A 72089-nucleotide genomic window follows, 5' to 3' on the forward strand; every position below is an offset into this window, starting at 1 on the left:
CATGAATAACGACCATTTAGCTTTTATAATAATCACTTCTTTGCTTTTTAAATATAGTTTTGTCAACACACCATCAGTTATTCTTGCCTAGTTTTAATAAAATTGTATGTCTTTTAAGTATGTCTTATTCGATAAGTTCTCCCTCTATCCCTTTCATTTCCTTACACTTTTTCAGTTGAAGAAACTGGGCCATTTGGCTGGAGAGTCTCCCACAGACTGAATTTTGCTGATTGCATATTCTTGGTACAATCCAAAATTTTCTTCTGTTCTCTGAATTTCTGCAAATTGTCAGTTGCATCCAGAAACTGGATCAGACTCAGGTTCAAGACTATAAGAGGCATGTGATTTCTGATTATCTCATTATTTTGTGATCTTAGCAGCCAATGATGTTTAATGCTTATAGCCATTCATTAGAAATTGCCAAATGGCAATATTCAAATTCTATTACTTTAATTTATTTGTTAGGTTACCTTTATAATAATCTACTCTGTTGTTACCAAGTAGTGCAGTTCATATAGGAAAGGCAAGGTAAATGTTGTTGTCTTTCTCTTTATTCACCAGTTTTCAAGATAATGAATTGCTTCCTTATTCTCCAAAGGTTAAACACACACATGCACACACAAAATCATTATGAGCTTTTCAATGTAAACATTTTTATGGGCTTCAGTCCATTGTAATTATTATCATATTTGAGCTCAAATTGTCCCATTTTTTACCACTAGGAGCCCTTTAAAGCCAGCCCCTGAATCCTTTTGATGTGACTCTAGCAGTATTTGATAGTTTTCTCTCTCTGGTAATATAGGATGTTCTAGGCTTCTCTTGTTTATTTCTTGCCCAAGTCCTCGATTTGACCATTTCTCCCAAAAGCCCTGGTTTCTTTTAATGAGAAACTGTAATGAGAATTATACATTGTATCACAATCTAAGCACAAAGGATGCACCCTGTTTCTGGGTTGATCATTGTTTTTAGGCTGTTCGGTGGACAGAACTAGGAAATATATGTGAAATATTTGTTGCATCCATATTGATAATTCCAATTCCACCTCAAGGTTTTATGTAACCTCTTTCCTATTGTATCTCCTTTCTTCCAGATGAGAATTCTGGTTCTCAAGAATGCAGAGGATGATAGAATATATTCCCCAATTACTCAGTTTATCTCATACTACACACACAACAGTCTCAGAATAATAATATTAATATTACCACCAATATAACTACTTGAAAACATTTTAAAAATTCATATACTCTTCCTATTCTTAAAACAGTTATACTCTACTTTGTCAGGCCATTACATACTACACACACTCTCTCCCTCTTATCCAGTGCTGGGGACACCTCATATCAGCTCAGCAGAGCCAGTTGTTAAATTTTCAGGAACTTTGTAAGCTGGATGTTAAACATATCCATTATTAAAAATTAAACTATATAAACTTACAATTAAATCATACTGAGAGAAAAGGTAGAAAATAAACAAAACTCATCATCTCCTAATTATTTTACTACATGTCATTACTACCTATGCTTTTAAGGTCATTTACATGGATTACATCTGCATGGTGGAAACACCATATTACTCTATCATGGTGAGAGGCTGCACAACTCTTCTCAACCCCGCCTTCAGTGACATCACATTTGGTAGCCTGAAGTCGACCATGGTGGGAGTATGTACGTCACAGAAATTGACAAATCCTATAAACTAGGGCTTTATTGATTTTTACAATTGTCTAGACTTAAGAAACTGAAGGAGGAAATGGTAATAATGCAAATTAAACTTAAAAGTGTATTGCGTCTATAGCCATTACGTTTTTGAATAGCACCCCAAAAATGAGAAAATACTTGAAAACTATTATCCAGTTCATTGAAGAGGTCACTTGCATCATTGACAAATGAGTGAACTCATGATACACATCTTCATTGTTTCACATTTGTCTTACTCCTTAATATAAAATTTTACAGAGTTCCCTCTTGAGTTGTTTCCATGTGATGCTCAAAAATATGGTGGCTTGTTTTCTGAGATTTTCTTGGTTTTGTTACCACACACCACCTCGGTCTGAACCTTCTCTTTCCTTCATCTCTATCGTTTCCATGCTGCTCATCTTTGATTATATTCCCAGAAGTTTCTCCTCAGTGGGATCCCTGACCCAAAAGGGCTCCTGTCAGGTCTGTTTGGAGAGTTCATGGGGCGGGGCTTCTCCAGCTCTTTCAGTCCGTCTTCCTTCAGGGCTCTTGGTATTGGAGAGAGCAGAACCTCAGCAAGTGTCAGCTGCTCTCCTCAAAGTGGCCCGTGTTGCTTTCCAGTGAATACCTGTTGGCTACTTTAAGGGTCTCCTCTTCCCTGTTGCTTCCTTCTTCCTCCTACACAGATGCTGTTTGTGTTTTGTGGCTGATGGTGGTTTGGTCTGACCTACCTATAGTTTGGGGTCTGTAAGGAAACTTCTCCATTTAGTTTTGTCGTAAATGGAGTCCATGAGTTTTTAGTTTTGCTATCTGGTTCCTCTGACTGCTTTTATGTGGAGAATAAAAGACATCGAAAAACCATGCTGCTGTCATCATCATCTCTCCAGAATTTTCCATCTAAAATTAATTTTTGTATTAATGTAGAAGTTCAACTTCCATATTTTCCCATATGGGTAACTATTTTTCCACAGCCACTATTGAAAAGTCCACTCTTTCTTCATGGCTCTGCAATCCTCCCTCAGTCATGTATTAAGCATCCACAGATGTCCAAGTGGGATGAGTGTGCTCCTGCACTCTGCGTTTTGTTCCACTGATCTCATCGTCTATTCCTGTGCTGATACCTCACTGTTTAATGACAAAATCTTTATTAAAATTCTAGTATCTGGTGAGAAGATATCTCAGCTTATTCTTCTTTGGAAGTGTTTTGGGTGCTATTGTCCTTTGTTCTTCCATATCCATTTCCAAATCAAGTTTGTCAGGTTCCTTGAAAAACCCCGTTATTTTCTACATTTCATTTAAGTATTTAAAAATTTAAATGCCTCTTTCATACATTATAAGGGTAAATGTTGCTTCAAGATACTTTTGTTTTAGGTGCGTGTGTGTGGTATGTGTGTGCATACACATGTATGTATTAGGACATGTGTCCCTGTCAAAAGGAAAGCCACTGCCCTGGGTCATCCAGAAGGTTACCTTGGCACTGGTTCCCGCTCAGGCTTCCTCTTTTCCATTAGGTGTTGATGGCCTTCTTATCCCTTGCCAGACAGTCTGGGAGTTTTTAAATTGAGACAGGAAATCATAGGAAATAAAGAAATGTTAGTAATGTCTTTACTCTTAGGAAAACAGTTTGAAGACAAACAGTCTGAACTCTTGGGCCGCCCAAATCTTGGAATTCTAACAGGGACACCTCAAAGCGCCCTCTGCTGGCAGCCAGTATTAATCACCGCTAGAGTCAATAATTACAAATAATTACTAATGCAGACTTTACTTGTACATAACTACATTTTAAGCTCGTGATCACATATAGGGAGTTATATTTATATTTACTATGATGTTCTCCAACTGACAAAATGGAATTCAAGCACATAAGCTAAAACAGCTCTAACTTATACAGAATCTACAGTTAAAAGACATTCTTTTTGAATGACACAGATAGATCCTTAAAAATAATGTCCTTAAAGACAATACACACAAACACACACACACATACACACACACACACAGAGCACAATTAGTGCCTCTCTCTGAGGGGTAAGGTTACAGGTATCTCACTATCTAAGTTAGATATATTCTATAATGGAAGTGCAAAAAAGAGACATTTTTTTCTTTACAAGTTTTCAAGTATTACAAACAAATCTAAATGCTACTTGAAAATGAAATGAACTAGTCATCTAAAATTATTGAGAATAACTGTTAGTTAAAAATGACTATTTTTGAAATTCTCTATTATGAACAGCTATCAGGAATAAATGTATACGTCAGAAATCTGTGCTTCTAACTTTACATTTTTCCCTGGTCAAAAATAAACAACCCATGACTAACCTCTTTCATTCTTCATGTAAAATTTCTGAGTGCCTAAGAGAGATGGCCATAAAAAATGATAAAAATAAATTCTATGTAATTATGAAAATTAAAGTTGTATTTACTGTGGTTGATAAAGTCATTTATTAGTATACTACAATCTTAAAAATAGAGTTGAAAAAAAATAGAGTTGAATAGTTTAAAATAGTTAATAAAATTAAGTGGAGAGATAAAATTATATCTTAAAATTCAGATCATCCATATTAATAATTTCTAAACTGATAATTACTCCTGTGTCAGCATGGTATTGGAAGATATTTAAAATATCATTTATCTTGCTCAAAAAACTTAACTATTTTGTGTATTTACCCACTAATACATACAGTACCTGTTTATTTTAACTTTAATCTAGAAAGATTATAGAAAGTCTATGCTTCCCAATTTTCAAAGCTCTAATAATCGTATGCCTATATACTGAGGTCACTAAAACATCACCCTAACTTTGGGTATAACTCAATGTTTCAATGACAATGTTTATACCCTAAGAGAAGGAACTATGAAGCAATCTAGTTCTAGATCTTTATATAAAAGATCAGTGAAGTAATTCATTTTCCAGTGTGAATATTTATTAATTTGCTATTTATAAATATTCTTTATTGAATTATCAGCTAGGCCATTCCTGATTAATAACAGTCTAGAGATTCTATTGATTATAAGTAGATTATTGGGTAAAACACAACCATACAAAACTATTTTAAGAATGCTGAGGATAAAATTGGAGAAGTGGGGAGCAAAGCTTACAACAGAGTTATTGATTTAATAGACAAACTATTTACTGCCACATCCCTTCAGAGCACTTCGATCTGTACAAAAAGTTCTGTTTCCTTTTTTTAATTCCACACTCTGTTTCTGTAGTAACTCTAAAGCATATAATCCGTTGCAACGTTCCTAAGCCTTTTACATGGTGAATTCTTTTCAGTCAATAAACAGTAATAACAACATAATGCTTGTTTCGAACTTTATCTTCTTCCTGAATATCCCTTAATTAGTACGCAACAGAATTAAATGTGACTGCAGTCTCACTATACGATTTTGAATAATTAAAAGAAAAAATACAAATTCCAAACTAAGCACCTAAGTCTCGTAAGAATTTACTGCCACCTTCAGGTTTTAATCAAAATGCAATCGTAGTACAGCTTTTACATTTCCAGGAGACAGTCCCTGGTTAATGTAGTTAAAATATTAACATTATTTTCTGGTTTGGGAAGCAAAGTGCTATCTAAGTTAGACTGCAGTACAAATGTCTTTCATGAAATACCCTTTCACCTTGTCTTTCATGATTCTTCTACAATGTAATTGAAAATGAAAGCCTACAGTATTTTATCAGTCACTATAATTACATACAGGGAGCTCCCAGAACACTGTCCAGAATACACCTAGGTATCTTCAGACTAAATCTAAGTTAAAAAGCTCTTCAAGCAAAACAGTTTTAAAGGTTCCATGTGTCAGTGCCCTCCAGCCAAAGACGACCAGGAACACACCTATAGTTAAACAAGTTGGGTTTCTTGCTCACTGCAACGAGGGAGCGCACACACCATGGGGGCTGTGGGTGTCTGAGAAAGAAGGTGTGAGAAAGGACTTAGAAGATTTGGACTTATAGTGGGAGATGTGGGGTTGTGTTCATGGAAGTGGGGCTTGGCTCTGGATGGGATACTGTCAGGAAGTGGGGGCACTTCTGTGATTGGGCACTTTAATAAATCTTATTTATAAGGCAGGAGGAATGAAACAAGGCCAAAGCCACCATGGATAAAACAGCAGCAGCTGTTCATATTAGCCAGGATAGGGGAAGCTTTCAGATTTTTGTGGTTGGCAGGCTGACCTTGGTTTTGTCTATACTTACACAAGATTATGAGGGGGAGCAGGGTCTTGGTTTTTTCGTCTCACTTCATCGCGGGCACAGAGTGGCCTTGTTTGATGTTGATGTTCTATGCGATTGTTTATGCTCAACAGAACACAAAGGCCAGTGCCAGACAGTTCCCAGTTGTCAGGGACTGCTTTTCTTTCTCAGGGGAACGTTTGCAATTCTACCAATACCTTTAGTGTTATTCCTTGAATTTGTGGTGAAACCATAAAAGTTTATTATGTTTTTTTAAGATGGAAATCAATAGAATTTGAAGCCCTGGTGTTCATGATACATGTTGTAAGCTAAAAAAAAAAAAAATTAGAAGGAGGGTATTTATTAGAAGACTCATGTAACATGAGGAAGATTGGGTGCAGGTGGACTGTGGGTTAGCTGGAAGCAGGAAGTTAAATGCCAAGAACAGTCTCTCATCTCTTCAGCTCTCCATGTCATCTTTCTCCACAGGGCAGGAAACTTAATTGCCTATTGCTTAATTGTCTTCCCACTTACATTTAAAAAGGGAGACTGACTCTCTTTCCACAGATATAATTTGAAAGATCCCAGGGGAGGGTTCCAGCTGGGGCAGCCTGAGTTACAGACCCACCTAATCTAAACAACTGTGACCAAGAACGGCAGAGCATGAGAGAGATGGATGCTCCCATTGGAACCACATGGTTGGGGAAGAAACAGTTTCTGGAAAAAGTAGAACTGGAGTGCTGGGCAAAAGAACTGAAGTTCAGCCAGGAGTGAAAAAATCAGTTCTGGGTTTTAGAAATAAAATACCTGCTATAGGCAGTACTCTTTACAATAGTCAAGACATGGAAGCAACCTAAATGTCCATCGACAGATGACTGTATAAAGAAGATATGGTACATATATACAATGGAATATTACTCAGCCATAAAAAAGAACAAAATAATGCCATTTGCAGCAACATGGATGGACCCAGAGAGTATCATACTAAGTGAAGTAAGTCAGACAGAGAAAGACAAATATCATATATCACTTATATGTGAAATCTTAAAAAAAAAAGATACAAATGAACTCATTTACAAAACAGAAATAGACTCATAGACATAGAAAACAAACTTATGGTTACCAAAGGGGAAAATGGGGAGAGGGGGATAAATTAGGAGTTTGGGATTAACAGATACACACTACTATGTATAAAATAAACAACAAGGACCTACTGTATAGCACAGAGAACAATACTCAGTATCTTGTAATAACCTGTAATAGAAAAGAATCTGAAAAAGAATATATATATATTTTTTAATTTTTAAAGGTGATTAATAAAAAGTCTTGACATTAAAGAAAAAGACAAGCACAGAAGAGTACGTATAATATTCCTTTAATGTAAATAATGGGTCCTGCTTTGCCCTATTTTATTTACCTAGCAGAAAAACAACCAATATAAGTCATGGAATCTTCTAAAGCTCAAAATGGAGAGAGAAAAAGAGGAAGTCCAGAGAACTAGGAGAGGACACAGGAGGCATCTTGCAGGCAGTGGACAGACCAGCATCCTCTCCTTCTTTGGTCTTCCTTCACCTCGGCAGCCTCGCAGAGAGTGGACTTGGGCCATGACCATGACTGGTGCTAAGAACTCCCTTGAGCAGTCACACCGGGAGGAGGGAGAGGAGAGCTCTACAGGAGGGGAAGGGGAACGAGCAGACACAACCCTTGGGCTCCCCTGACTATGAGAAGCCTGAAATCTCCCAAAAGACCCTTGGGCATGAGGGACGGTACAGCTCAAGGGTGTATAGGAAAGGCCCAAACCAATTTGGCCCTGACATAGTGGGTACTGTCATTATTTATACATATATAAGTATATTGATAAAATACGTATAGGTTAACACCATGGAGGGTAAGCTTCAAATCAAAAACTGCTATAGTGGTGGGGGAGTTGGGGAGGGAAGAACTGGGAGATTGGGACTGATATATACACACTACTATGTACAAAATAGAGAACTAATGAGAACCTGCTGTACAGCACAGGGAACTCCACTTCGCTGTACAGTAGAAACTAACACAACATTGCAAAACAACTATACCCCAATAAAAAAAAATTGCTGTAGCCAATGAATAATTTAAACAGTACCTGAAGTTTTTTTTAAATTGTCTTTCCTTAATAAGTGCAATTACCCATAAATGTACTTAAACATAATACACTGAAATCATAAATTTATCTTCAAAGAAGTGAAAACACTTCACTATTTTTGCCATTACCAATAACATTTTCATATTTGCTCAATAATAAGCGAAATATATTTCTTTCAACATCCCACTAATAGCAGGTATCATTTAGCCTCTGCCTGAGGATCTGGTTTCCTAAGCCGTTTAACATAAATTATAATCTTTACTAGCACATGCTACCATGTGGCCTGCTTCTGGACTAGAATTATGGCTCTTCTCTCTTCAAGAGAATGCAACAGTCTCCTGGCAAGTTCACCCACTTCAGACTTCTATTAGATACAGAAAAATGGAAAAGGAAAGGAAAAATGAACTCTAAAGATTGTTACTACATAACTTTTCCCCTTGACCTTCTTTAATAAATTGTGTCTTTGAAAGAGAATATATTAACTTCAAGTTTAGGAACAAAGAAATTTTAGACTTATAGTTGCTTTCTAGTTATAGATAGATGATAGATAGAAAGAAGATAGATGATAAATAACGTATATAACATATATACATTTTTCAGGAAGATCAGCAACTTGAGATAATCAACTATGTTTAAGACCATTCAAAATCTAAGTTCTGCCACAATCTTTTGCCTTGCATACCTTGAGGAAAAAAACCCCAGAAATTCCTAATATATGGTAAATTTATAAAGTAAGCATATCAGAATTCTGACATTTATGTTCATTTTGTTTCCAACATGAAAAATATTAAATAATGACTTTCTGTTTATATACTAAACATAGTTCCTGGCACATGGCAGGCATTCGAATTACCAGTATTATTATCACTGGCTGTCCATGAGCCAGGGGCCACACTGGTCCAATAAACTGGGCAGAGTAGCAAAGTACATAATATAGAAAGAACTTAGAGGGGGGCTGTGGACCAGGCCTGCACAGCGAGATCCTGGTCAGCAGAGCACCAGGAAAAAATAAAATCAAAAATAAGATACTAAAAATAGAGTTGCCATGATCCAGCAATCCCATTCCTGGGCATATATCCAGACAAAACTATAATTCAAAAAGATACATGCACCCCTATGTTCATAGCAGCACTATTCACAATAGCCAAGGCATGGAAACAACCTAAATGTACATCAACAGATGAATGGATAAAGAAGATATGGCATACGTATACAATGGAATATTAAGCATAAAAAAGAATGAAATAATGCCATTTGCAGCAACGTGGATGGACCTAGAGATTAACATACTAAGCGAAGTAAGTCAGAGAGAGAAATACAGATACCATATGATATCACTTATACGTGAAATCTAAAATATGACACAAATGAACATATCTACAAACCAGAAACAGACCCACAGACACAGAAAACAGACTTGGGGTTGCCAAGGGGGAAGTGGGGCTGGGGAAGCATGCGTTCAAAGTTTGGGACTAGCAGATGCAAACTATTATATATAGAATGGATAAACAACAAGGTCCTACTGTATAGTACAGGGAACTATATACAATATCCTGAGATAACCCATAATGGAAAAGAATATGAATATATATATGTATAACAATCATTTTGCTGTATATCAGAAATTAACATGACACTGTAAATCAACTATACTTCAATAAAATTTTTTTAAAAATAAGATGATAACAATGTGTCTGGCACAATACCAGGAAGGGGCTATCTCACAAGAGGACAGGTGACCCCTTCAAGTTTCGACAAAACCATCTTTTGATTCCAAGTTTGCTTTCACACAGATTTTCCTAGAAGGAAAAAATATGCCAAGTAGTTGACTTGAGGAGTCTGGTCTCCTTCTCAGTGAAAATTATTAAACTGACACTCGGCTGTCACTTCAATCCACTGTGAATGGGTCGGTCTAACTCCCCCAGAGCTGTCAACTCAGGCATGTTATTAGTTTGGTAGAGCTGCCATAACAAAATACCACAGACTGCGTGGCTTAAACAACAGAAATGTATTTTCTCACAGTTCTGGAGGTTAAAAGTCCAAGATTGAGGTGTTGGCAGGTTCGGTTTCTCCTGAAGCCTCTCTCCTTGGCTTGCAAGTGGTGGACTTCTCACTGTCTTCACATGGTCCTTCCTCTGTGTTCACGTATCTGCTGTCCAAATTTCTCTGTGTCCAAATTTCCTTTTATAAGGACATCAGTCAGACTGGACGAGGGCCCAACCTAACACCCATTTTAACTTAATCACCTCTTTAAATGCCCCATCTCCAAATACAGTCACATTCTGAGGTAATGGGTGTGATGGCTTCAAAATATGCATTGGAGGGGCGGGGGAGATACAATTCAGCCCACAACAGGGCATATGAATAAAGTTTAAGTTTCTGGGCCTATGAAGTAAGGGGCAAGACTCTGAGCCACAGTGACCAATGAGGGAAACCGCCTCAATTAATCCCACCTGACATATCAGGCACACTTCCAGTAGTTCATCTATGAAGACAATAGAAGGAACATACATTTTCCCTAACCTCATTCTGAGCTTTTGTGTTCTTTGAAAAATACTTTACATTTCCTTACATTTAGCAATTAAAATCACTTGGCAAGAGACTACATAAATCCTAACTAGTGTATTCATTCATCCTACAACCATTTTCCTTATCAATTCATTTTAGTTCAGTTTTAGTGTACTGGACTTACTGGATCCAAAAACAAAATCAGAAATAACCAACGTCCCTGTTCTTCTTTTTAAATAATTATCAAGTATTTAAGATTGTACATGGTTCTGTCAGTGGTGTTTGAGTTCTGAGTAACAACACACATATCAAAACAACTTTTACGTGAAGAAGTTTGCAATGAAAAGTACTCAGTGTCCACTGAGAAGAAGGGACAGAATGAGGAATGTACATTAGTGTTTGCTAATAATTATTAGTGATGAATTGGATTACTGATGATTAGATTCTTTTAATGGGAAATGTCGAGAAGGGATAGACCAAACATGAAATCCTGGAAGCTGTGACAGTTAAGGTCCATATATTGATACTAAGACAGAGTCTGATCGTAAACAAAGTACCAGCAGCTGCTAGATCACATTTTGCAGATTCTAACAGTTTCCCTAAACTAGACCGTTTTTGACCAGAAGTCAAATGGCAAACTGCCAACAACGAAATATATTTTATAGTATTTCAATCATAGACAAGCATACACTTACCTGAATCAGTATCAATATTATGGAAAAGTTACATATGATATAAACATTGAAGTTCTGAAAGTAAATGTACTAAATCATAGTCAGTTTTTAAAATAAAGACTTTCTACTTAAAATTTCAGAACTTACACGGTACAGTTTTATTAAAGTAGAACATATATGCATATATTTAAATTAAATATAACTTAGCTGCCTTAAATATCTAAATATACGCCAATAGAGGTTGAATTGTGGTTTAGGGATGCAGAAACATTTGTTCAACACTCCGACACTCCATATCTATTAATGTAAATTGCCTTAAATCCTTCTTAGAAGTAGACAGGTTATAAATAATAAAAGTGCACAAGTCATTCAAGACACTACGAATGACACGCAAACACATCTTTTTATTATATACTAAATTTAAAAATCCAAATATTATTAAAAATGCTTATGAAACATTGTATACATAAGTACTGTCAAATACTATCAGATTATGACATTATGTACATTTGCTAAGGTTAATTAGAAACAGAACAACGTACATAACTGCTGATAATTAATTTCAGAAGTCAAATATTTTAACATTTGGCAACTGTGAAGTAGTGATCTGCACAGGAAGATGTTTGCAGAGGTAAAATAGCGAGAAAACAAATGGAAAAATGCAGATATTCCTGCCCTAAGTGTTAATAAGTAGATCTCTTCCTCATCCTCTTAAGTCTCAATATAACAGAAATTAAAGTGCACAAGACCACCAGGAATACCTGATTTGGTTGTACCCTAATATATACTACAGCCAATTGTGCTGCCATATTGAGGGTTTCAATTCCCTGTACTGTTCCTGAGGTTTTAGAAGTTAATTTTGAATGTGACTAGGGGAAGAGAGGCCAATACTTTCTAAATTGCACCAAGTGGCCTTAAAGTGTAGAAACACCAAAGATAAAAATATTAATTTGGGAATAGATTCAAGGAGATCATCCCTGTCTATTTTGCCCTAGGAATAAAATTAGGATACGAATCTAGTTTTACCTCTGGAAAATGCTTACTAAAAATCTGTTTCAAAAGATCAGACATGTACAGCAAGCACCACAATACTGTCAGTTACTGTCCACCACTTACATACTGCATCATAAATACCAGGCATATATACCTGCCCTCGAAAGGTTCACAAGAAATAAAGGTAGAAGCATGTTATTACTTGACACTAATATTTCTAATCAACATGAAGTATAATTTGTAAAAATAGGTCACCTCCATACAATCAAGGAAAAGGAGAAGGAAAGCTCCTAGTCTACAAAAGTGCTCCTTTTAGCTTTCAAACCCAATAGCTTAATTTCGGGTAAAACAAGATTGCAAAGTAAGGCCATCAGTTCTAAATAAGCTGATGATGCCATCTATACATACTCACGTATATATGTTTAAATTTCAATTCTGATTTGACACAAATGTACTATTACAAACCATTTATAGGAAACATTTTATAGGGCTTATTTACAAATATATGATCAGTGACAAAGACACTGAAAATCAAGAAAACTGCAGATAAATGTAGCCATTGCTAACATAGTTCACTAAAGGTAAGACAGATTTACATAAAAACCAAAGAAAAAAGTTTAGTAAGAAACCCCTACCATATATACCTATTGGTCACTGGGCCAAAAAGGCAAATAAATGTAATGATCATGATTAAACTTTTATCACTGTCTCTTTCAATAACATATCAACATGAGGTCTATTTAGAGTACTACCTACAAATACACAGTCTCTCATGATTCGATGAGAATATTAAGTTACTGAATATATTTTTTTATTCCCATGGCACATCATACTTGGTAACACTAATAAGGTAGATTTAGATAACACTTAAATCATTATTACGAATGTTTAATTGAATATTTTCCTTTCTGTAGCTGTGAAATGTAAAGCTTAGATTTGCTTCCATCAGGCCTCTTAAACCAAACTTCATCATGGTTAATTGTTGTAATTACAGCACTAAAAAGAAAAAAAATACGAATGAATGAATTACAATATGCCTTCTCCACTCATTTTAGAGCACAAACTATAAAACCAAAATAACTGGACTATAAGAGTAGATTCAGGTATGTAATTGTCATTTATCGGAATGCTATCAGCAGGGCATGCTGTCAAAAATATCACATTCAGCAACACTTAATAGATAATCTCCTTTCTTTTCTTAATAGAGTTGGTAAAACTTACTACTAGAACTATTAAAAGCACATTGTCCCTAACTCCATTCCCACCCCACCTCCAAAAGAAGAAAAAGTGGAGCTAACACCACTCCTTATGTAGTATTACACCTCCAACTCATATCAGCCTTGGCAGTAGGAAATCTTTCAAATGCCAAACTTAATTCCCAGTGTCAAGCATCTGTGGTACTTGTACAGATTTTTTTTAACACTACTAATCTTTACATAGACATCTTTCTAAAAATATATGTGTTTAATCCTCTTTTATGCTATTTCATCTCCTTTTTAACCACATTTATGCTAAGTAGTAGTAGTTAAATGTCTCAAAAGCAATAAGATAAAGCAAAGAATCCATGGGTATCATGTATAACCTAGTAATTAATTAGCTCAATGAGCTTCTATGAGAAAAGTTACTATACACACTGATCCTGAAATGAGTATTCTATACTAAACGCAAACACTTTATTTACTACTGATGCCTAGAAAAAGATAGTTTCTTACTGTAGAAGGTTACTACTCTGAGGATTAAATCCTAAACTACTAAAGGAATTAAAGCAGCAATGGGCAATAATATTTTCCAAAGGCCACACCAGATAAAACTTATAAGGCTCTATAAATAATTATATAAACTTTATTTAAGCCTAGACAGATTGAGTTTTTTAAAAGGCAATTTTCAGTTTTCAAGTTATACTTTAATTCCCACTACTCTAAGTTTTTGTTAATTTTCAATTCCTTTCCCATTCTAATTGAAGCAAATTTTTAATCTAAAATACTGTAATAGACCCCAAAAAGTTAAGGATTAATAGAGCCACACTGTGGCAGCATACTGTCAAATTCATAACAGTTTGGATTAAAGGTCATAATATTAGGATCATAGCAAGTCATCTATTATAAGAATTAATAAATGGGATTTCTTACCTGGCTAAATAATTCCAACATTTCCATTTGTGTTAATGCTTGTGTCCATGAACTTAATATGTAACTCTGGTGTATAAAATTAATACTGGTGTGTAAACATGCTAATCAAATCATATGTCAAGAGAAAAAAAGAATCCATAGGGAATTAATAATGTATTATGAATGCACTATGGAAGCAGCAAATATTTACTGACAACAATGTGGTAAACTCTAATACTGAGTAGCACTGAAATGATAAAGGCTTTTTACCTTGTAGGACATTCATCTTTTTTGTCAATACATATTGTCTGTCCACGTATATACCATTCACCATCATAATACAATCTTCCCTCTTCGGATCTAGCACTGTGCAGGTGTTTTTCCAGTTTCACAGGTGCTAAAGGGATCAGTTCAAAAACTGTTATATTAATGAGACATTGTCAGAAGAAAAGTGCAGAACATTAAGTATTAACACCAACCCATGCATATATGTGAAAAAACACTAACAATATTTCTTAGATAACAAACCTAAATCTAATGAAAACAAGAGAATTTCATTTCTTACATTTTTATATAATTCATTCAGTTTTTAATATAGCTATTTAATAAAGCTAAACAATATATAATAAATCAATTAACTAGACAAGTGTAAGAAGGAGAAGCAGATATATTATCAATTACTAGTGCCAACTTCAAGTGAGATTTAAAATCTGAATTGTCATATTTCTACTGAAAATTATATTTTTCATATTTTCTCCCCTGCAGCTGACACTTCCAAAAAAGCAAAGTTTAATAAATATTCCAAGAGTTCCCCAGGACTTTGATTCTAAAAAGGAAATGTTCTCAAGTAGAACTTCCATCTTGAAATCCTAGAAATGGTTTGAGATTCACCAGATAAACTCATGCAGAGAAAAAAATGTTCTCTATAGAAACACACTGTCAAAAGCATACCATGAAATACACACCTCTGCATCATTCAGATGTCACCACCTCAGAAAGGTCTTCCCCAACCACTCTACCCACTCCTCAGTTAATCTTCATCACAGCTTTATATTTCCTTCATAGCAATTATTACAATTTGTCAGTATCTGTTAGTTATCTATTTACATATACATTATTATTCTGCTTCCCCCCAAGGAAGTTCTAGGAGGTCCATCTGTTGCACCATTGTATTCCCAGAACCTCAAACAGTGCCTCCTATATAGAAGGTGTTCAATAAGTATTCACTCATTCATTCGTTCAACAAATGTTTTCTGAGCACTGCGACTAAAAGAGAGATGTTTCTGACCTTTGTGGAGCTTACGATTCTCTCAGGAGACAGGTAAACATGTAAACGATCAATAAAAAATTACAAATTGTGTTAAGTGCCATGAAGAAAACAAATAGTACACATGCTAAAGATAACATAACAGGGGTCGGGGAGGAGACCCACTCAACAGTGTAGTGAGACTCTTAAAGGAATCCATGACTCAAAAATGTTCAGAATATAGGTAGTTGCCCTTCCACCTAATTCCCAAGGGAAGCAGTTTAGTACAATATTGCTAACAATTTCCTGACATCATATAACGTTTAAAAGAATCCTTGGGTTAAATATAAAATAGAAATTGATCTCTTATAGATTATCTGTTGGGATACGACTCTTCGTATTTAAAACATGTTTTATTTAAAATTCTTGCTTCATTGTTCTTAGGATTAGGAAACCTCATATACAGTGAAAGTAGGCAGAAACAGAGAAAGTTACCCTAGACAATAATGCCCATCACTATCTTGGCAGTGATTTCAGACTTTCCAAAAAATTGTGAATAGTATAATTTGATATAAATTTTACTAAGGCATATCAGAATGTGTAAATCTTAGTGGTGTGTAAATTTTCTTGATGAATCCCACTGCCAGCACTCTAATCTCTCGCCTAGAAAACACAGGCACAGAAGAAATTTTGCCCACAATTCCAGAGGATTCACAGGCTCCCTGAAGGCCATCCACGGACTCCTAAAACCTCCCCTACACAATTACTGAACCCATAAAAAACACTAAGTACATACTTTTAAAATTACTGATCCATTATCAGCAATTGAAATGTAGTTGAAACACTAAAAGAAGAAATACATTCCATTCAGAAATCTTGAAACTTTTACATGAGACAAAGACTCCAGAAGAATTCCTCATAATTCTGGGGATAGTGTTCACTGATGAAGTGAAACCAGTGATAGGGGACTGACTTAAAAAGTCTCCACAGGGCTTCCCTGGTGGCGCAGTGGTTGAGAGTCCGCCTGCTGATGCAGGGGACACGGGTTCGTGCCCCGGTCCGGGAAGATCCCACATGCCGCAGAGCGGCTGGGCCCGTGAGCCATGGCCACTGAGCCTGCGCGTCCGGAGCCTGTGCTCCACAATGGGAGAGGCTGCAACAATGAGAGGCCCGCGTACCGCAAAAAAAAAAAAAAAAAAAAGTCTCCATAGCGAAGATTTCTGAACTCAGACTAAATGACTTACGTTCTGTTTTCACTCTGTGTGGACCCAGTGTAGCCATTGCCTTAATTTAAAAAAAAAAAAAGAAGAAGAAAGATGTCTGAGTTCATAGGCAAAGTATATTTTAGTTTCTATTTAATATATACAACACTACTGATAAGCCCAATAACAAAAACAGTGAAATATGATCTTTAGCTGCTTCAATAAATTGGTAATATCTAAGACCATAGGAATATATAAAAAGAATAACAATTTCTCCTAGAGGTGTTATCAATATCCGAAATAATCTCAAATTCTCAACTAAGAAGCTTCTGAAAATAGAAAAATTTAATAAGAAAACAAGTCTCCACTTTCAAACAAGCACAGAAAATCCTATAATGCTTGAATGTTTAAAGACAGGATGCAAGACATATGATAAGGGTTCAAATATTCACTTTCGTTTATTCAACAAATATTTATTGAGTGTATTCCATGAGCCATTATCAGGCTAAGAACTAGGCACAGAATGGTAATTTATTATTATTTTGGGGTAACCTAAATAAATGCTTTTCTGCACTTCTGCATGAATTATTAATTACATTATCACAGGAAAATACAGTCAAACAGCTGACATGCATCTCTTAAGATACTCTTGCAGGGACTTCCCTGGTGGCTCAGTGGTTAAGAATCCTCCTGCCAATGCAGGGGACACAGATTTGAGCCCTGGTCTGGGAAGATCCCACATGCCGCGGAGCAACTAAGCCCGTGCACCACAACTACTGAGCCTGCATGCCACAACTACTGAAGCCCGTGCGCCTAGAGCCCATGGTCCGCAACAAGAGAAGCCAATGCAGTGAGAAGCTTGTGCACCGCAACAAAGAATAGCCCCCTGCTCGCCATAACTAGGGAAAGCCCACGCGCAGCAACGAGCACCTAACGCAGCCAAAAATAAACAAACAAATAAATAAATAAATTTATTTTAAAAACTCTTGCAATTCACTATTATCTGTATTAGTATTAACTGTCTTAGAGAGACTGTTGCAAAGTAAAGCATATTTACAATAATATTTTGATGTATTAGTGAAAAATCATAGACTCTTAAAAAGTAGACTATAAAAAATATACTTGCATTCCATTGCTCTTTAATCATACCTTCCTTATTGTTGTCCAGTCTTCAAGAATATCAAGATCTTGTAGCATATAAACTATATACGGACGTTGAAAAGTCAAGGTCAATTTAGCTGTAAGAATTTCACATTTTGAATTATACTTCCAAACTTCTGTTTTTCAGAGAATGGAACAATGACCTCTGGACAAAAACCTTCAGCATGCTGAATTCTGACTTCAAATTATTCTTCAAAAAACTTAGTACCAGGATAAATATGTTCCAGTACTTCAGATGTTATAACCATATTCCCTTAGTCCTATGGTATCAAGGATAGCAAGATATACCACCAACCTAATCACTGGTTTGAGGTGGGGGGAAAAAGGCAGGAGCGAGAGGAGGGTACCAAAGGGAATGCCAAGACTGAATGCACATACTAATTTAATTTAAAGACACTCCACTTTCAGAGACATTAAAAATGTTAAAAAGTACACATGAGGGCTTCCCTGGTGGCACAGTGGTTGAGAGTCCGTCTGCCGATGCAGGGGACGCGGGTTCGTGCCCCGGTCCGGGAAGATCCCACATGCCGCGGAGCGGCTGGGCCCGTGAGCCATGGCCGCTGAGCCAGCACGTCCAGAGCCTGTGCTCTGCAACGGAAGAGGCTGCAACAGTGAGAGGCCCGCGTACCGCAAAAAAAAAAAAAAAAAAGTACACATGAGAATTAAGCAATCATGCTACATACTAAACAGCTGCTTCATATCAAAGCCCTTGTGATCTACAAAGCCATATTAATTTCAAAGTTGGGATCGTTACTAAATTTCTACTTCCGTACTCCTCTTAATCTAAACTATACCCTTGTGCCTTCAATCGGTTTTATAAATCATCTTTCGCTTATTACAGGATCTTGCAAATAAAGACAATGTATACTAACAAAAGTTACAAAGATATGCACAATGCAAAAATGTACATTAAAACAAAACAAAACAAAAAAACCCAGAAAATTTGAAAAAGGATATCTGAAACCACAACTGGCTTCTTTTTGTCAGGACTGAAAGGGTCCTTCCTCTTTTTTCTTGACTGAAGCTCATCGTTCCACAGCTCTGGCAAGTAAATAAAAATTAAGTATTAGCTGATTTCTAGAGATCAAAGGAGGAAAGAAAGACTATATAATTTCATATTAGCAAAATTTCATTGGTGTCTATGTTTATATACTGCATGTGTATACTATACATATATATATGACTATATATAATTTCATGAGCAGTTATATATTTTGAATTTTCCTCTGCTTTTATTAGAGCAAAATTCAACTTGGCACTTAGTGACTAATAACTGATAAACATATGTCAGGCACTGTGGTAAATATACATCACATGAATGGTCTCGACTAATCCTCAAAGCTACCTCTGAGGCAGATAGTCTCACTACTTCAATTATAGGAGGAGACTGATTTAGAAAAGCTAAAGTGACTGTCACTTGTAGTCACCCAACTACAAGTAATGCGTCATTAGAGCTCAGCTTGTCCACTCTGTCTACTCCATATCAGAGAAATAGAATTTATAACAAGTAAAATAATACATATGCAAGAACAATAGGATAACCCAGTAAATCTTCCATCCAGTGTAGAAAGCCTTTCCACAGTACCTCTGAAAAAGCCATTTCACTTTGGACTGATCTAATTAGTAGTAAGTATTTCCTTTTCCTGAGACAGAAATCTGCCTCCCTGGAAAGTCCATCCATTTGTCCTAGTTTGTGTGGGACCAAACAGAAAAGGGTTTTATTCCTTCTTCCACATGACAATCTTTCAAGGCTTAGAGGAAAGAACATATACTACAGCTGTCTTCCAATACTATTCTTATGTTTTAATAATATTCTTACTATTCTTGTAGTATACTATCTTATGCCTATAGTTCCTGTCTCGCTTCTGTTTTGTTCCCTTTCATGTGCTCCATTCTCTACGTCTTTCTGAAGTGTGAGTCCAAATCAAAGCAACGATCACAATCATATCAGATCCTTTAGCAGTCTTGCCCCTTCCTCTCTCATTAGGACACTTCATTTACATAATATATGTAAAGGAGACTACATACAGCGAGACACCTCAGTAAACCAAAGGTTTAGTGTCACTTAAACATGACAGTCACAGCATTCCCCTCACCTGAGGTAATATCAATGCTATGCCTGTCCTCTTCAAGCCTTCTTATCTTCTCCTCTAGTTCACTCTGCACTGTATCATATAACAAAAGCTTTTCACTCTGAAAAAAAAAAAGAAAGCAGATCACACATAAGTAGAAAGAACAAATCAGTCTATCTTAACTAAAAGTACCAAATAACTCACTCTTAAAGTATTTTAACATATGGCGCTTTTGTTTAATTTCAACTTAAAAATTTTAATGATAAAATGTCAAATATATGAATAAACTAACACTAGAAAATACAGAATCTAAATATAGGGACAACTATATACAATTAAATTGTTTAAGAACATCTAAATGTATATGTGATAAATAAAGAGGCAAATATTTACTTTACAAAAAAACTCATAGTAAGCTCCCATGGCCCCTTTTAAATATGAGCAGGTCCCACCTGTACCACAATGGAGACCTTGTCCTATAAAGTATATCATTATAAAATGGATCACTTTTTCTCATCAGAACAATTCCCTGTTAATATCGCAGAATCATATTAAAATAGACTAATATATCACCAGGAGAAAAATTCAAATCTAAACTTTACAATTATTTTAAACAATTCAATTATAGTCAAAATCCTAAAATTACAGATTAATTATATCCAAATCTTTCAACAAACCTACAGAAAGATTGAGTCACTTGCTAAGAGACAAGACTGTTCCCTAGTAAATCAGACTAGAATCCAGGTCTACTACTTCTAGCCCACTGTATCCCTTATTTTAAAAGCCATAGAATACACATCAGTATAATATATAGATTTATTATATAAAAAGCTATGATAGATTTCCACCCATCCACCACACCCTTATCTCTAGTAAGGATATTAGCCTATTGGGCCAGATATATAGCTAGATGTGACTGTCTCATAGAGGCCACTGGAATGCAGTTAGTTATGATTTCTTGTGGATGGCATTAGCCATGCCCATTTTCAGCATTCCCAGTGTCACTTATGAAGTCCTCTCTTTTGGGTTTGAAATTTAGAGTCTACACATGCTTGAAGGTTCTCCTGAGTGGTAGAGAAAAGATGGCTTTTGTCAGGTTGAAGCAATCCAGGAGCTAGAGAGAAAGCAAAGCTGAAGAAGACTAAAACTAGATCTCATATGAAAAATTACCTCATTACATGCTACTCTCTATGCTTACTTCCTTTTACTTACCCCTCTGCCTTTGGCGAAGTCTAACAGATATTCTAGCCTTATCTACATTGTATTACAAGAATTGGGAAATGTTATGTAGCAGAGAAAAAGGGAGAGCAGGCTGTGGCCACAGTCAAGATCGTGTGACAGCTATAAATAGAGCCAGATTCTCCAACCAAAGATGACTCCGAATGCTAAGCAGGAGTGATAAGGCTTTTGCTTTTAAGAATATTTCAATTTTAAAAAAACTTTTAAGTAAAAATAAAAATTAACATTAAAAAAAAGAATACGGAAGTTTAACTGCTGCATTCTCTTTGCTTTCCATTGATAAATTTGCCCTAGGCCAAGCAGAAATTCTAAAATAAATCTACCAATCATTCTTTACAATTTAAAAAAAAAAAAAGCCACAATGGGACTAAAATGTTTGAAGCTATCTCTAAAAATATAATAGGTATATTTTAAAGTATACAAATAGAAGTATCTTGATTCTATCCTCACTGTTATTTCTTTGATCTTCTCTCCCTTATCCCCAACCCCTCAACAACTTTCCCTGAGAAGGAAAGTCATAATGAAGCAGCTAAAAGACACCTAGAAAAGAAAGAGGCATCCAAACTCCCTTGCTTTGGTGCCTGGAGAGGCCTCTATAGTCAATAGGTAACTTAGCTTTTTTAAAGTATTACTAATTATAATTACATGTTTGGCTTCAAAATCCCACAACCCTCCAATCTCCACACCTATACTTAGTGAACCGGCTCACTGAGCCCTTTTGCAGGCTGACACCTATGCTCCTTCTCATCAGGGCAACGCCAGGGAGCCCCAGGAAAGTGGCTCCAAGGTTCCATGTTTGTACTCGTCTCCCGCTGGCCTGGGTTCAGAACCAGCTCCCTTTCGGCAGTTCCCTGACTTAGGCACCTCACAGTTCCCAACCTGGAATGGAGTCCTCGGAGATTTTCAAAGACTAGCATTACCAGAGAGCAAACCATATTAAAAAGCTACAATCATTTTTTTTTAAAGTGGGATACACTGGAATGAAAAGATAAGCAGAACAGAATTTAAAAGCCAAGAAATAGACCCATTGGTTATGGGAAATTTTATGAAAAGGGTGACTTTTCAAATCATTTGGAAACCTGATGACAATAAATGACAACAGAAAAATAAGTTTAACTATATAGAGAAAAACTCAGGTTCTTTGCCTCATGTTATACAAAAAAATTAATGGACTAAAGAGTTAAATTTACGAAATGAAATCCAAAAGAACTAAGGGGGACGCGGGTTCAATCCCTGGTCAGGGAACTAAGATCCCACATGCCATGGGGCAACTAAGCCCACGGGCCACAACGACTGAGCTCCCGTGCCTTGACGAGAGAGCCCGCGTGCCACAAACTACAGAGCCCACGCACTCTGGAACCCACGCACCACAACTAGAGAGAGAAGACCCAGCCGCCACAACAAGAGAGAAGCCCGTACGCTGCAACGAAGAGCCCGCGCAGCACAACAAAAAGATCCTGCATGCCTCAATGAAGATCCCATGTGCCGCAACTAAGATCTGATGCAGCCAAAAAATAAAGAAAAATATCAGCTTCAAAGAACTAAAGGAAGGATGGGGACTCTTTATTTGATGTTGGGGTGAGAGAAGTCTTTCAAAGCACAAAAATTAGAAGGACAAGTTATTTTTTTAAAACTATGCACACAGAAATTAAAAACACATTAAAAAGCAAATAAAAGTAAGAGGAAGGCAATAAAAAAATATTTACAACATGACAAAGGCCTAATAACCATAAGATGGAGTTAAACAAGCATGGATAAGTCAGTAAGAAAAATCTAAATACTATCTATACTCACTGCCAAAATCAGCCAAAAAGAGAGACAGAAAACACAAGTGTAAATTAAAATGTGCATTATGTGATATTATTTTTCACTTGACAAAGTTGTTTCATTCTTTTCAAGTATAATAAACAATGCCAACCGATACTGAGAATATAAACCAACTCAACAATTTGGAAAGTAATTTAGAAACAAGTATTGAGGACTTCACTGATTGTATCCTTTGATCTAGTAATTACACTGAAGATTCCATCCTAAGGAAATAACAACCTCGACCAATGCTGTATGGAAAAGGATGCTCACAACAGCAATACTTGTAATGCCAAAAACTAGGAACAAAGTAAAATCCAGTAATAGAGTATTGGCTACATAAATTATTGTACATCCATACTACTACTCTGCAGACACCAAAAATTCAGAATTCAAAAAGTAGGGAGAAACTGCTAGAGTAAGATTACAAATGAACCCAGATCATAAACTCTCTCTTCCCTAAGACATAATGAAATAAACAAAAATATGTACAAAATAAATCAACAAACCACACTTGTAGTTCTCAGACAAAGGAAGGGGCACAATGTCATGCCATAATCTCTGAACGTGGTGACTAAACTGAGACAGAACCCCAAGACCTGCATTATGTACACTACACACATGCGTGCACTTCATAAAGAAAGAATGAGAGAAGGGGGAATATTCTGCAAAGTCTGAGTTATGCTTCCAAATCTAGAAAGAAATGAAGGAGGGTCTGGATGGGGGAAAATACATGAAAAGCCCTAGAGACAGAAAGCCCTCTTCATCATGGTAGGCTCACCAGTGAGAAGAAAACTTCCACAGCTCAGCAGCTGACAAGCTCTGCACATAGGCAGACTGTACTGACTCACTCTTAACTATGAATGATGGCCAAAGGTGACTAGTTATTTGTGAAAAGCATCGAAATGAAAGACACAGAGACAAACAAACAAAAAAGAAGTATAAAGAAACAGACACAAGTCAAGACACAGAAAAAAAATTCAAAACAACTACATTTAATACCCATAGAGGAAAGCGATTACACCCATAAGGAAAGAACAGGAGTTAGAAAAAATATTAAAAAATGAGTAATCAGAGGGCATAAGTGCTCTTGGAAATTAAACACATAATAGAAATAAAATATTTAGTAAAAGGAGTGGATGAGAAAGTTGAATATGCTCTAAAAAAGAATAAAATAAGAATAAAGGGAGGGAGGGGTAGGGACTTCCCTGGTGGCATAGTGGTTAGGAATCCACCTGCCAATGCAGGGGACACGGGTTCAAGCCCTGGTCTGGGAAGATCCCACATGCTGTGGAGCAACTAAGCCCATGTGCCACAACTACTGAGCTCACGTGCCACAACTACTGAAGCCCACGCACCTAGAGCCCGTGCTCCACAACAAGATAAGCCACTGCAATGAGCAGCCTGCGCGCTGCAACGAAGAGTAGCCCTCACTTGCCGCAACTAGAGAAAGCCCGCACACAGCAATGAAGATCCAACGCAGCCAAAAATAAATAAATTTTTTAAAAAATGAAGGGAGAGGGGTGGAGGGAGGTACAATAAAAATATATAAGATCTATATAATATATAATAATTATATGAAATATAAGAAAATTCAAAGATCAATCTTGAAGGTCCAGCAGCCAACCAATAAGAGTTTCAAAAAGAGAAAACAGAAAATAATGGAGAAGAACAATATAAGGAACTTCCCAGAACTAAAGATATGAGTTTCCTGATTTAAAGGTTCCTTTGAGTATTCATAATGAATGAAAAGAGACACACAACAAGGCACATCATCTTGCTGTTCCACAGCACCAAGGATAAAGAAAAATAGGTATTCAGGAAGAAAACAGGTCACGTACAAAGGATCAGGAATCAAAATAAGAGGCTTCTCATAAGCAATACTGGGAGCTAGAAGACAATGGAAAAATCCCTTCAAAATTCTGAGGAAACATGATTACTTACCATCTAGAATTCCATACTCTGAATTGGGAGTTAAGATGTTTTTGGACACGAAAGATGTAGGGTTTTAAAACATGTCCAATAAATGTTTGACATGCCTCCCTTCAAAAGGTAGAGTCTAATTCCTCTTCCCTTGAATGTGGGTAGGACTTAGTGACTCATCTCTAATGAACAGAATGTGGCAGAAATCTAAGTTATTAAAAACCCTGTCACTTCTGTCTTGCTCTCGTGACCCATTCACTCTGGGAGAAGACAGTCACCAGGTCATGGGGGCCCTCAGTCAGCCTGTGGAGAGGCCCATGGGACTAAGGCTTCCAACCAACAACCAGCAACAGCTTGCCAGCCTTGGAAGTCAGTCACTTGGGAAGCAGATCCTACAGCCCCCCCTCAAGCCTTCAGACAACTGCTTCCCTGGCTGACCTCTTCACTGCAACTTCATGTGATTCCCTGAGTCGGAACCACCCAACTAAGTGGCTCCCAAATTCCTGACAATGGAGACTGCGAAATAATAAATGTTGATTATTGTTTTAAGCGACTAAATTTTGGAGTAATTTATTACAAAGCAATAGATAACCAATACAAGAGGTCTCAAACAACTAACTTCTGTACACTTTTTCCCAAGAAGCTACTCTATGAAACTGAAAAAAGAAAACAAGATCTAGCAGGAAAGATGTAAAGGGAATTTCCAGGGTGATGGTGAAGAGATACACCTTAAGACAGAGATGCAGCTGGCCTAGAAAGCATCTGAAGGATGTAGCAGGAAGGAACAGGTGAACAAGGGGTCCAGGGGTGGAGAAGTTGCGCCCAGGAGGGAGGACTCCAGAAGGAAATGGGTCTCATGGATTACCTGATGCATTTGATCACGTGGAAAATGGCATTGGGGGTTTTCATAAATCTGCTGGAGTCTCTGGGAAGAATTGGTAAATGAGAGAAAACTAACAAACAATAAATGAAGCAATTAATCCCAAAGTTAAAAAAATAGTTGTACAAAAAGGGAAGTTTAAGCAAAGTATAACTCTTGGATCAGTAAATAATATTTATAGTTACAATAAGAACAAAAATTGTGACACAACAATATTGGAAGAATGAGATGAGGGGAACTATTATGGAATCCTCAGCTTTCATAACAGGAAACCAAAAGGTAATATCTAAAACTGATATTATTTAGAAATATGAAGGTGAACTCCAGAAGCAGTAGATAAAAGATTTTGATAGACAATTGCTGCTGGGATGTAAAATGTGGAGATGGGAGAGGGACTGCTGTTTTTCATTACAAGCCTGTGCCTTCAGAAATATGTACACACATTATCCCGTAAAAACTGACTTTTAAAAGGGTATTCAGGGAGGGGGAACTGGATGAAGACAATCAAAAGGTACAAACTTCCAGTTATAAGATAAACAAGTAATAGGGATGTGATGTACAACATGATTAATATAATGAACACTGCTGTATGTTATATATGAAAGCTGTTAAGAGAGCAAATCCTAAGAGTTCTCATCTCGAGGAAAAATACTTTTTTCTCTTTCTTTAATTTTGTATCTATATGAGATGATGAATGTCCATTAAACTTATTATGATGATCATTTCACGATGTATGTAAATTAAATCATTATGCTGTACACTTTAAACTTACACAGTGCTATGTCAATTATATCTCAATAAAACTAGAAGAAAAATTAATTTTTCAAAATAAAACACAAAATGACCCCCCCCAAAAAAGTATTTAGAGCCATAAGGAAACGCTCATGAAATGCTGCTTATAAAAAAGTTAGGATACAAAATACTATACATAGAGTCATATCAGCTATGTGAAAAACAATTATACAAACACACATACTTATTAACAGTAATTACTTATGCTTGGTAGATTATGGTTGCTTCTACTGTCTTCTTCAGACTTACTTCTCAAGTTTTCTCAATAGACAGTTATTAATGTTATAATCAGAAAACAAAAAATAATTAAATGAATAGACAACCAAAAAATCAGAGCTCTGAAGAGCTCTCACCAATCTTCTCAAGAACTGAAATCCTAACCCTGAACCCTAAGGGCCTGGCTGAGACCTTGCTACCACCTGCTGTCGCATCTGGAAACGCATTTGCAGCTCTGTGGGGAGGCTTAAATGAGATAACCTAAATAAAGCATCTCCACCCATCTTAGTGCCTGGCACACTGTAGTATTCTATAAATATGATTTTCTCCCTTAATTTGACACAAACCATCTGCTGCCTAATTGTCTCTGTGGTTTTTGGCACACTCTCTATGTGCATACCTGTGTGAACCTGTCTAGTCTCTGGTCCCGGCCCCTCCTTCCTATCTGCTGCTAATCAAACTTTTATTCTGACAACTGTCAGTGTGTCTTCCTTCTTCCCACTTCCCTTGCCTCTCAGGTTATTTCTATATGAGTCAAATGTAGAACTAAGGAACAAGCAGATACAAAGCCCTGAACAAGTTCAGATTTAATGGTAAACTGCATGAATGACTAGAAAGATCAAAGGATTTCAATCCTGGTCTGCTGCTTATTAATTGTGTGACCCCCAAGCAAACTATTTAACCTCTCTGAGCCTTAGTTAACCCATTCATAAAAATCAAGATAATTCCTATGCTATAAAGTTGTTGTAAGGACTAAAATGAGAGAAAGAATGTAAAACACATAACACTCTAAATGTAAGTTCCCATTCACCCTTTATTTCCTATCTAAAATGCCCTTGAACTACTAGTGAGTATTTTCAGATTAATTATATAATTAAACAGAGTAATTATAATATTAATTATGTATTAAACATACAAAACAGCAAGCCATAACTAAACCACAAGAAATTTAGGTCAATATTTAGCATCTCTATGGAGGAGGGAGGACTGTCAAAGCTGAAAAATAATGAGAGAAAGAATATCAATATAATTGTCTAAGTAAAAAACATTACTTGAAGATATCTTATTGACTTTTATTTATGGCAATATAGTAGACTAGATATCCACAAAAAACAAAACAAAGTAAAACTTCCACCACACCTAGACAGACATTCTAGATAAAATACCACAAAACTCTTTTTATAAGGTATAGCTAATCCCTTAAGAAAATAAGAGATTACCCCCAAAGACCAAATATAAACAAGGAGGTAAAAACCAGTATGCTAACCTGATATTAAAGCTGGGGTTTTCCAAAATATAGCAGAGGGAGGAACACTCCTAAACTCATTCTACAAGGCCACCATCACCCTGATACCAAAACCAGACAAAGATGTCACAAAGAAAGAAATCTACAAGCCAACAGCACTGTTGAACATAGATGCAAAAATCCTCAACAAAATACTAGCAAACAGAATCCAACAGCAAATTAAAAGGATCATACACCATGATCAAGTGGGGTTTATCCCAGGAATGCAAGGATTCTTCAATATATGCAAATCAATCAATCAATGTGATACACCAAATTAACAAATTGAAGGAGAAAAACCATATGACCATCTCAATCGATGCAGAGAAAGCTTTTGACAAAATTCAACACCAATATATGATAAAAACCCTGCAGAAAGTAGGCATAGAGTGAACTTTCCTCAACATAATAAAGGCCATATACGACAAACCCAGAGCCAACATCATTCTCAATGGTGAAAAACTGAAACCATTTCCACTAAGATCAGGAACAAGACAAGGTTGCCCACTCTAACCACTATTATTCAACATAGTTTTGGAAATCCTAGCCACAGCAACCAGAGAAGAAAAAGAAATAAAAGGAATCCAAATTGGAAAAGAAGAAGTAAAGCTGTCACTGTTTGCAGATGACATGATACTCTACATAGAGAATCCTAAAGATGCTACCAGAAAACTATTAGAGCTAATCAATGAATTTGGTAAAGTAGCAGGATACAAAATTAGTGCACAGGAACCTCTGGCATTCCTATACACTAATGATGAAAAATCAGAAAGAGAAATTAAGAAAACACTCCCATTTACCATTACAACAAAAAGAATAAAATATCTAGGAATAAACCTACCTAAGGAGACAAAAGACCTGTATGCAGAAAATTATAAGACACTGATGAAAGAAATTAAAGATGATACAAACAGATGGAGAGATATACCATGTTCTTCAATTGGAAGAATCAACATTGTGAAAAGGACTCTACTACCCAAAGTAATCTACAGATTCAATGCAATCCCTATCAAACTACCACTGGCATTTTTCACAGAACTAGAACAAAAAATTTCACAATTTGTATAGAAACACAAAAGACCCCGAACAGCCAAAGCAATCTTGAGAACGAAAAACGGAGCTGGAGGAATCAGGCTCCCTGACTTCAGACTATACTACAAAGCTACAGTAATCAAGACAGTATGGGGCTTCCCTGGTGGCACAGTGGTTGAGAGTCCGCCTGCCGATGCAGGGGACACGGGTTCGTGCCCCGGTCCAGGAAGATCCCACAAGCCGTAGAGAGGCTAGGTCCATGAGCCATGGACGCTGAGCCTGCGCGTCCAGAGCCTGTGCTCCGCAACGTGAGAGGCCACAACAGTGAGAGGCCCGCGTAACGCAAAAACAAAAACAAAAACAAAAACAAACAAAACAAAAAAAGACAGTATGGTACTGGCATAAAAACAGAAATATAGATCAATGGAACAGGATTAAAAGCCCAGAGATAAACCCACACACATATGGTCACCTTATCTTTGATAAAGGAGGCAAGAATATACAGTGGAGAAAAGACAGCCTCTTCAATAAGTGGTGCTGGGAAAACTGGACAGCTACATGTAAAAGTATGAAATTAGAACACTCCCTAACACCATACACAAAAATAAACTCAAAATGGATTAAAGACCTAAATGTAAGGCCAGACACTATCAAACTCTTAGAGGAAAACATAGGCAGAACACTCTATGACATAAATCACAGCAAGATCCTTTTTGACCCACCTCCTAGAGAAATGGAAATAAAAACAAAAATAAACAAATGGGACCTAATGAAACTTCAAAGCTTTTGCACAGCAAAGGAAACCATAAACAAGACCAAAAGACAACCCTCAGAATGGGAGAAAATATTTGCAAATGAAACAACTGACAAAGGATTAATCTCCAAAATATATAAGCAGCTCATGCAGCTCAATATCAAGAAAACAAACAATCCAATCCAAAAATGGGCAGAAGACCTAAATAGACATTTCGCCAAAGAAGATGTACAGATTGCCAACAAAAACATGAAAGAATGCTCAACATCATTAATCATTAGAGAAATGCAAATCAAAACTATAATGAGATATCACCTCAAACCGGTCAGAATGGCCATCATCAAAAAAATCTACAAACAATAAATGCTGGAGAGGGTGCAGAGAAAAGGGAACCCTCTTGCACTGTTGGTGGGAATGTAAATTGATACAGCCACTATGGAGAACAGTATGGAGGTTCCTTAAAAAACTAAAACTAGAACTACCATACAACCCAGCAATCCCACTACTGGGCATATACCCTGAGAAAACCATAATTCAAAAAGAGTCATATACCAAAATGTTCATTGCAGCCCTGTTTACAACAGCCAGGACATGGAAGCAACCTAAGTGTCCATCAACAGATGAATGGATAAAGATGTGGCACATATATACAATGGAATATTACTCAGCCATAAAAAGAAATGAAATTGAGTTATTTGTAGTGGGGTGGATGGACCTACAGTCTGTCATACAGAGTAAAGTAAGTCAGAAAGAGAAAAACAAACACCGTATGCTAACACATATATATGGAATCTAAGAAAAAAAAAAAAGGTCATGAAGAACCTAGGGGCAAGACGGGAATAAAGACACAGACCTACCAGAGAATGGACTTGAGGATATGGGGAGGGAGAAGGGTAAGCTGTGACAAAGTGAGAGAGTGGCATGGACATAATACACTACCAAATGTAAAATAGATAGCTAGTAGGAAGCAGCCGCATAGCACAGGGAGATCAGCTTGGTGCTCTGTGACCACCTAGAGGGGTGGGATAGGGAGTGTGGGAGAGAGGGAGACGCAAGAGGGAAGAGATATGGGAACATATGTATATATATAACTGATTCACTTTGTTATAAAGCAGAAACTAACACACCATTGTAAAGCAATTATACTCCAATGAAGATGTTTAAAAAATAAATAAATAAATAAAAATAAAGCTGGGGTTTCCTTGAGGGTATTTGCTGGTTATTGAATGGAGAGGCATCACTTTTAATGGCTATTTGGTTAAAAGAGAAAGATCTTGGGGGGAACTGGGATCCCTGCATGGTCCTCAAGGGTCACTACCTTTAGTGAAAAGGGCGACTGAAAAAATCCACCTGAGGGAAATCTATCTGTCTCAGCCTAGGCAATAAGTGGGGAAAAAAGTTTTCCCTGAAAATATGTCATCTTGGGCCTGATTTCTACATCTTTGGGATTCAAATATAGACCCTGCATCTTCCAGAAAATCCAAAGCCAGAAAGCAGTCATGTGGTGCTGGCATACCAGGATGCCTGGCTGAAACAACTCAGCGGAAATAAAAGCAGACACTATCTGAAGAGCTACAGCCTGTGTCCAAGGCTCACAGAATTGCTACCAATAAAACCTTCAGCATCAGGAAATAAGGAAATAAGGTGTGAGGTTTGGCAGAAATAAAAAACAGCAGAATTAGGCTCTGAAGGATGTCAGATAATGACTTATTGAATAAAAGTATGAATGAATTATTGCAATATGGAAAACCAAATAAGGTCTTACAGATGACTAATCACAGTTCCAGAAGACAGAAGGAAAGAAAATGGAAGACAGACAATACCAGAAAAGTTAACAACTGAGAAATTTCCAGAATTAACAGAGAACAAATTCTGAGATTCAGAAAGCACAACAAATCCAAGTCAGGAGAGAAAAATAATCTCTATGGAGACACACAGTAGAGAAACTGAAGAACAACAAAGAGAAGAGTTTTTGCAGCCAGTGAAGGGAAGGAAAAAAGTTATCTACAAATGACTGTAACCTTCTAGCACAGGCTATGGAAAGTAAGATCCTAAAAACATTAACAGGAAATAACTGTCATCCTGGAATGTTATAACCCCCTAAACTGTCCTTTCACAATTTTTACAAATAAAGCTATTTTTGAACAAATAAAAACTGAGCTTACCACTAACAGACTCTCAGTGAAGAAATGCCTAGGATGTTCTTCAAGAAGCAGAAAATAGACCTGCAAGGAAGGGTTGCAATTCGAAAACAGTGAACAAGAAACTAGTAAACTGTGGATAAACCTAAAAAGAACTAAATTTACGAGATCAAAATAACGTCTCATCTAAAGTATGAAAAACAAGATGGAACTAAAATAGTAAACAACTATACCTTGTAATTTGAGAGGGAGTAACTGGAGTTAGAGTTCTAAGGTCCTTTATAGGAGTTCTAAGGAGGAGGACAGAGTTATTAATTAATATTTCGATTCTACTAATGTAGGTATGCATGTTAAAAATTTAAGGTAATCATTAAAATATAGAAATGGAAGGTATGGAGGTAATCATTAAAATAGAAATAGAGGGTATAACTTTATGATGTATTTTTAAAACTCAATAAATCACACATACCTCCCAAAAAAGGTCAGGAAAGAATAAAAAAAGGATAAAGCAGAACAAACTGAAAACACAAAACAGGTTGGAATTAAGTATCAAAATAATCACCATCAATATAATTGGACTAAATTTATCAGTTAAAAGACAGAGATTGTTAAAATAGATTTTATTTTAATTCAAGGCTTATGCTATTTACGAGTAACACACCCAAAATACAAGGTCAGAAAAAAGTGAGAGGGAAAAAAAAAGGATGAAAAGACCTTTTATCAGGAAAATTCCAAGCCAAATAAAACTAGGGTAGCTGTTTTAACTATCAGACAAAATAGACTTTAAGGCAAAAATCACTGTTACAGAGATAGAAGGGTATAAAAAAAAGGATAAAATGTTACATTTATTAAAAAATAAAAATTCTAAAATATGTGAGTCTGCTAATACAGACTCTCTCTCTCTCTCTCTCTCTATATATATATATAAAGCAAAAACTGATAGAATGAAAGATACGGAAAATTAAAAATCCCATTTACAAGAGTATCAAAAATAATAGAATAATTAGGAATAAACTAAAGTGAAAGACTTGTATACTGACAACGTAAAATGTTGATGAAAGAAATTAAAGAAAACACAAATAAGTGGAAAGCCCACATTCATGGATTGAAAGACTTAATATTGTTATTAAGACTTAATATTGTTAAAATGTCCATACTACCCAAAGCAATTTACAAATTCAATGTAACCTCTATCAAAATTCCAATGACTTTTTTTTTACAGAAATAGAAAAACCAATCCTAAAATTCATATGGAAACACAAAGGACCCCAAACAGCCAAAACAATCTTGAGAAAGAACAAAGCTGGAGGCCTCACATTTCCTAATTTTAAAATATATCACAAAGCTATTGCAATTTTAAAAATATGGTACTGGCATAAACATTTAGACGAATGGAACAGAATAAAGAACCCTGAAATAAACCCATGCATATATGGTCAACTGAACTTCAATAACGCTACCAAGACTACATAATGGGGAAAGGATAGACCTTCAACAAATGGTGTTGGGAAAACTGGAAAGCCACATGCAAAAGAATAAAACTTGACCCTTATCTTACACCATACACAAAAATCAACTCAAAATGGATTACAGATTTAAATGTAGGACCTGAAACTGTAAAACCAATAGAAGAAAATAAGGAGGATAAGCTTTATGACATTGGTCTTGGCAATGATTTATTGGATATGACACCAAAAGCACAAACAAGACAACAAAAACAAAAAGATAAGTGGGACTATATCAAAACAAAAAAGCTTCTGCACAGCAAAAGAACAACTAGAGTGAAAAAGCAACCTAACAGAATGGGAGAAAATATTTGCAAATCATGTATCTAATAGGGGGTTAATATCCAAAATATGTAAGGAACTTGATTTAAAAAATGGGCAAAGAATTTGAATAGCCATTTCTGCAAAAAAAACATAAAAGTGGCTGATAGGTACGTGAAAAGATGCTCAACATTACTAATCATAAGAAAATGCAAATCAAAATGACAATGAGGTATCACTTAATACCTGTTAGGATGCCTATATTCAAAAACCAAAAGATAATAAGTGTTGGTGAGGATATAGAAAAATTGGAACCTTTGTGCACAGTTCGTGGAAATGTAAAATGGTGTGGTCACTGTGAAAAACAGTATGGAGGTTCCCCAAAAACACTAAAAATAGAACTACCATATGGTCCAGCAATCCTACTTCTGAGTATATACCTAAAAGAACTGAAATCAGGGTCTTAAAAAGATATTTGCACTCCTGTGTTCACTGCAGCATTATTCACAATAACCAAAATGTGAAAAACAACCTAAATGTACACTGAGGATGAATGGATAAAGAAAATGTGATATATACATACAATGAAGTATTATTCATTCTTTAAAAAAAAGAAGGAAACCCTGCCATATGTTACAACATGGAAGAACCTTGAGGACATTATGCTAAGTGAAATAAGCCAGTCACTTAAGGACAAAGATCGCATGATACCAATTATATGAGATATATAAACTAGTCAAACACATAGAAGCAGAGAGTAGAATGGTGGTTGCCAGGGGCTAAGGGGAAGGGGAAACAGGGAGTTGCTGTTCAATGGGTATAAAGTTTCAGTTATCTGTGATGGTTAAGTTCTAGAGATCTGTTGTACAACAATGTGCCTAGAGCTAACAATACTATATTACACATTAAAATTTGTTAAGAAGGTAGATCTCATGTTAAGTGTTCTTACCCTAATTTTAAAAAGAGAGAAAAGGGCTTCCTTGGTGGCGCAGTGGTTGAGGGTCCGCCTGCCTATGCAGGGGACGTGGGTTCGTGCCCCGGTCCGGGAGGATCCCACGTGCCGTGGAGTGGCTGGGCCCGTGAGCCATGGCCGCTGGGCCTGCGCGTCCGGAGCCTGTGTTCCGCAATGGGAGAGGCCACAACAGTGAGAGGCCCGCGTACCGCAAAAAAAAAAAAAAAAAAAAAAAGAGAGAGAGAGAAAGAAAGAGAGAGAGCGGGTTGGGGGGAGGGAGGGAGGAAGGGAGGAAGGGAAGAAGGAAGGAAAGAAGGAAGGGAGGAAGGAAGACAGAGGAAAAAAGGAAAAAAATAAAACAAAACAAAGAAAAAGATGAAAGAAATTCCATGAGAGATGTTTCAACTGGGTGCTCTGGAATCATGAGCATTACAGCGTCTCTGGGACTGTACAATCCTTTTTGACCAAAGGAACTTGAGACAGTGGACATGCATTGTGAGGCACCTCATCATTAGCACCTTTGGCCTCCAGATCTCAAATTATGAATGACTTTACTATATTGAAAAGAACAGTATGTGAATTTTCTTAGGAAATGAAAGAAAACTAATATCAAAAAGAAAATAAAAGAAATAAATACAAGGAGGTATTAACAAATCCACCATCACAGAGAGAAATTCTGCTCACCTCCCTCAGTAATTGAAAGATGAAGCAGACAAAAAAAAAAAAGAGTGAAGAAACAATGCATATACTTATATAAATAAATAAATGAATAAATTGAAAGTGTTACGAGGAATGAGATATTTGCAGTTTCAAAGTACTTCTCCACTAAATACTTACTAATCACAATGAGAAAAAGTTAAGTATACTTAGAAAAACCTAGAAGACATCACTTAAACCAAGTGATCAGAGTGTACATAACCTATCATGGTACATATCAAAATTGTGCACTGCCTGTTAGAATTCAATGAGAAGAACACAGCATCATTGCTGTGATACTCCTACCAAAGATACAAAACCTGGTTCTAATCATGAAGAAACAGCAGACCAACTCAAAATTGAGGAACATTCTATAATATAACTGGCCTGAAATTTTCAAAAATGTAAAGGTCATTAAAAAACCAAGGGAAGACTGAGGTATTGTTCCACACTGAAGGAGACTAAAAAGACAAGACAATTAAATGCAATGACAAAGATAACGTGATTCTGAACTGCATCTCTTTGCTATAAAGACTGCTATAGGGAAAACTGCTAAAACTTAAATGGAGTCAGAAGATTAGATGGTAGTAACAATATCAATGTATATTTCCTGATTTTGATGATTTTAGTGTGGTTATGTAAGAGAACATCCCTCATTTGTTTGAAATATTCATTACAGTATTCAGGGGTTATGGAGCATCATGTTGCCAACTCATTCTCATGTTCACCAAACAAGTTCTTTTGTACCTTCTTGCAACCCTACTATGAGATTGTTTTCAAAAATGCATCATAAAGACAAGATGTACTAAGCACTCATGGAACTGAAGATTGCAATGTTAAATATATGCTTCTATAGAAGAGAAAAATATGGAATATTCCTAACTTATTTTATGCATCTTGGAATCAAACAAAGATAATATAAGAATTAAAAATTAAATCTCACTTATTAACATAGAAATGAAGCTTCTAAACAAAATATCAGCAAACTGAATCTTGTAATGCACAAGAAAAATAATCATTCCAGGAATCCAAGGACAGTTTAACATTAGAAAATACATTAATAATTTAAGTGCAAAAAAAATGACTAATTCAACAGATGCAGACAAAAGTATTTAATAAACTCTAACAATATTTATGGGAAAATTCTTAGAAAAAAAGAAATAAATTTCCTTAACTTGATAAAAAGAGTATTTATTAAAACCAAACATCAAGTATCATACTAACTGGAAAACCATTAGAAGCATTCCCTTAAAATCAAGAACACAGTAATGACCAGCTTTCACTGCTTCTATTCCAACATGTACTAGAGGTGCTATCAGTGCCATTAAGACAAGTGAAACAAATAAGAAGAGATCAGAGGACTTCCCTGGTGGCACAGTGGTTAAGAATCCACCTGCCATTGCAGGGGACATGGGTTTGATCCCTGGTCTGGGAAGATCCCAGACCCAGATCAACTAAACCCGTGTGCCATAACTACTAACCCTGTGCTCTAGAACCCGAGAGCCATAACTACTGCAGCCTGTGCGCCCTAGAGTCCACACGTCGCAACTACTGAGCCCACCGTGCTGCAACTACTGAAGCCTTCATGCCTATAGCCCGTGCTCCATAAGAGAGGCCACCACAATGAGAAGCCCGCACACTGCAACAAAGAGTAGCCCCCGCTTGCCACAACTAGAGAAAGACCGCACGCAACAACGTAGACCCAACACAGCCAAAAATAAATAAAATTTAAAAAAAAAAAGAGATCAGAAAGGAAGAAAAAAGTTGCTATTATTCACAAATGACATTATTATCTACATGGACAATCTAAGAATCTGTAATTAAATTATTAGAATTAAGAGAGGTAGATAAGATTGGATATAATATCAATATATAAATTACTTTTCTATGCAGCAGCAGAAAATAAAAAGCAATTCTTTAAAAGTTGTTACTAAAAAAACAAAAAAAATTAACAATAACAACTGTAAGAAGGAAAAGAGCAAGATAAAATTATTAGGGTATTGAGTTACTAAGACTTACTAGACTGAAAGCTGTAAAAAATGATGCTGTGACACTGGTGCAGAAAGAGCCAAACAGACCAATGGAACAAACGAAAAAAAGCTAAAAACAAGCCAACACATATGTGGATATTTGATATAAAAAAGGCTTCCCTGGTGGCGCAGTGGTTGAGAGTCCGCCTGCCGATGCAGGGGACACGGGTTCGTGCCCCGGTCTGGGAGGATCCCACATGCCGCGGAGCGGATGGGCCCGTGAGCCATGGCCGCTGAGCCTGCCGGAGCCTGTGCTCCGCAACGGGAGAGGCCACAACAGTGAGAGGCCCGCGTCCCGCAAAAAAAAAAAAAAAAGAGATGGGATTGCTGATTAGTGGGAAAACAATGAAGAATATAATAAATAGTGTCGAGAATTACCTATCCATATGCAAAAAAGTAAAATTAGAGCCATACTTTAACCACACATAAAAATTAATTAAAGGCAGTTTAGCAATCTGTTAAAAAGCAAAATTTCAACTTTTAAAAGAAAATACATCATTTTACCTCAAAGTGGGGAAGACACAAAAAGCATCTATCATAAAGGAAAGATGATAAATTCAACTACATTAAAATGTAAAATTTTGTTCATAAGGTCATCAGAAAAAGTGAAAAGATATTCCATTGCCTGGGTAAAAATATTTGCAAAGCAAATAACCAGCAATGCATTTGTATCCAGAGTATATAAAGAACTTCTACAGTCAACGAGGAAAAGACTAAAAGCCCAAAGTAAAGGCAAAAGATATGAACAGGCACTTCTTAGGAAAGAAAATCCAAGCAGCCAGTACACACCAAAAGACGTTTCACCTCAATTATAACCAAGAAAATGAAATAACAAGCTCCATCATTTTTATACCTATATATTCTTAGTATTTTAATGATTTATGAAGATATGGTACATTAAAGTAAGATAAGAATCATCATAGAACGCGTCCTCTTATTTTCACTAGTATATTTATGATCTTGTCTAGGTTTTATGAAAAGTTATCTGCAAAATCAGCACTATGTTTTCAAACGCTATTCAAAATAAACACAACATACAGAATTTATTTTTCCCCGTAGAGAATTTTGCCCTAAGATGTGGAAACAGATCTAGAGATTGAGAAATTAATATAGCCCAACAATCTAACTGTACTACTGGATATACATTTTTTGAGCCTTGAATATTATACTAATTATACTATTTTCAGTGATGCCAGATGACATAATCATTAAAGTTTTTTTAAGGTAACAGTTGCAAAACTTCTAAAATTATATCACTTAGTTCTTTTCTATGGTCCCTTGTTTGTGTCCTATTTCCAATACAGCTTCCAGTGCAACTGTATTTAAAAAAAAAACAAAACGTACAAGTGCTGAGCTAAAGTACTATTTAATTTTGTTTCATTTAGTTTATTTACTATTTTAACTGCTGTACTCATAAGACTTGAAGAGTTGAAATCAGCTTAAAAGTTAAGCAAAATAACAGTACCTCACAATGCTGGCGAGAAGCTTGAATTTCACATTCATATTTGTTCTTTACAGATTCTAAGCAGAGCTCTCTATAGATTCCTGCAACCAAACACAATTACTCTGATTATGTTAGCAATAAGGAGTTTCAATATCACTTCCCTACAGGAATTCTGTCCTAACTATTTTATAAGATGAATCAAGAAGAAACTGGCAAGTGAGTCTAACTTTACCTTTAAAAACTAAAAATAAAAGGCTCAATTAAAATATATATCAAAGAAGACTAGAAAACTAATAAGAGTTTAAGTGCTAGAAAAAAACTACACTGCAATTTTTAGTTCTTACCCATTTTTCTAAAGAATACTCCTAAATGTTTAATAGAGAATGATTAAAATGAAAATAAAACTCTTCACCTATGAAAAACAATCTCTTGGGATTCATAAGGGAAACAGAGTCAATAAGCTCTGGTTTCTTAATCATATATACTCAAAGGAACAACTGGATACCATAACCATCAAAACCACTAGTTTTTAACTATTATTTATCTTCAGAGTCCAAAGCTTCCAAGAGGATTAAATGTAGAAACTAATATAACAAAATTTATAAACTGATACGAGGTTTGAGTGCTCCTAACAGGGCTTTACCTAGAGAATGGATGCTCAAGTGAGTTTAACTTAGAGGTACCAAGACAACAGCATAAAATAGGCACCATGGTCATGCAAACATGCCATCACAAAAATGGCAAATAAAGAGGTCGAGATGTATATGTTTAACTGTATGCCATAGTTGCCCCTAGAAATGTAATTCTGTTTCTTGTATAGAAAAGGCAAGGGACAGATATCTGGAACTATGCCATCAGCAACACATTCACACACACTACTTTTTGTACAATCAAAAAGTAAAGGAGGCTGCCTAACAGAAAAGTGAATAATTGATTGAAGTAATATTTCCTAAACATCCACTAAGTCTCACTTAGTGCTTTTAGAATGTCCAGGAAAATTAAGGACATGTTTACTTTTAAGGGTGTGCTAAGCCAATATGCAAAGACAGCAGATTAAGCATCACATCATCTACATACTTAATACTAAGCACTCAAGAATAAAATTTGGTTTAAGGTGGATTTAGTACAAAGATAACCTATTATCAACAATGCCTTAGGTATTATACAACAGGTACATGAGGATCAATTAGTGTCCCTCAAAAAGAAAACAATCGGCATCTCCATTAATTAAATTTCAGTTTTTAGTTTGACTATGAAAAATCATTAAGTGACCTTCAAATAGATATATCCCTTGTTATGCGTGGTAGGACACAATTCTGAGGCCAGATCCCAGTTACAAACAGAAGGCTGAAATTTAACCACACAAATATAGTACATCTTCATTTAGTCACAGCCACAAATGAGTCATCAAACTTATCAAAATAAAAACTCATGTCTAAACTGTAGGTTTGAAGGCGAATTCTCTGTTCTTTAATATCCTGATCAAACATTTAAAAAATGTTTTTACAAATAAAAAATCCTTATCACTCTTACAGATGAAAAATACTGAGGACTTAAATTGAACCTTAATAGGAAATTAAACTGCGATAGTAATAGTATCTCTTAATGAAAGTATCATGGTTTCTAATTGTTTCACATGTGTTTCACCCTCTCAACAACACTGTGAGCAATTTGAGGGCTTTTTTTCTTTTTTCAAGCCCCTACAGTAGCAGAGAAAAGCATGAGGCATTTAATAAATAACTGTGGGCTGACTGACAGTGAAATACTCTGGTCAACGTAAATACAGTTGTACTTTCATTAACAACAACCGCTCACTTGATAAACACCTTTTAAGTCTATTGAAGAGTTCATTTTCTACTATATGGAAAAGATGTTTCACTTTCCTACCTGCTACCTTTGTACGAATTTGCATATTTTCTTGTAAAGTTGCCAGTGGTTCCAAATATTCTGGTGCTTTTCCAGCTATGACTTCTTGTAGTTTTGCATCCACCTGACTTAATCGTTCTTTATAAAGTCTTAACAAAGCAAAAATTAAGATATTAATTTTAAAAGCCCAACAAAGGCTAACAATTTACCATTTCTATACATTCTCTTCTTAATATCATTCATATTCTAATAGCCTACCAAATGTATTTTTGCCTTGCTCTCAAGTGAAGAGAAGAATGCAGTTACATTATTTGGCTTTATGCACATAATCACAAAGAAATGTCTTTCTATTTTTTAGATATATCACTCTTTAATAGTTAACTTACAATACAAAAAATACAACTGAAATAACCACTTTTGGTCACTCTAGATGTTTTTGTTTTAACTGCAGAATAAATCAATTCTAAGAGAAAAGGTCAAATAAACACTGAGTTTAAAAAAAAATCATTTTGAATAATTTAGATACAGGCATTACTAGTTTTCAAAAATAAATAATTCCCTGTCTCCTCTCCGAGTTTCCTGAAAAGCAGTCAGTATTACAATATTCAGCCTACTTGATTTTTAAAAGAACAAAGAAGAAGTAGAGTGATGAAGGTAAAACCAATGGCTAGAGAACTTGTGATCTGGCATACTCAGTTCTTCTAGACTGCAAATGAAGAAGATATAACAATGAGTTGCTCAATAGATGGGGGAGTGAAAAGTGGGGCAAGGAATCCCTGTTGCTCTATTTATGAGTCCACATACAAATACTCCTAATTTACCAGCTGTCATCCCAATACCTTTAGCTTGATTATCAAAGACAGTATGTGAGACAACTCAATGTTTATTTTTAGCAATAATCCTGCAGGACAGAACTAACTCTTTTTTAACAGGAAAATGTTTAAATTGTCATTCTTTATGAAAGGCACTTCTAACCCTGGCTTTGTGGCATTTCAAGGGCATCCTAAAGTTTCAAAGCAAACAATTTAAGGCAATTTTTTTGCCATTTATTACTTCATCATAGGTGAAGAATATGTCATATACATCACAAGGATGGCATCTAGTAACTTCCAAAAGAAACCACTGCTTATGCTTGTAGGTGTTCGTATAAATAGCAGTTGGCTATTGAAAACATGATGATACCTGGCTTTCATATAAAATTCCACTCTTTCCTCTTGAAAATATAAACCAATACAATTAAGGCAACTAATATTAATTGTCTACTATTGGCCATTATAATTAGCATAGAGATTTATACAATGATTCTAAAGGAATAAAGCAAATTTGAGTGTTAATACAATAACTATTCTTTTTTTTAAACAAAAAGGGAAAAATTATCTGAATTAACTGCCAAAATAATACGTTATCACATCTGGGTTAAATTTTTCTAAAATGCAACATACAATGTGTAAAGTCAGAAAAGTACAACATGATACTTATAGTTTTTGAAGTTATAAATACAACTTTAGGCAAAATGCTAAAAATCTGATAAAAAAGATGACTGCCCCTGAAAATCAAACTCATACAAAATACTGATAAGGTATCCTGAATAGGTGAACATCTTGAATGAAGAGGATATGTGAATGAACGATATTCAATTAGCTCACTTTTAAAAGAATAGATTCCTCAAAATCAGTATAATTTCTACAGCCTTGGAATCCAAGTATAAACTCATCAAAGGCAAGGATCATGAGTCCCTCAGCAGCAACCACAATACTATTCGCAGAATAGAAGCTCAATTAACGTTTGTTGGATGTTGAACGCTGAAATGAATGGAAACTTGGATGGCACAAGTTCCTCTATCTTTTTAAGGAGGTGGAAGAACTCACCTTCCACCACTTTACAAACTGCAAATTGTGGATTTTCTGCCTTAGGAATGGAGTGCTACTGTGCCCTGTAGTAGCAGAACAGGCAAAGCAGGGTATTTATTACTACTATTATTATTATTACTATTATTATTATATTTCCCACCTCTGCCAAAGAGGATTTGAGACAGCTTACAGAGATACACAGTGTGACAAAATAAAAATAAAACACAAAGCAATGGGGCAAGACAAAAAAATAATTATAAACCTGGTGCCAAGATTTTTCTTTTCTAAAACATATTTCTAGATTCCAATTCCTTGAGAAAGAATCCTATTAAATAGTGGTAATGGGTCTACTTTTAACACTTTCAGAAATGAATAAAGCTGGTAGGGGGAACTGGCTGGTGGTCATAGTGAGCCATGAGAAAGTAATAATCAAGACAATTGCCTGCCCCAAGGTGAACAAGATTAGTCCAAATGACTCACTAGATGCAAAGTTCTCCTACGTAATATATTATACTAGCGCTTTACAGCAATTTTCATGTCTTGGATAACCATAAAAGGCACTTTAAAAGCTCAATAGGTGTATCTTAAATAATTGTTTAAGAATTATTCACTCACGGATTACTTGTGCTAAAATACAAAAATACAAATTTGCTTCCTCTTTTCCAGAATGATCCCAAATGAACTGAATGAACTCTCCATGTTGCCCAAATAATGGATTCCTGGGGATCCAAACTAATTTTAATTTCAAATTAATAATGTAAATCTTTAGAATAAGAAAATATCATGTTTTTTAAAGCCACAATTTTAAACTTTGGATTATTTTGGATTGCTTATATTAATTTGTTGCACTAGCAGGGAACATTATCTATATATTCATCTCTAATACCAGTGAAAGTTAAGACCAGAAATGGCATAAATCCAGCAGGATTCATATGGTAACCAAACCTGTCTTATTTTAGTCTGGCAATTTCAGATATTAAATGGGTTTTCATCTCTTCTTTGGGCCTCTCTAGGGAAGAAGTAGAAGAAAAGGAATAAGCAGCAAAATCACGAAGGATTCATAAACTGAAGAGCCAGCTTCTGAATAAGTTAAGGTGTCTTTCTCTCTTTCATTTACAATTCCTAAAATGTAGCTTGCCCCATAACCTTGCCAGCAAGTTCCAAACTGAAAGCTCACCTTTAAGATTTTTTTTTAATCTGCATCTGCATCTATTCTGTTCTCTCAAATCACTGGGGCCCATTCTTGCGTTACCAACTTTACATAAGAGTTCTGGCATTATAAGCAGGGGGAAAAAAATAATATCTAATAAACATGCACTACATGCCAGACAAATGGCTGAGAATTTTACAGACTGCTCATTCAATCTTTACAGTAGATAATAACGAATCTCTTATTATACCTTTGAAATCTGTCCAGAAAGCCTGGATTCAGAGCCTATGCTCTTTCTATTCCACTACAGTTCCTCCAAAGTAATGTGCCTTAGTGGAAGGGACACCACAGCACTTTCTGCACTAGGAGGCAGAAAGCCTGGCTTAATTTATCACTTTCTGAAGAACTATGAACAAATCACTTAACCTCTCTGAGCATCAATCTTCTCATGGGTAAATTAGAGATAAGACTATCTATCTCCCAACCTTACAGAGAAGCAAACTAAATAATGCGTGTGAAAACACGTAATGTATATATTACCCAATGTTAAGATATAAACAAAAATCACTATGCCATCTTTGGGAAATATCTCTCTTATTCTCACAATTTTAAAATGCTATCTTTATCCAATTATTTAACAAAGGAATAAATGAAGCAGATTAGAATCAAGGGTGCAACAACCCAGGAAAACATTTTCATTACCAACCCCACATAAAAATCTTATTATATCCCCCCCAAAAACAGCCTCAAAACCCTTGATTAGTTAATGAGGCCTTCAGCAGGCAAACAATAGCCAAAGCCTTTTTCAGATCAGTCGGTCCCATAAAACACGAAAAGGAAAATAGTTTAGAGTGAATATAATTTCTCTCATGCTACTGTACACGTGACAAGGTTAAGATTCGGTGACAATGACCTTCTGAAGTCACTACTTACTGATCCTTGAGATCGGTAAACTGTTTTTCAAGATTGGACATTTCATCTAAACATTCCATTCTTCTTCTTTCACAGTCTTCATCATCCATTTCTGTTAGTAAAAGGCAAATATCAAAGATAAAATTAATTTTATGTTCCAAATATATCTGAATGTTAATTCAAATGGTAAAAAAAAAAAAGAAAAACACTGAAATATGAAGTTAGATATGCAAGGCCTACATTCAGCCTTAAAATACATATTTACCAAAAATAATTTCCACTATAGATTTTAACCTAAAATACAGATGAATTAAAACTATAACAGTGTCTAGACCTTCTTATTTTTATTCATTTTTAAATCATTTTAAAGGGCCGACATTAAACTGTGACTATGAAGTAATTAACCCACTTTTGGTCTGTTTTCCACCAAATCACGAGAACTTAAGCACCAAGATGATTATGTCCTTTAAAGGTTAATATTGCTCAAAAACACTTATGGAATTCTTCTTTCAGCACTGCTCACAAAGATGATTTGCGATTCAAATAAAAAAGAAGACTAATCTCATTATGTTTACCACAGAATATCTTGGTCTCCTACTCTTATATTCCCATTGATCCCTCTCCCCAAATTACTGTCAGTCAGTGCGAAAGAGGAAAATGAGGAGAAAAACAAGCAAACTTTTCAAGGAAAGCAACTGTTAGTTACCAGCTCTGTCCTATATTTCATATCTTCTATTTTTACATCACATACAGTTGACAATAACAGAAGCTCAAAATGATGTGCATATTGATCATCATCAAATAAAGGTCAAACTATGAGAAAGAGTTAAATCATGTTCAGTTATCTTCCAATAGTGAGGAAGTATACAATTTTTTTTAACTCTTCTGAAACAGATTAAAATTATTTCTGGCTCCTAATAGCTTATTCCTTGGCTATTTAAAACGTGGTCCCTCAAGACGACTCACTCCCCAATATCTCTGGATAGTTTTTCTGTAGCCTTAGGACCGGCCCAGTACCAAGGCTGGAGAAGAATAAAACTGTGGAAATTTAACATGCAAGACATATGGTAGAAAAGAAATGCTTTCACAACATGCAAAACTGCAAAGTTTATTTAAATAATTTCTTTGCACTTAAAAAATTTGACTTGTAGTTCAAATTATTGTTACATTTTTCACAAATTAAGTTGTTCATTATTTTCTGGGATAGAATAAAAAACAGTGAAAAATCACAAGGGTCAACATAAAAATTAGAGAGGCAGAATTTTAGTAAATAGATGTCATATTGCGAGATTCTAGCTCCCATAAAAATTAAAATTACAAAAAAAACAAAGAACACTTGAAGATAAAATGTTTTACAGATCTAGGAAATGTATTCACATATAGTATAGATGTTCTTTCTCTGTATTCCTCACTTTTGAAATCTCACCTATTTTCATGACTAGGAAGATGACTTCCAAATTATGCTTCCCATACCAGGCAGGTCCCAATGCCACATTTCTACCTATCAGTTGGGCACTCTGACTTAAATACACCAACAGGACCTCAAAAACAACATGTTTGTAATACTCTATCCTCCACCTTCATCTCAAATCTTTTACTTGTCTATTTCTGTTCATGCTACCACCATTCTCCTTGTATCTGGGTTTTTCTTCTTACCTTGACTCTTAAACTTGTAGTGATCAATCCCACTATCTGCTTTTTTTGAAATCTTTCACATCTATATCTTTTCCTTTTCTAGCTCAAATCCTTCTCCCAACCAAACTGGTTTTCTCACTTTTTTGAATAAGCCTTACGATCTGGCCTTTGCACTTTTTCTTATATTCCTCCTTCTATAGCAGGGGTCCCCAACCCCCGGGGCCATGGACTGGTACCACATTAGGAACCGGTCCCCACAGCAGGAGGTGGGCAGCAGGCGAGCAAGCAGAACTTCATCTGTCTTTATAGCCACTCCCCATCGCTCGCATTACCACCTGAGCTCCACCTCCTGTCAGATCAGCAGCGGCATTAGATTCTCATAGGACCACAAACCCTACTGTGAACTGCGCATGCAAGGGATCTAGAATACGCACTCCTTATGAGAATCTAATGCCTGATGATCTGAGGTGGAGCTGAGGCAGTGATGCTAGCACTGGGGAGCGCTGCAAATACAGATTATCATTAGCAGATAAGTTTGCACAGAGACCATAATAAATCAATTGCTTGCAGACTCATATCAAAACCCTGTCAGTGGGACTTCCCTGGTGGCACAGTGGTTAAGAACCCACCTGTCAATGCAGGGGACATGGGTTCTATCCCTGGTCCAGGAAGATCCCACATGCTGCAGAGCAACTAAGCCCATGCACCACAACTAATGAGCCTGCACGCCACAACTACTGAGCCCACACATCGCAACTACTGAAGCCCGCATGCTCTAGGTCCCACATGCCACAACTACTGAGGCCGAGTGCTGCAACTACTGAAGCCCACACGCCTGGAGCCCGTGCTCAGCAACAAGAGAAGCCACTGCAATGAGAAGCCCGTGCACTGCAATAAAGAATAGCCCCCACTTGCCGCAACTAGAGAAAGCCTGCATGCAGCAATGAAGACCCAACACAGCCAAAAAATAAGTAAAATTTTAAAATTTTTTTTAAAAAACCCTATCAGTGAGTGGCAAGTGACAATTAAGCTGCATCTGATGGCAGGCTTTATAGTGGCAAGTGAGTTGATGTACTTCAATTGTACAGCTGCATCTTGTGGCAGGCTTTAAGTCAGAATCCGACACTTATTTTAGTCCGCACATGGCCCACCCATTATTTTATTTACCACTTCCATCCGTGCTTCTTTCCCCCACTGTGCACTTGTCTCAGTCACAGTTTTGGTAAGCCCACAAGCTAACCCTAGCCAAAATGAGTAAAGAACAAATATCGCTGAAGAGCTTCTTTGAAAAGGGGGAAAGACCCAATGATGAGACAGCAGAAGACTCTAAGACTACCAACAAAAAGAAAGCTGGGTTTAAAAGAAAATACCAAGAGTCCTACTTAAATTACAGGTTCGTTGCAACAGGTGATTTACATTTTCCAAGCCCACTTTGTATAACATGTGGTGACCGGCTATCCAATGAAGCCATAAAACCTTAAAAACTGCTTCACAACATGGACACCAAGCACCCTGCATTAAAAGACAAGCCTTTGGAGTTTTTCAAAAGAAAACGACGTGAACACGAAGAACAGAAGCAATTACTGAAGGCCACCACTTCACCAAATGTGCCTGCACTAAGAGCATCATTCTTAGTGGCTAAACGTATTGCTAAAACTAAGAAGTCTTTTACTATTGATGAAGAGTCGATCCTGCTTGCTGCTAAGGACATTTGTCTCTCTTTTAGGAGAGAATGCAGTTCAAAAGGTGGCACGTGTTCCTCTTCCGGCTAGCACCGTAACTAGATGAATTGACGAAATACCACAGGATATCAAGGCACAATTGTTAGAGAGGATTAATGAGTCACCGTGGTACACAATCCAGGTTGATCAATCTACCAATATTGACAACAAGGCAACAATGCTTGTTTTTGTGCGATACATTTTTCAGGAGGATGTGCATGAGGATATGTTATGTGCACTTTTGTTGCCAACCAATACCACAGCTGCAGAACTATTCAAGTCTTTGAATGATAACAGGAAAACTGAATTGGCCATTTTGTGTCAGTATATGCATAGACAGAGCGGCTGCCATGACTGGACGGCTTTCTGGTTTCACTACTCGGGTCAAAGAGGTTGCTTTTGAATGTGAGTCTACGCACTGTGTCATCCACAGAGAAATGCTGGCTAGCCAAAAAATGTCAACTGAACTTAACAACATTTTTCAGGATATGATTAAAATTATCAACCATATTAAAGTACATGTCCTTAACTCATGTCTGTTCACGCAGCTCTGTGAGGAGACGGACACACGTCTTCTCTTATACACAGAAGTGAGATGGCTTTCTAAAGGTAGGTCACTGGCCAGAGTTTTTGAGTTATGAGAGCCGCTCCAGAGATTTCTTTTAGGAAAACATTCACCAATGGCAGCACATTTCAGTGACACAGAATGGGTCGCAAAACTTACTTGGTGTGACATATTCAACCTGCTCAACGAACTCAACCTGTCACTTCAGGGGAGAACGACAACTGTGTTCGAGTCAGCAGATAAAGTGGCTGCATTCAGAGCCAAACTGGAATTATGGGGGCGACGAGTGAACACTGGGATTTCTGACATGTTTCAAACATTAGCAGAGATTTTGAAAGAGACTGAACCAGGGTCTTCTTTCTCCCAGCTGGTGCATGATCACCTATCTCAGCTTTCTAAAGAGTTGAACATTACTTTCCAACCACAAAAGACCCCAAAACTGGGAAGAAATGGATCCGCGACCCATTTGTGAATAAGCCAGGTGAAATCGACTTTGTCAATGCTAGAAGAGGATCAACTGCTTGAGATCGCAAATGACGGTGGCCTTAAAAGTATGTTTGAGACAACTTCAAATCTCCATACGTTCTGGATTGAAGTCAAGGCGGAATATCCTGAAATTGTCACAAAAGCACTGAAAAGCCTGCTTCCATTTCCAACTCTTATCTTCATGAAGCAGGGTTTTCTGCAGTGACAGCAGCCAAAACGAGATCACGGAGTAAACTGGACATAAGCAACACACTACAGGTGTCACTGTCTCCCATCACCCCCAGATGGGACCATCTAGTTGCAGGAAAACAAGTTCAGGGCTCCCAGTGACTCTGCATTACAGTGAGTTGTATAATTATTTCATTATATATTACAATGTAATAATAACAGAAATAAAGTGCACAATAAATGTAATGGGCTTGAATCATCCCTAAACCATCCCCCCCTCCCCGGTCCGTGGAAAAATTATCTTCCACGAAACCAGTCCCTGGTTCCAAAAAGCTTGGGGACCGCTGTTCTATAGAAACACCTGAACATTACCACTCCAATCCAAGTTCTACCCATTCTTCGAGGTAATTTAGGTAACCCCACCTTCTTCATCTAGCCTTTGCTGACCACCCTATACTGAAAAGATTTCCTCTGCCTCAATTCCTACAGTATTGTTTATAGTTAAGCATTTGTTTGGCAATTTAATCAAGTGGTGACCTATGACAGCTCTTTAATTGCAGTCAGATTATAACTATTTATAGCTCACAATGAGTGGAACCCAGTACTGCACAAGGAAGTCACTCAGAAATACTTATTTTGGGGTGGTTGATTTATTGACTGAAATTACATACTTCCATGGAGGTTTCCTTTGAAAGGGAAACCTGAAAAGAGGGTGTCAGGGTGCTGACAGACTGTCATCAACTTGTCATCAATCCTTGCTTCACATGGCCAAAATCAGGACAAGACAAAGAAATAAGTCTCATCTTCATCATATGGATAAAAGGAAAAGAATCCAGGTAATCACAAATTCCATTTTTTTTAAATAACCATTACTAAAAGTTTGCAAAAATTCACTTGTGGTGTTAACCTGCCCTCCTCTACCCCACCCCACCTCCCCCCCGAAAAAACAAAACTAAAATAGCCCAAAGTTAGAAAAGATTGCAGGAAAGAAAAGATTTGGAGAATTTCAAAGTTGCCGAAAATCAGCCAATTTATAAGCATATGAAGATCCCCAATCACCCCTGATGTTAGGCTCTTCTTAGTCCTGACAAGTGCAGAGAGATGCTGTAAACGGTCCAGCTCCCACGTCAGCCCCTCGAAAGAGCACTAATATCAAGTGCTGACACGCTGACTTGGAAGCTGAGATTAAAAAATTCTAAGCCAGCCAAAAGCCAATACAAATCTACCCTCGGCTCCGACAACCCACCCACGTTGACAAGTAAGGGTTGCAAAGGTGCAAAATAAGAAGTCGGTGGTCTGGGGAGAGGAGGCATTTGCAGGGTCTCCCAGACAAGATGCGGCACATTCCTCGCTCCGGATAGCCCCGGGCACTACCCAGAGATTCCCAAGGGCGGGGCGGACCGCGAGCAGGACCGCGCAGCGTACGGGAGCTGGGCGAGTCCAGGCCCGGGCCCTGCCCCGCCCCGCCAACCGGGACCAGCCAGGAGCCGGGCAGCGCCCAGCGAACAGTCCGGGTGCCAGGGAGAGCTGGGAGCCAGTCTCCGCCCCTTCCCTCTCTCTCCTCCCCGTTCTCCCAGCAGGACGCAGCTGCCCGGCGTGCGGAGAGCGGCCTGTCGCTAGCCTGGCGCGAGGACTCGGGGTCCCAGCCCGCTGGGTCGCGTACCTGAGCTATCTCCATCCTCGGAGACCGACGAGCTCTCGGTGTCCTCGTCCTCGGAGCTGCTCCCCTCGTTTTCGGCGTAGTCCACCTCCATCTCATCGTGATGGTTCGTCTCCTTCTTATCCCCTCGGGAATGGACTGGCATTTTCCAGCCGCGCCGTCGCTTCCCACTCCCGGCGCCCAGCCCGGCCACCGCCGCTTCAGAGAAGGGCGCGCCGAACGCCCCGACCCACCCAGCGGCCGAGCTTTTTCTGAACCCCCTCGGCTCCTCCCCGCCCCCGCCGGAGCTTCACAACCTAACCCACAGGCTTTGCGCTGGGAGCTCTGCCATTGGTGGAGGCAGTCCTCCGAGCCTGGGGCTGGAGCTTGTCCTGCTCGGGTCCGGTTGGTTGCCGGTAGTTACGGCGCGGCCTCGCGGTATGTGTCGGGAGTTGTAGTCCTTACTGCTCAGACCTGCAGGGGCCGCCAGCTTCCAAGCTTCAACAGTCCTGATCACTTCTCCCCTCTGGACTTCAAGTCCCACAAGGCACGAAAACTGCCAGAGTCGATCGCAGTTTATAAACTAAACAGAAACAGATTGTGAGAATTTGGTCTGTATTGATTCTTTTCCCGCCAAGTGATTGAGCTCCCAGGCCATCCAAGATGTTTCTGTCAGACGAAAAGGTCTTTTGCCTGAGGTTTTTTCCTCCTCTTTGAGGATACGGGAACTGGAGAAATGTCTCTTTACCTAAGCACTTTTATTTACTACTAATAAACTATTATTTAATTAATTTCTGCAGGCAACTTGCACTTTCTGTGTTGCACAAAAGTCTTTAAATTGTTATTGAAACTTTTGCAATCCATAATATGGAAGGAAAGGAAGTTTTATCTTGGCACTTTTCTCTAGTATGTTTTGCATTATTTTTTACCATTTGCAGCCTGAAAATGCTACCAATCTTAACTTCAGTTTTCAAAGAAAAATACATATTTGACTTAATGAAATGTTATATTTTATCAATGGTAGGGATGATAGACAAGGAAAACTCATTAAATATAATCATAATAACATACTAATTGACCACTTTTACTCTATATCAGGTACCCTGGTAAGTTCTTTAAATGAGTTATATTGAGTTAAATTCTCAATTTAATAGCCCTGAGGTAGTTGCTATTATTATACCCATTTTACAGATGAGGAAACTACTTGCAGACAAACCTAAAAACGGTATTTTATCAATTATAAAGACAGGGCTTCTTCCTGAAGTGGCAATTTGCTATTGACAGAGATTTCATAGAATATTGTGGGTTGTACAGCATTTCTCAAACACAAGGCCCAAAGACATTTGACAGAGAATGATAAGAGTATCCAAGCATAAATTTATTAAAGTTAGATTTGGAATTTAATGACAGAAAACATTTCAAGGGCTATCCATCTCTTGGCTTAGATCCAAATTATGGGGCTTTTATTATCTAGTGTCAGCCTACTTGTCAGCCTACTCTTCTTACTGTAGTCTCCAAAACTGAACTCCTCAATTGATAAACACACAAATTGTTTCCCATTTCAATGTTTTTGCATATCCTATTCTCTCTGCAACCCTCTTCCACTCTTTTTTTCAAAGCCACTTTCCTGACAACGTTCATCACCAGCAGCACCTCCACCATTCAGTACACACTCCTGTTCCTTCAGGTTGCTACTATACTTTGTACTTTGCAACTTTGTACTTGTTTCTGTCAAACTGTATTGTGAATTGTTTAGCAGATGCATCTCACCTATTGGATGTGAATTCCTTGAGAACAGGGACTGTCTTATTCTGGGATGCAATTTCGGGGGCAAGCATGTGAGTACATGCATGTACATTATGTGAGTGGTGTGGACTAAAGTGGGGCAGCTGCTTTTAGCTCCAGCCAATTGTTGCTACATCAGAATTCTGGCCTAGATGTCAAATCTTCCAGTTTTCAAGAGAAACTGGAAATTTAGATCTCTATGTGAAATAACCAGATTTGTAAACATTATCTCAAGTGCATTTTTTTTTTTTTGCTGTTGTTTTGGTTTGGTTTGGTTTATTAAACTCCAGACCAAACAAAAACAGCTGTGGATAAAATCCCTGGCCTCTGTTAATCTCTGTTATATCAGCAGCTAGCAGAGTATGTGCTAAATAGTAACAATCACTTAGATTTCTGGTCACTATGTGCCAAGCACTGTTACATGCTTTAAGTACATTAATTCATTTAATCCTTATAACAACTCTATGAAGTAGATATAAAATTATGCCTTCTATTTTGTAGATATGGAAACTGAAGCTCAGAGCAGTTAGGTTACTTGGCCAAGGCCACACAGCTAATAAATAGCAGATTTAAGATTTGAATTTGAGTAGTCTGACATCAGAGCCTGCACTCAACTACCAGTATACAGTGCCCCTGTAACAGGTGCTTTCTATGTTTCTGCTGTTTAAAGGAAAACAGAAGGAAGTTGGAGAGGAGGCATAGATTCTAGCCCTGGTTCTGCTAGTAATCAACAATTCAATTTGGCAAATCACACGATCTCTGGTCACTTGTAAAATGAGAAGTTTGTATTAACGTTATCTTTAAGTTCTCTTCTGGGGCTTCCCTGGTGGTGCAGTGGTTAAGACTCCGCCTGCCAATTCAGGGGACACAGGTTCTAGCCCTGGTCCAGGAAGATCCCACATGCCTTGGAGCAACTAAGCCTGTGCGCCACAACTACTGAGCCCACACGCCACAACTATTGAAGCCCACCTGCTCTAGGGCCTGCATGCTGCAACTACTGAGCCTGCAAGCCACAACTACTGAAGCCCACATGCCTAGAGCCTGTGCTCTGCTCCACAACAAGAAAAGCCACCGCAATGAGAAGCCCGCGCACCACAACAAAGAGTAACCCCCGCTTGCCTCAACTAAAGAAAGCCCGCATGCAGAAACAAAGACCCAATGCAGCCATAAATATATAAATAAATAAATAAATAAATAAATAAGTAAAATAATAAGTTATCTTCCAGCTCTAAAATTCCTGTCACCATTATATTTATGTTTAAGGCAGACAAAATAATGGGAGATTATACAATTAGAGTTGCATGATGGTATTTTGCTTAAAAGGGTAATTTCTCTCTCCTCTCCCCAAACAGATTTTAGAAAAGATGCCTAGGGAGTGTAAGAGGAACCATAAGGGGAAAAAAATGAATAAGGCTGGAAAAGAATGTTGTCAATTTAGAAAGTACAAATTAATGTGAAGAAAACCATGAACACAGAATGAAGTTTCCTCAATCGAGGCATATTAATAGATAGGAATGATGCCTTCCATTTATGTAGCACTTTACATTTCACGTAGGGCTTACACAATCATTAGATACATTTTAAATCTCACTTTTCATTAATCCATCCATACGCACTCATTTATTGCAAGCCTTCTAAAACTCATGGTCGGTCATCAGCAAAATCTACTATATCATCACCTCTGCTCTGAAATGTTCCCTTAACTTTCTTGTTCTAAAGGGAACATTGCTCTCCCCTAGGACTCTGCTTCCTTTGCACCCCTACTCCCACTGAGCCTTGTCATGGAGTAGGTATGTTCCATGTCCCCCTTGTTCCTTCTAGATGATCATTCCCTCCCAAAAAAAACCCAGCTTGTCATCAGCATATACCACATAGTATCCCTACTTGTGGCTGTCATGTACATACTGCCCAGACTCATTCCCCCTCATTTTTTGAATATTTTAGCTCTTGGTTCATTCTCTCCCATGGTATGCCTATCATAATCCTTGGTCATTTTAGTATTCATGTAAATAATCCTATACCACTCCATTTCCTACTCGGTTTGCTCTGGTACAGAGTAGACATAAAATAATTCTGGCTTTTTCTTTCTAGTTTTCCTCCCATACCTTCTTTGGGGTAACTTTTTTTCAATCTGTCTTATTAAATATTTTAATATTACATGATAATTTAAACACATAGAAAGGTATTCAGAATATTATATATATATATATATATATATATATATAAAACACAGTATTGCTCTCTAAGCTTTGTCAAATCTTAGAATTTTACCACATTTGCTCCAGACCCCTCTTCAGTCCCAGTTTTCTCCTTCCCTCTCCAGAGTAACCATTATTCTGACTTCAGTGTTTTTGATTGCCGTGCACGTGTACATACCATTTTTGTATATTATGTATCCATAAATAATAGAAAGGATTGTCTAACATGTTTTAAAGTAGTCTCATACACTACATATCATGCTACAACTTCCTTTTTCCTCAACAATTTTTTAATATGTATTTATTTATTTATTTGGCTGCACTGGGTCTTAGTTGCAGCACGCAGGATCTTTAGTTGTGGCATGCAGGATCTACTTCCCTGACCAGGGGTCGAATCCGGGCCCCCTGTGTTGGGAGCGTGGAGTCTTAACCACTGGACCACCAGTCCCTCAGCAATGTTTTTGAGATGTATCTATTATGATACAGGTAGCTCTAAATCCAGTTATTTTAACCTGCTCTAAGGTAGTCCCTTGAGTACATATATTCCATTGAATGAATATTAAAAACTTTACTCACTTACCTGTTAATGGACAGTTAGGTTGCTTACAATTTTTTCATTATTAAAAACAGTTGCCTCAATGAATATTCTTGTATTTATCTTTTGGGGCATGTGTGTGAGGATTTCTCTAGGATAGTGGTCTCCAAAGTGGGGCATGTGAATCCAGGGAGTATATCCTAGGGGACAGGAAGAAAAGATTAAAATTTCTGTGTATATAATTTTCAATTTCATCTTTGTCTGGAATAAAGTAGATGTAGGAAGGAAGCTATACGCCCATTTTTTACTCTGATTTACACTCATTATATTCCCTGTGCTTACTTGTTTTTAATCAGCAGATCCTGCCCCTAAAGGGAAGCAAACTTAATTTCAACCACTACCACGTGGTGGAGCTGAGACATCAGCTATACAGCCACAAACCTTGCTGCTGATTGACCCAGGCCAGATGCTGATAACTTGAAAAACAAACGCAGGAGACCAGAGGCAGCGACTAATGGCTAATATTCAAATCAGCGTAAACATTTTAATCATTCAAACTAAATCTAGGTCTTTAGAGATCTACATTGACAAGTAAATGAGACCAATTTATTATCAATGATATGAGACCATGATTTCAATTGCTTAAGAACGAAACCATCTAAAGGTGCTTGAAATAGCCTGTTGACTGGTACAGGGCCCAACCTTGTATTAATTGTCTATTTGCAGAAATTAGTTCTTGGATTAGTTCAACTATAAATTTTATAACATTCCTATTAGCATGTTTATATTATTATTCCACTGTCTCATAGCTCAAATTATCATGTGCTTGTCTGTAGTCAATAACTGATTTTTTTTTTTTTAGTAGAGAAATTTTCCTTTTCTCTTAAGATTTTTCTCAAGGGCAAGTATTTTATATGCAGTTTTATTTTTAATGTGTATTTTTCCCTCTTCAGATAATTTTTCTGTATAGTTAAAGTGGGTATCTTTTATCCTCCTCAGTATCTATCCCCTTTCTGAAGCAATAGCTCCTTGATTTTCCCTTCAAGAGCCCCCTCTGCTCCATTCATCCCATATGGTTCAGGTGACCAATCAGAATATTATATTCTCCTGGTTCAGGGATGGAGATGTGGACCAACCTAGGCCATGATGGGCATTGCCAGAACTTTTATTGGCTCTATCAGGAAGAAGTTTCCGTCTTTTGAAATTAAAAGTTCGATTAAGCCTATGAGCCTAGCTTTACTAGGGCCATTTCTCCCTCCATACATGACTGGGGGAAACAGGGAGGCAGGCATGGGAACAAACAGAAAGAAGAAACAAAGCTAAAATAGCAGATTCCTGATGACATTGTTTAAGCACCTGCATCCACGTGTGTTCAATGTTAATCCTTAGACTTTCAGTTACATGAACCAATGAATTCCTTTTCTTTGTTGAGTCTTCCACTGGACCTCCAGGGAAGTCCCTGAATTCCTCTTCTTATTGAAGAGGTTTTGATTGGTTATTTGTTCCTTTCAGTTGAAAGAGTTCTGACTACAACAGACAGTTAATTTTCTTGTCTTTAAAATGTGTGTGTTTTTTTAAAGGAAGCAGTGAATGAAATATTTTTAAATCTCCCATCATAATTTCTTATCTATTCTTGTCACTTATATATTACTATATTCACTTATATATTACTATATTCACTTATATATTCACTTATATATTATTCACTTATATATTCACTTATATATTACTATAATATTTATTGAATGTATATTATATGTCAGGTACTGTGGTTTCAAGAGATTCATCAACGAACAAAACAGATACAGCCTCTGCTCTTACAGAGTTTAGAGAAACGTAAAGAGATAAATATTAAAAAGTTAACTATACAAATTAAGGTGTGCTCTCTGCTGGTGTTATGAGAGTATAACACAGAGACCTGTAGGAGTGGGTGTCAGGTAAGACCTCTCCAAAGTAGTAATATTTCAGCTAATACCTGAGAGATAAGTTGGAATTAGCCCATCTAGAAGGGAGGGAAGGGGGAATATTATAAACTGAGGGAACGGCATATGTAAAAGTCCTGATGTAGAAAAGAGCTTTCTCGTGTTCATGTTTGAGGAATTAAGAGATCACTATGGACAGTCAGCATATAAGGGTGAAAGGGGTACAAGGTGAGGTTGGTAAGTTAGGGAAAGGCCACATCTCACAGGGCCTGGTAGATTACAATAAGGATATATGATTTTTATTTATTTTTGATCCTAAATGCAGTGGGTTGCCCTTAGGAAGTTTATAGGACGGGATTATACGATTAGACTAGTGGTAAGATTACATTAATTTAAGATCAGATCTTTAGAAAAAAAAAGTTTGTAAGAAGGGATTATACGATTAGACTAGTGGTAAGATTACATTAATTTAAGATCAGATCTTTAGGAAAAAAAAAGTTTGTAAGAAGGGATTATACGGTTGGACTAGTGGTAAGATTACATTAAAGATCAGATCACTGGTTGCTTATTGGAAGATGGACTGGATAGCAACAGGGAAACGAATAAGTCAATCAGATGTTGAGGTAAGATAATGGTGGCTTGGACAGGAGTAGAGGCTGTGTGGAGAAAAGAAATGGACAAATTTGAGATAGTGGGAGATAAAAATCAACAAAACTTAATAATGGATTAAATATGGGGCATGAGAAAGAGGATATACAACATAGTTTACTTATCTCCCTTCTCTTTGAATTCGATTTATTTCCTTATGCTAATAAATAATGTCAGCAGCCTTTGCGTCAACAAATCTCATGAAAAATATATTTCACTTAAGAAGTTCTATACTCACTGTATATTATTTTCAGTGCTCTCTGTCCTTAGCCAATCACAAAATTTCTTCCAGTGCTTCTTTTTTTCTTCCAGTTTCATTGAGATATACTTGACAACACTGCAAAAGTTTAAGGTATACCTCATAATGATTTGATTTACAAGAAGTGATTATCACAATAAGTTTAGGGAACATCCATCATCTCATATAGGTACAAAATTAAAGAAATACAAAAATATATTTTTCCTTGCGATGAGAACTCTTTAGAATTTACACTCAACTTTCATACATAACATACAGCAGTGTTAATTATATTTATCATGTTGTGTATTACATTCTTAGTTCTTCTAATGCTTCTTGACTTGTGTGTGAATGTTACCTGTTTTCTCTAAAAATTCAATCATAATCTGTGAAATTAAACAGAAAGAAATTACAAAATGTTTTGACATTGGAACCGATGATGCAAAAGCAATGATAGGTAAAATGGTTGGCACAATAGCGTGAAGGCAGTGGTACCAAACCATACTAATATTCATTGTATTCTTCATTGCCAGTTTCACTTACGAATGTCCTTGATGAAGCAGGAAAAGTTACTCTTTATGAGATCCCAGGCACTAAGTACATCTTTTTAATATTTTCTCTGGCAAAACCTACATACTGAAGTACAATGGTGGTCTTCAGGAAAAGCACTTGTGTGATTGAGTTGTGAGCTAACCTAGCAACTTGATTCAAGGAATGGCAGTTTTACTTGAAAGAGCTGACAAACCAGTTATTCAGACTTGGTTATCTGACAAATATTTTCACAAAAAATCAAATAAACAAAGTGAGCCTGTCACTTTTAGTAAAACAAGTGACGGTATTTGTTACGAAAGATAAAATTCAAGTTTCCAAATGATAATTAGGAATTTGGAAAACTTTTATTCACCATAGTGATCATGACAACCTTTTAATACTTAAAAGATTTTCTGATGTATATGCTTTTTAAAATACTTATATTGTTTAATGAAATGTATTAACATTTGGAATATCTGTATATCAGTGAACAATTATTTTCCAAATGGCAAATGTATAATGTTACAAAATTATGCATGGGTAAAAGATCCATTTAAAGTGCAAGATTTTAATGTAAAGAATATAAAAAGTTTACTGATATGCTTTCATAATCCACATTACAACTAATCTTTAAGAAAGCACCAATCGTTGAGTTTTAGTTTAGGTTAGTTTTAGCATAGTGACCACAATTATCAAAAAAAAAATTAAAATATTCCCCCTTTGGGGACTTCCCTGGTGGTCCAGCGGTTAAGACTCCGCACTCCCGATGCAGGGGCCCCGGGTTTGATCCCTGGTCAGGGAGCTACATCCCGCATGCCGCGACTAAAAAAAAGAAAAAAGATCCCGCATGCCGCAAATAAAAACATCGCGTGTGCCGCAATGAAGATCCCGCGTGCCTCAAATAAGACCCTGGGCAGCCAAATAAATAAATAAGAGTGCAATAGAGTTTTAAAAAAAAAATTTCCCTTTCTCCACTGTAAAGTTACTCCCCCTGCCCCTTCCATACTGTACTCTTTGGAAGAAACTCGTTATGTGCAGACCACACCTAAGAAGTAGGGAGTTATTCTCCATCTCCTTGGGTATCTACATAAATTCTTTGGAATTCTTTTTGCATGGGAGATTTGTCTCTTCTCCCTCATTTATTTTTTATTCTGTCATTATTTATATCAGTATGGACTCATGGATGTTTATTTTATATTTTGTGTTATAATCTAATACTACTTTATTTATTTTGTTGTTCACATTGTCTCAACTTTGACTATTAGGTGCTCTTTCAGTTGATGTACTCCTATAATTTGTGCGTGTGTGTGTATATGTGTGTGTGTGTGTAGCATTTCCTTATTTCTGTCACTACAAAATGTTCCAGGCTCATCTTGTATATGAGACCTAGAATCAGCTCCAGGCCTAGAAACATACATTATTCCAAAGAGCCTTGTTTCTTCTTTTTTTTTAATTGGAAAATGGTACTAAAAAAACCAACATCTGGGTGTTAGGTGTGCTTGCTGCTACTAGGGTGTCATTGCTTCTAAGCCCTCTCAGCTGATGAGCAAGGAAATATACATGTGTTTACTAATCCATCTATATTCCTGTCTATAAATATTTCTATATGTAACTATCTACATTAAGCTAAACATGAGTTCCTGATGATGTCTCCAACTCAAATCCACTACCACATGGATGATTCTACCCTCCTCCCTGGGCTTATCTGAAAAATTCCCACTCCAACAAGAAGAAGCTTGGGTCCTGCCATCGGCCATCCACTTACATAATTATTTAATTCCAATATACATGTATACCAGTATCAAAATTCTTAAGCCATACCCCCATGGGGGTAAAGACTTAATCAACTAGAGTACAGTGTTTATGTACATTTTCTTTAGTCCTCAGTCTTACAGATTCCTCTCATTTTCAAATGAGTATGTTTTCCCTACCTTCTTCAGTGAAGCTGTTGCATACATTGTAATAGTTACTTTGTCACATTCTGTGTTCCAACCTGGGATCCTCTGACCTTCTAATTGATTTTTTAAATTTGCATACATTCTGGTTCATTCTATGTTCTATAAGGTTCTACGAGTACTGATAAATGCACAGAGTCAAGTATCCACAATTACAATATCATATAGAATTATTTCACCACTCTAAAAAATCCCCACTTCTTCACCTATTCACCCCTCTTTCCTCTTCTCCAAGCCTCTGGCAACCACTGATTTTTACTGTTGCTATAATATTGTCTTTTCCAGAATGTCATATAATTAAAATCATAAAGTATGTGGCCTTTTCAGACTGGCTTCTTTCACTTAGTAATAAGCACTTAAGATTCATTCCTGTGTTTTCATGGCTTGATTTTTTTTCGTTGATGAATAGTCCCATTGTATGGGTGTAACAGTTTTTTTATTCACTCACCTATTAAAGGACATCTTGGTTCTTCCAATTTTTGGAGTTATGAATAAAGATAATACAAATATTTGTGTGCAAATTTTGGTGAGGTCATATTTTCAAATCAATTGGGTAAATATCTTGGAGTGTAATTGCTGGATCATATTGTAAGAATATGTTTAACTTTACAAGAAACTGCCAATCTGTCTTCCAAAGCAGGCTGTACCGTTTTACAGTCCCACAAGCAATGAATAAGAGTTCCTGGGCTTCCCTGGTGGCGCAGTGGTTGAGAATCTGCCTGCTAATGCAGGGGACACGGGTTTGAGCCCTGGTCTGGGAAGATCCTACATGCCGCGGAGCAACTAGGCCCGTGAGCCACAACTACTGAGCCTGCGCATCTGGAGCCTGTGCTCCGCAACAAGAGAGGCCACGATAGTGAGAGGCCCGCACACCGTGATGAAGAGTGGCCCCCGCTTGCCACAACTGGAGGAAGCCCTTGCACAGAAACAAAGACCCAACACAGCAAAAATAAATAAATAAAATTAATTTTAAAAAGGGCAGAATAGGTGATAGTGTGCCCCAAGCACACTATTTAAAAAAAAAAGAGTTCCTGTGCTCTGCATTCCCACCAGCATTTGATGCAGCATTTGTTTTGAATTTTGGTCATTCTAATATGTGTGCAATAGTATCTTACTGTTGCTTTAATTTGTGATTCCCTAATGATAAATGATATTGAGGATCTTTTCATATGCTTATTTGCCATCTGTATATCTTCTTTGGTAAGGTGTCTATCCAGTCTTTTGCCCATTTTTTAATTGGGTCACTTGTTTTCTTGATAGTTCGCTGTATTGGGTTGGCCAAAATGTTCCTTCAGTTTTTAGGTAAAAACAAAAGACACATTTTTCATTTTCACCAAGAACTTTATTGAACAACATAGTCACCCTTTTGTTCCACTACCTTCTGCCATTTTTCTGGCAACTTCATAATTCCATCTTCCCAAAATTTTTTATCTTTTTGAGCAAAGAACTGTTCCAGGTACCTTTGACAGTCTTCCAGGGAATTGAACTTTTTTGCATTAAGAGAATTTTGTAAAGACCTAAATAAATGGAAATCCAAAGGTGCAATGTCTAGTGAATATAGCAGATGAATCAGAACTTCCCAGCCAAGCTGTAACAATTTTTGCCTGGTCATCAAAGAAACATGCTGTCTTCCATTATCCTGATGGAAGATTATGCATTTTCTGTTGACTAATTCTGGAGGCTTTTCGTCAAGGGCTGCTTTCAGTTGGTCTAATTGGGAGCAGTACTTGTTGGAATTAATCGTTTGGTTTTCCAGAAGGAGCTCATAATAGAGGACTCCCTTCCAATCCCACCATATACACAACATCACCTTCTTTGGATGAAGACCAGCTTTTGGTGTGGTTGGTGGTGGTTCATTTCGCTTGCCCCATGATCTTTTCCATTCGACATTATTGTACAGTAGCCACTTTTCATCACCCATCACATTTTGTTTTAAAAACGGAACATTTTCATTATGTTTCAGTAGAGACTTGCACGTGGAAATATGGTCAAGAAGGTTTTTTTTGCTTAACTTATGTGGAACCCAAACATCAAAGCAATGAACATAACCAAGCTGGTGCAAATGATTTTCTACGCTTGATTTGGATATTTTGGGTATAACGGCTATCTCCCGCATGGTATAACGTTGATTGTTCTCAGTTAACGTCTCAATTTGATCACTATCAACTTCAACTGTTCTAAACGAGCCTGGAGCATTGTCCAGCGAGAAATCTCCAGCATGAAACTTCACAAATCACTTTTGACATGTTCGATCAGTCACAGCACCTTATCCATACACTGAACAAATCTTTTTTGTGTTTCAGTTGCTTTTTTACCTTTCTCAAAAGGCATAATATGCCAAAAATGTTGCTTTTTTCTTCCATCTTCAATATTAAAATGATTACACAAAAATTCACCAATTTCGATAAGTTTTTTTTAAATGCACACTGATATAACAGCTGTCACAATACAATCTAACAAAATTGTTTCGAATGAAGTTAAAGACAGCTAAGTGCTACTAGAGCCATCTTGCAGAAAAAAACGAACGAAACTTTTGGCCAACCCAACATGTTTTAAACAAGTCTTTTTTTAGATATGAGTTTTGGAAAGATTTGTGTTTGCAAGGCTATGGCTTTTTTGCAAAGATTTGTGTTCTGCAAGTCTATGGCTTATCTTGTGATTCCCTTAACCGTGTCTTTCCCACAGCAGAAACTTTAATTTTAATAAAATCTAACATCAATTTTTTTCTGTCATGGGTTATGCTTTTGGTGCTATACCTAAAACCTCATCACCAAATGAAAGCTCACCTAGATTTTCTGTTTTCTTTTAGTAGTTTTACAGTTTTGCACTTTACTTTTATGTATCCTCCGTTTTGAGTTAACTTTTGTGAAAGGTGTAAGGTCTGTGTCTAGGCTTATTTTTTTGCATGTGGATGTCACTCGTTTCAGCACATTTGTTGAAAAGATTATCTTTTCTCCATTGAATTGCCTTTGCTCCTTTGTCAAATGCCAGTTGACTATATTTGTGTGGTCTATTTCTGGGCTCCATATTCTGTTCCATTGATTGCTGTGTCTATTCCTTCACCAGTACCACACTCTCTTGATTACTATAGTTGTATAGTGAGTTTTGAAATCAGGTTGTAGCAACTTTATTCTTTTTCAGTGTTGTGTTATCTATTCTGGATCTTTTGCCTTTCCACATAAACTTTAATTTTTTTATTATTTATTTATCTGGCCACACTGCACGGCATGCGAGATCTTAGTTCCCCGACCAGGGATTGAACACGCCCCCTGCAATGGAAGCTCGGAATCTTAACCACTCGACCACCAGGGAAGTCCCTCCACATAAATTTTAGAATCAGTGTGTTGATACCTACAAAATAGCTTCCTGGAATTTTGATTTGTATTGTGTTCACTCTATAGATCAAGTTGGGAAGAATTGACATCTTTAAAAAATTGAATGCTCCATTCCATGAACATGAAATATCTCTCCACTTATTTATATAGTTGATTTCTTTCATCCGGATTTTGTAGTTTCCTCAGGTTTAATTTTTAATAATGTAATAAATTAACAAAAGCTCTTTGGGGGTCATCAATAATTTCGATCCTGAGACAAAGAGCTTTGAGAACTGCTGGTCTCTCTCTTGATCACTTCTTTTGGTTCTTAATTTTCTAACTGCTAACTTCAGTTCCTTGCCATTCGTGTCTCATTAGGATTCAGTTGGTAAGCATTCTCCTGTTTCTATTGCAACACAGTTGGAATTTCAACCTTCTCATTCACAAGTAATGAAACTAAAGCAGATACCATGTCTAAAGTACTGGAAGTAAATGTACAGCTTTTATAATAAATGTAATCAGCTAATAATGACTGCACACAGTGATTTCCCTCCAAAGAGTATGGTATGGAAAAGCCAAAAACAAAACAAAACAAAACACTTTACATTAAAGAAACCTGACAATACTTCCATCAGGTGATCTAGGTCAACATCAACAGTGGAGGTCAGGATGATAGCATGTACCATTGATATGATGTGAGGAAAATGGTACTTTACCTCCATGATCTTCCTCCCCCAAAACCAAAACCTTAGTCTAATCATGAGAAAAACACCTGACAAATTTCAGTAGAAGGGCATCCTTCAATAAACCTGACCAGTACTCCTCAGAACTCTTAAGGTCATCAAAACCAAGGAAAATATGAGAAATTATCACAGCCAAAGGGAGCCTAAGGAGAAATAATAACTAAATGTAATAAGGTATCCTAGATAAGATCATGGAACAGAAAAAGGACATTAGATAAAAATAAAACTATGGAATTTAATTAATAATAACATATCATTACTGGTTTTTTAAATGTAATAAATATACCATACTAATATCAGATGTTAATAACAGGGGAAACTGCAGCAGTTGGGCAAATGGGCACTCTTCACACTATTGACCCAATTTTCCTGTACATTTTAAATTGTTTTAAAAAATAAGTCTGTTCAGTAAAAAGATCAGTGGTTGCCAGGGGTTAGAGGGAGGGATGAATAGGTGGAGCACAAAGGATAGTTAGGGCTATGAAAATACTCTGTATGATGCTATAATAGTGGACACATGTCATTATACGTTTGTCCAAACCCATAAAATGGGTATCACCAAAAGCAAACCCTAACGTAAACTATGGTTTTTGGGTGACAATGATATGTCAATGTAGGTTCACCAACTGTAACAAATGTACCACTCTCGTGGGGAATGTTACTAAGTGAGGGAGGCTGTGTTTGTGTGGGGGGAGGGAGCATACAGGAAATCTCTGCATCTTCCTCTCACTGTGAACCTAAAACTAAACTACAGAAATAAAGTCTATTTAAAAATCTATTTGTTTTAAAAAATCTCTTAAATTTGAATAAACCTGACTTTATAATAAATAGTAATGTAACACTCACATTTGGGAGATTGATGATGACCTATTTTTCTTGGGATGTTCATGATTGTAAACTTAAGTTTGAATTCTAATTTCCACAAGCAATATTTCAAAGAGAATTTTCTGAGTTTTTCTTTTCAAAATAAATATGTCTCCAGTGGGGAGAGCTTATACTTTTATAGAGAAAATCAGGCAGTGGGCTGGGCATGCTATCTCTAAATTACATTAATACCACTTTGTTTTGCAATAGTGTTGCCTTTTTTCCTCAGGTGAGCCAGCCATATAATTATTATTAATGATATGTTACAATTTTTATTTTCTAAAATTATTTCATTCATTTACTAAACATTTACTGAGTGCCTTGCAAGAGAAAGGGAGGGGAACTGACAATCATTCTTCCATACAACAGATATTTATTGAGGGCTTTTTTTTTCTTTAAATAAATAAATTTATCTATTTTTCGCTGCACTGGGTCTTCGTTGCTGTGTACGGGCTTTCTCTAGTTGTGGTGAGTGGAGGCTACTCTTCATTGTGGTGCCTGGGCTTCACATTGCAGTGCTTGTTGCAGAGCACGGGCTCTAGGTGCACACGTTTCAGTAGTTGTGGCACACAGGCTCAATACTTGTGGAGCACAGGCTTAGTTGCTCCGCGGCATGTGGGGATCTTCCTGGACCAGGGTTCGAACCCGTGTCCCCTGGCACTGGCAGGCGGATTCTTAACCACTGTGCCACCAGGGAAGCCCTACTGAGGGCATTTTGTACAGAGTATTTTGCAAGAAGATGGGATACAAGATAGTGGGAGAGCAAATTTTTAAACAATTACACAAATTGCTCCATTAAAATTCTATGAAGGGAGTTTCCACAGTGGAAGCTACTTCAAGTAGGCAGCCCTGAGAGAGCACTGTGGTGTTGAAACCATCAAAACACAGTACACATGATTCAAGGCAGCTGTGTGACTGACAGGGTCTTGGTGCTCCGGCCCGGTGTCAGACCTGAGCCTCTGAGGTGGGAGAGCTGAGTTCAGGACATTGGACCACCAGAGACCTCCTGGCCCCACGTAATATCAGTCGGCGAGAGCTCTCCCGGAGATCTCTGTCTCAATGCTAAGACCCAGCTCCACTCAACGACCAGCAAACTCCAGTGCTGGACACCCCATGCCAAACAACTAGCAAGACAGGAACACAACCCCACCCATTAGCAGAGAGGCTGCCTAAAATCATACTAAGTTCACAGACACCCAAAAACACACCAATGGACGCAGCCCTGCCCACCAGAAAGACAAAATCCAGCCCCACCCACCAGAACACAGGCAGCAGTCCCCTCCACCAGGAAGCCTGCACAAGCCACTGAGCCAACCTTGCCCACTGGGGGCAGACACCAAAAACAACAAGTACAAACCTGCAGCCTGCGAAAAGGAGACCCCAAACACAGTAAATAAGTTAAGCAAAATGAGAAGATAGAGCGATATGCGGCAGATGAAGGAACAAGGTAAAAACCCACCACACCAAACAAATGAAGATGAAATAGGCAGTCTACCTGAAAAAGAATTCAGAGTAATAATAATAAAGATATCCAAAATCTTGGAAAAAGAATGGAGAAAATACAAGAAATGTTTAACAAGGACCTAGAAGAACTAAAGAGCAAACAAATAATGATGAACAACACAATAAATGAAACTAAAAATTCTCTAGAAGGAATCAATAGCAGAATAACTGAGGCAGAAAACGGATAAGAGACCTGGAAGATAAAATAGTGGAAATAACTACTGCACAGCAGAATAAAGAAAAATGAATGAAAAGAACTGAGGACAGTCTCAGAGACCTCTGGGACAACATTAAACACACCAACATTCAAATTATAGGGGTCCAAGAAGAGGAAGAGAAAAAGAAAGGGTCTGAGAAAATATTGGAAGAGATTATAATTGAAAACTTCCCTAATATAGGAAAGGAAATAGTCAATCAAGTCCAGGAAGTGCAGAGAGTCCCATACAGGATGAATCCAAGGAGAAACACACCAAGACACATATTAATCAAAGTATCAAAAATTAAATAGAAAGAAAAAATATTAAAAGCAGCAAGGGAAAAGCAAAAAATAACATAGAAGAGAATCCCCATAATGTTAACAGCTGATCTTTCAGCAGAAACTCTGCAAGCCAGAAAGTAGTGACAGGACATATTTAAAGTGATGAAAGGGAAAAACCTACAACCAAGATTACTCTACCGAGCAAGGATTTCATTCAGATTCGAGAGAGAAAATGAAACATTTACATATAAGCAAAAGTTAAGAGAATTCAACACCACCAAACCAGCTTTACAACAAATGCTAAAGGAACTTCTCTAGGCAGGAAACACGAGAGAAGGGAAAGACCTACAAAACAAACCCAAAACAATTAAGAAAATGGTTATAGGAACATATATATCAATAATTGCCTTAAATGTAAATGGATTAAATGCTCCAACCAAAAGACATAGAATGGCTGAATGGATACAAAAACAAGACCCGTATATATGCTGTCTACAAGAGACCCACTTCAGACCTAGGAACACATACAGACTGAAAGTGAGGGGATGGAAAAAGATATTCCATGCAAATGGAAATTTAAAAAAAGCTGGAGTAGCAATTCTCATATCAGACAAAATAGACTTTAAAATGAAGACTATTACAAGAGACAGTGAAGGACACTACATAATGATCTAGGGATCAATCCAAGAAGAAGATATAATAATTGTAAATATTTATGCACCCAACATAGGAGCACCTCAGTACATAAGGCAAATGCTAACAGCCATAAAAGGGGAAATCGACAGTAACACAATCATAGTAGGGGACTTTAACACTCCACTTTCACCAATGGACAGATCATCCAAAATGAAAATAAATAAGGAAACACAAGCTTTAAATGACACATTAGACAAGATGGACTTAATTGATATTTATAGGACATTCCATCCAAAAACAACAGAATACACTTTCTTCTCAAGTGCTCATGGAACATTCTCCAAGATAGATCACATCTTGGGTCACAAATCATGCCTTGGTAAATTTAAGAAAATTGAAATTGTATCAAGTATCTTTTGTGACCACAACGCTATGAGACTAGATATCAATTACAGGAAATAATTGTAAAAAATACAAACACATGGAGGCTAAACAATACACTACTAAATAACCTAGAGATCACTGAAGAAATCAAAGCGGAAATCAAAAAATACCTAGAAACAAATGACAATGAAAACATGATGACCAAAAACCTATGGGATGCAGCAAAAGCAGTTCTGGGGGGGAAGTTTATAGCAATTCAATCTTATCTCAAGAAACAAGAAAAATCACAAATAAACAACCTAACCTACACCTAAAGCAGTTAGAGAAAGAAAAACAAAAAAACCCCAAAGTTAGCAGAAGGAAAGAAATCATAAATATCATATCAGAAATAAATGAAAAAGAAAAGAAGGAACCAAGAGCAAAGATCAATAAAACTAAAAGATGATTCTTGGGAGCCACGCTCGCCCCCAGGCCACGTCCTGCACCCCCGCAACCTCGGCCCGGCCAGAGCCCCTTCCCCACCGGCGCGCGGGGTGGGGGCGGGGCGGCGGCGAGGCCAAGGTGACCAGAAGCAGGCAGGGACTCGGCTCTTGTGGAAGCGGACCCCGGGGGGCTTCGGCAGGTCTCACCAGGGCCACCGGCAGGAGAGGGCAGGGAGGGGAGCGCAGCGGAGCCTTCGGAGCCCGGATTAGCACAATGGAGAGGTAAAGTAGAATTGCATGGGAAAATCATGGAAGTTGATTACTCAGTCTCCAAAAAGCTCAGTGAACAACAAGACTGTGAAATTGCTCAGGAGATTCAGGAGAAGCTGGCTATTGAGGCCGAGAGACGACGCATTCAGGAGAAGAAGGATGAGGACATAGCTCGACTCTTGCAAGAAAAAGAGTTACAGGAAGAGAAAAAGCGAAAAAACACTTTCCAGAGTCCCCTGGAACCAATGCTTATGGTGATAGTTACTATTATGAAGATGGAGGAATGAAGCCCAGGTTGATGAAGGAAGCGGTCTCTACTCCATCACGAGTGACCAACAGGGGGTCAGAAATGGTATGATGCTGAAATTGCCAGAAAACTGCAAGAAGAAGAAATTTTGGCTACCCAGGTGGACAGGAGAGGAGCTCAGGTAGCTCAGGATGAGGAAATCGCTAGACTTCTAATGGCTGAAGAAAAGAAAGCTTACAAGAAAGCCAGGGAATGGGAGAAATCATCTTTGGACAAAAGAAAGCATGACCCCGAGTGGAAGCCCAAGACAGCTAAATCAGCACACTCAAAGTCAAAAGAGAGCGATGAACCTCACCATTCTAAGAATGACAGGCCAGCACGGCCACTACCACCTACCATGACAGAGGCTGAGGATTCGGATTACACTCATTTTACAAACCAGCATAATTCCACACGTCACTTCTCAAAGTCAGAGTCTTCTCATAAAGGTTTACATTATAAGCCGTAAAAACCTAGGAACCTGTCTTGAAAAAGGACTCACTGTAGCAAAATTACTGGATGATACAGAATGCGTTCCATGCTTATTTTTTTCTCCTATATTTTGTATTCCTCAGATTTATCCTCAAGTGTTTTTTAGACCATAAATAATTTTCATTCATTTAAAATGTTTTGGTTATTCCTGATCACTTGGGCAGTACAAGAAAATCTAGCTTCTGAATATTGGCCACCTTTATGCTGCATATGCTTCCTGGGATATAGTATCTAAGAGCTCTATAAAATGCCATTTTCGTTATGTATGGAGAATTGATATCTAGGGAATAGGCTTTATTTAGCAATTAGAATTTTGTGGAGATAATGATCAAAGTAACACAATGTTTGGATGCAATGCAGAATAAAAGAATATAAGAAATAATAAAAAAAAAAGATGATCCTTGAGAAGATAAACAAAACTGATAAACCACTATCCAGGCTCATCAAGATAAAAAGGGAGAAGTTTCAAATCAACAGAATTAGAAATGAAAAAGGAGAAGTAATGACTGACACTGAAGAAATACAAAGAATCATGAGAGATTACTACAAGCACCTATATATCAATAAAATGGACAACCTGGAAGAAATGGACAAATTCTTAGAAAAGCACAACCTTCTGAGACTGAACCAGGAAGACATAGAAAATATAAACAGACCAATCACAAGCACTGAAATTGAAACTGTGATTAGAAATCTTCCCACAAACAAAAGCCCAGGACCAGATGGCTTTACATGTGAATTCTATCAAATATTTAGAGAGAGCTAAAACCTATCCCTCACAAACTCTTCCAAAATATAGCAGAGGGAGGAATGAACCCTCTCAAACTCATTCCACGAAGCCACCATCACCCTGATACTAAACCAGAAAAAGATGTAAAAAGAAAAGACACCTACAGACCAATATCACTGTTGAACATAGATGCAAAACTCCTCAACAAAATACTAGCAAACAGAATCCAACAGCACATTAAAAGGATCATACACCATGATAAAGGGGGGTTTATCCCAGGAATTCAAGGATTCTTCAATATACACAAATCAATCAATGTGATACACCATATTAACAAGCTGAAGGATAAAAACCATATGATAATCTCAATAGATGCAGAAAAAGCTTTCAACAAAATTTAACACCCATTTACGATAAAAACTCTCCAGAAAGTAGGCATAGAGGGAACTTACCTCAACATAATAAAGGCCGTATATGACAAACCCACAGCCAACATCATTCTCAATGGTGAAACACTGAAACCATTTCCTCTAATAGCACAATAGGCAGAAGAAAAGGATGCGCACTCTCTCCACTATTATTGAACATAGTTTTGGAAGTTTTAGGCACAGCAATCAAACAAGAAAAAGAAATAAAAGGAATCCAAATTGGAAAAGAAGAAGTAAAACTGTCACTGTTTGCAGATGACATGATACTATACATAGAGAATCCTAAAGATGCTACCAGAAAACTACTAGAGCTAATCAATGAATTTGGTAAAGTAGCAGGATACAAAACTAATGCACAGAAATCTCTTGCATTCCTATACACTAATGATGAAAAATCTGAAAGTGAAATCAAGAAAACACTCCCATTTACCACTGCAACAAAAAGAATAAATTACCTAGGAATAAACTTACCTAAGGAGACAAAAGACCTGTATGCAGAAAACTGTAAGACACTGATGAAAGAAATTAAAGATGATACAAAGAGATGGAGAGATATACCATGTTTTGGTGTTGGAAGAATCAACATTGTGAAAATGACTCTACTACCCAAAGCAATCTACAGATTCAATGCAATCCCTATCAAGCTACCAATGGCATTTTTCAAGAACTAGAACAAAAAATTTCACAATTTGTATGGAAACACAAAACACCCTGAACAGCCAAAGCAATCTTAAGAAAGAAGAACAGAGCTGCAGGAATCAGGCTTCCGGACTTCAGACTATACTACAAAGCTACAGTAATCAAGACAGTATAGTACTGGCACAAAAACAGAAATATAGATCA

General features: G+C 37.0%; 1 protein-coding gene and 1 pseudogene across 2 annotated transcripts; one reads left to right on the forward strand and one right to left on the reverse strand.

Moving 5' to 3' along the window:
• Nucleotides 1–11366: 11366 nt before the first annotated feature.
• On the reverse strand, nt 11367–51642 carry BRMS1L (BRMS1 like transcriptional repressor). The gene is made up of 10 exons (XM_082648819.1): nt 50909–51642; nt 44692–44782; nt 40780–40907; nt 38914–38993; nt 19961–20057; nt 18822–18905; nt 17853–17917; nt 16746–16785; nt 14526–14652; nt 11367–13143 (listed from the first exon to the last, which is right to left on the reverse strand). The coding sequence occupies exons 1-10, from the start codon at nt 51048–51050 to the stop codon at nt 13026–13028; spliced, it is 972 nt and encodes a 323-aa protein (XP_082504945.1). The 5' UTR covers nt 51051–51642; the 3' UTR covers nt 11367–13025.
• Nucleotides 51643–69530: 17888 nt separating this feature from the next.
• On the forward strand, nt 69531–70172 carry LOC309818657 (coiled-coil domain-containing protein 50-like; annotated as a pseudogene). Its single transcript has one exon. The product of its transcript is annotated as a coiled-coil domain-containing protein 50-like (transcript).
• The last annotated feature ends 1917 nt before the right edge of the window (nt 70173–72089 follow it).

This window comes from Grampus griseus, assembly GCF_964374135.1.
Source record: "Grampus griseus genome assembly, chromosome: 2".
Classification (NCBI taxonomy): Eukaryota; Metazoa; Chordata; class Mammalia; order Artiodactyla; family Delphinidae; genus Grampus; species Grampus griseus.

Bases quoted from the DNA above. Each gene is read 5' to 3' on its own strand.
- BRMS1L (XM_082648819.1), bottom strand. From the start codon at position 51,050: ATGCCAGTCCATTCCCGAGGGGATAAGAAGGAGACGAACCATCACGAT. The intron at 17,918-18,821 runs ATATCCTTTTTC...TGACTTTTCAAC, and splicing joins GAAGCCAGTTGTGGTTTCAG to GTCCGTATATAGTTTATATG. The intron at 16,786-17,852 runs GTATGATTAAAG...TTTTAAATTAAG, and splicing joins ACTGGACAACAATAAGGAAG to GCAATGGCTACACTGGGTCC.